The sequence below is a fragment of the Amphiura filiformis genome, chromosome 13 (genome assembly GCF_039555335.1).
Source record: "Amphiura filiformis chromosome 13, Afil_fr2py, whole genome shotgun sequence".
Taxonomy (NCBI): domain Eukaryota; kingdom Metazoa; phylum Echinodermata; class Ophiuroidea; order Amphilepidida; family Amphiuridae; genus Amphiura; species Amphiura filiformis.
In genome coordinates this window covers 52308996-52381084 of record NC_092640.1, presented here as the reverse complement: position 1 = coordinate 52381084, position 72089 = coordinate 52308996, and the positions used below count along the sequence as shown (strand labels likewise).

Here is a 72089-nt window from a genome sequence, read left to right as displayed (position 1 = left end):
TTCTAATTTTTGGAAAAGACTTGTTTCATTTTAATAACCAATAATTTAAATATAGTAACACAAAAAGTGGGAATTAGAACAAAATTGCAGCATCTACTCAAGATTTTGAATGTTTAGACTTGTTCCAGTCTTTGATTTTTGTGACTCGATTGTCAGAAAATACCCTAAAACGCATGTTCTGGCCCTTATTTCCAAACACTTTTATTGCCAGTTAGGACTAACTAAAGGATTAGGATTTAGATATGTTTCATTTGACAAAACTGGATAATATTTTTTTATTCCAGAAAATTAGTTTTGTATTTTTCTGGAATATGGAGTAGTGTGCTTTAATAGTATTCTGCTTTATAGTATTCGGTTGCTATAATGTTAAAATACTGTTGATTTTATATACACCAGGCACAAAAAGAAACTCGTCAGTTATATTCATCCCTGCTGTTCAATAACTTGATAATTTTGGATTATTCTGAAATATACATTTTGTGAATTCGACTTTGCTTTCTCATTTGACACCCTGTTCGTAAAAAACAAACAAGAATTGACCAAGATGTGCGCCTCCAAAGCCTCAAACCCCAAAATCAAAAGTTGCATTTTCAACGATTTTCAATGGGAACGCACCGTTGTATCGCACACAAGCACCACAGACCCATCAATAAATCACACAGTGTAACAGGCACAATTGAATCGTTAAAATTGTAACTTTTCATTTTGGGGTTTGAGAGTTTGGAGGCGCATATCTTGGTCAATTCTTGCTAAATGTTCACGAACAGGGTGTCAAATGAGAAAGAAAAGTTCAATTAACAAAATGTATATTTCAGAATAATCCAAAATTATCAATTTATTGAACAGTAAGGTTGAATATAACTGACGAGTTTCTTTTTGTGCCTGGTGTATATCAAACTACTTACTGAACGACAAAAAACCAATACATATCCAATATATAAATTTTTCTTTATCTTCAGCTTTTCGGCAGTATGAGTTTATTGAAAACTGTTACAATCAATTCACATGAATGAAACGTTTCATGTGTCTGAGGACGTTTTTGTGGTTTTTGTATATAACTATCATCTTTAAATATGATTAAGAATTAATAAAAAAAGGCGCGAATAACCGATTACCTCTAAAACGATCAAATATATTTTATTAGCAGCGGCTCCGCCCACATGATCGTTCTGGGCTATTCCAGTTGTAGTCCATACACCCCCTATGGGAAGACATGACCTTAATCATCCACACAGGGAGTGTAAATTATAAATGTGGTTACTTGAATGTGTGTGCTATTTAAAATCTACACCTCCTGTGTGGAAGATTAAGGTAACGTTTTCCACAAGGGTGTATGGATTTCAATTGGAATAGCCCATTTTCACATTTTGACTCCGCCCTGTCACATATCTGTCGAGCTCTGTTTTTCATATGTACCCAATTTCGGTTGCCAGACTTAAGCTTGAGGAGTGTGTCACGGAGGGGTGCACCACTGGATGACAATATCTTGCAGCGTTTTTGCGCACCTATTTGAGCTGTCTGGTATTTTTGAAAGTCTTGTGTTCCTAGGGCTTTATAATCGTATCAACAACAAGGCGTTTTATCTTATCTGTAGGATCAGATGATGAGGCGATGGTGTTTCTGTATGAGAGAGAGTGAAAGAGGGAGAGGGATGGAGAGAGAGAGAGAGAGAGAGAGAGAGAGGGGGAGAGGAGAGAGAGAGAGAGAGAGAGAGAGAGAGAGAGAGAGAGAGAGAGAGAGAGAGAGAGAGAGAGAGAAAAAAGAGAGAGAGAGAGAGAGAGAGAGAGAGAGAGAAAGAGAGGGAGAGGAGGAGAGAAAGGATATATAGATAGAAGACAGTTCAGTTAGAACCCTTATTTATTTTTTTTAAATAAATAAATAAATGAATAGTTAGTTAATTTATTTATTTATTTATTATTTATTTATTTATTTATAGACCCAGAAACAGACCTAGAAACAGAACGCTACAAACTCATAACTAGTATAGATACATTATCATGATTATATGATAGGGTATTTATTTTCAGGTACAAGGTGATTTGTTCTGGCGCCCTCTTCCGAACGAAAACATACACACGTCTATGGCAAGCCAAGGGGTCCAAAAGCGTGGAACTGCTACGCGTAGATACAAGGTGTATCGGTGGTGGGAGTCGGGGGTCATAACATTTTTGATGCCGAAATAGTGAGGGCCGCAATTTTATTGACGCCGACTTTTGTAAATTTAGGACCCCCCCCCCTCCCGTTCCGAAAAAAATGATGACCCATTTTACTCTCTCCATATTTACACAGTGGCATGTGATATCGCTTTCCCTGCAATATCTTTACGCAGCGCTTTACATCAGTAGTAGTTGTTGTTTGACCTTCATATCCCCTGCACCGCTAATACAGCCCGAGTATAAAGTTACCTGCTATTAAACACGGTGTAAACTTGGAAACACTAAATAAATATGCTTTGTGTCATTTTAGCCATTAGCAACATGTTCTCTTGACACGTGCTGTGATTTGGCCTCCTTACCCGCTCGTTATCTATGCTAATTCCGTAAATTAATTACAAGATAATAATTGTGAAAGAGGATACCTAGCACTATACTACGCGACCCAACCACGTGATTAAATTTGACTATTTTGATTGGTCAAACAGCTGCTCGTAACGAGAAAGAAGCTACGCGTAGCAGTTCCACGCTTTTGGACCCCTTGGCTTGCCATAGACGTGTGTGAGGAAGCAGTGGACGTGTAAAGCGCTGTGTAAAGATATTGCAGGGAAAGCGATATCACATGCCACTGTGTAAATATGGAGAGAGTAAAATGGGTCATAATTTTTTTCGGAGGGGGGGGGGGGGAGGTTCCTAAATTTACAAAAAGTCGGCGTCAATAAAATTGCGGCCCTCACTATTTCGGCATCAAAAATGTTATGTCCCCCGACTCCCACCACCGATACACCTTACCCCCTACAGGTTAAAATTGTATTGAAATCAGTCTTTTTGAATACAATAACCCGTACGCAAGTCGGGGAGCTGATCCTGGTTGCGAAGGTTAGTTGTGGAATGTCTAGGGTGTGCGCTCTTGAAGCAGCTAAGTCCCTGAATTGTTGTTTAATGTTTTATGGAATTATGTGGGGCCGTAGTGGTCAGCGACAACCTGTAAAGTGTGCTGAGACTTGTGGATCAACGTCTAGACGTTGTGCCTGTGCGTAGCGCACTATAAATCACTGCGCTTTTTTTTTAAATGTTTCAAGTTTACGCATTTTCTTCAGGCGCGTCAGAGGGGAGTATATTTTATATATATTTTATTATTGGCAAGCATGCGAACGCAAACGCGGGTCATTAATATGTCACATTTGAACGAAAAGTGCGTTATTGTTCCAACCTCGCACATAAATGATTCGCCCTGGCGTATAGTTTCTTAATACGCATAATCATGAATAAGCCTGCGTAAATAAATATTACTAAATTGGGGAATTCTGGCTATGTCTAGCATCACAGATTTTCATTTCCATCCAGTAAGTGGGAAATATATTGACTGCTTATTTCCTCTTATATTTGGGAGAAAAATTGGTGAAAATCCCATGCTTGTAGAATTTTTAGCCAAAAATCAATGCTGCCTATACTTTTTGTACATAATTATTGTACATAGCCAGAATTCCCCAATTTAGTAAGAGGGAGCTCACATTATGACGTCATAGCAACATTATGTGGGGAATGTTTGTATTTATTGTGCTATCACTGGATAGAGGAGACTCGTAGCTGATCCTGTGTCATATACTGGGGTACTCAAAAAGGTGGCTTTGTTACATTTTGATGTGCAGCTTGGATTTCAAAACACTTTCTCTTGAGTATTCCTTCACTTAGAAGATTCAATTAGGTCTTAAATTGAGGCTAATTTATTCTATATTACTCATGTTTTTATCCTGTTTTAAAATAACTTTTAATTATTTTCTTATGACGTTTGACATGAAATGTGCCAAGGGTGGCTGAGGATTAGGGGGAGGAGGATTAGGGGGAGGGATTCCTATCGTAAATATGATCTAAAACCCCCATTAAAAATTTGAATCTTGTAAAAAAATGTCTAAATGAACTCCCAGACATCTAAACCAAGTAAATAAATACAGAAGGTCATTTAAAAGACTAATACTTGCTCAGAATGATTGTAAATGTGGAAAAAAGAGGTGGGGTTAAATCCCACCTACTTTGTGATTGTTTCTGCCCGCACTCTCTCATTTTTTAACCGATTTCCATAAAAAAGGTGTCAAAATGCTCAGGAAGATGAACCACTTCAAATGAGACGTGTAGGTAAAATGTTTGAACCATTTCATTTTTTTACTATGTAACACAAAGGTACCCCAGGTTGTGACACAAGACCAGCTATACACTAGTACCAACTGAAAATGATGGGGTTTGCCTCCTTAGTAGCTCATGTTACAAACTATGGCTCATTAGTTCTAGAGTTAAACCACAACCCGTACCCTTAAACCTCAACCCGTTTCCCTAAACAATAACTCATACCCTTAAGGCACAATCTTGCGCTTGAAACCTAACACGTACTCTTAAATAATAACTTATTCCCTTTAACCCAACACGTAACCTTAAAACTCAACACGTACCTTTAATTTACCACCCATTGGGCTATCCTGAAACCCAAACACGTACACATTATATCCGAATACGTACGCTTAACCCACAAGCCGAACCTTAAACCTCAACCCGTACCCTTAAACCATAATACATGTATAAATCTCTTTCCGCAAACATTTAATGACTAAAATAAAAACACACAAATGAAAACCATGTTGAGCTACTTTTATTAAAAATGTTTTATTTTTTATTATTAAGTGCTGGACACAATTATTACTATAGAAATTTCTCTTGTAAATCTTGCAGACGTAACTACATCAGATATCTTATACATTACAAATTCATTTCAATTCATTTCAAAAGTTCGCTATTTAGTATCAAACGAACCTTGCTTTTTAAACATTACAATCAGATATACAGCAACAAATCACGTTTTTTGATGCGTTCCCATCGAGAAGCGGATACAAATTTACACACCTTAAGCATGTTTTGACTTAAAAGTCACCGTTCTTTTTCACTTTTTCATGTCTTTCAGAACTATCAATAATCATTCAAACGCAAACAATGCAGAGTTCACGCTAAATTCTACGAAATATTTAGTTGGTCTAGTTACGGTAACACTATGTTCTGCAAGATGAGCAAAATGTAACACTGGTTATATTTATCAAGCCATATATAGTTTTTTACATGTATACATCTAATACTGACGAGGTCATTGAACAGTTCATGGACAAAAGTTAAGAATATTTTTATTTTTTTGTATCAAATGCAGTTTTCAATCATAAGTAGGAGCAGGTTTATTGTTCTGGAGTAGTGCTCAGGTGAATTTAATCGAAAGATACAAATGTCCTTTGGTATTTGCATCTAATACTGACGAGGTCATTACATACTTAATTTGACCAAATTTTAAACACTGACACGAGTAAAGATACGATATACTTGTTAGTCTAGTTACGGTTACATTATGTTCTGCAAAATGCAACAATATTTCCATTAATTTATAAAGATACACAGTTTTACATCCAATACTGACCATCGACATCATAAAAGTAGTTTTACAAAGTGTAATACATTGACACAAGTAAAGTTACCACCACACTTAGCAAAGACCCCAGCAAACACAAAACGTTTTCGACATCATTCGCAAAAGGTTATAAAAGGTTGTCAGAAAACGTTTAAATGTCGGGTTGTATAAAGGTTATATTAAGGGTATAAAACGTTTTCATAACATTAAAAAACATTTTTTGATAATCTAGTGCCCAGCAAACACAAAATTCATTACAGAAAACGTTTAAATGTCGGGTTATATAAAGGGTATAAAAACGTTTTAATAACATTCCAAAAACATTTTTGAAAACTTGATACAAAACATTCGAAACAGAATGTTAATTTGGGGTTGAAAAAATATTTTGCGAAAAATGTTTGCCCAAAATATTTACAATAACGTTTAAAAACGTTTTCATGACCTTTATATAACCCGACATTTAAATGTTATTAAAACGTTTTCACAAAAACATTTTAAGAACATTTCTGTGTTTGCTGGGTGCAAATATTTTAACACAATGTTATTTAAGTGTTGACAAAAATATTTGGCAAAAAATGTTTGCAGTAATAGTTTACAATAGCATTTTTAAAACATTGTTAAAATATTGTTGTAGTGTGTTCTTATACAACACGTTTTAAAACGTTTTCATGACCTTTATATAACCCGACATTTTAATGTTAAAAAAATGTTTTTATCTAAGCCAACAGCCAAAATATAACTTATCTAAAACGTTTTTAAAACGTTTTTGTGTTTGCTGGGACGACATATTCGTTAGTCTATACAGTAACGGTAACATTATGTTCTGCAAAATGTAACAATAGTTCATTTAATTTATCAAGATATATAGTTTTACATCCAATACTGACCATCGATATCATAAAATTGTTTTACAAAATTTAATACATTGACACAAGTAAAGTTACGATCACACTTAGCAAATACGATATACTCGTTAGTCTAGTTACGGGTAATATTATGTTCTGCAAAATGAAACAATAGTTCTATTAATTTATCAAGATATATTTTTACATCCAATACTGACTATCGATATCATAAAATAGTTTTACTTCTTCTGTAGATATCAAAATTAGTTAGCAAAATGTAACAATAGTTCTATTAATTTATCAAGATAATAGTTTTACATCCAATACTGTCTATCGATAACCTACTTAGTTTTATGAAATTTAATACTTTGACACACGTACAGATACGATCACACTTAGCAAAGTCTACTTATAATTATATTCTGTTAGATAGTTTTACAAAATTTAATACATTGACACAAGTAAAGTTACGATCACACTTGGCAAATACGACATACTCGTTAATCTAGTTACGGTAATATTATGTTCTGCAAAATGAAACAATAGTTCTATTAATTTATCAAGATATATTGTTTTACATCCAATACTGAATATCGATATCATAAAATAGTTTTACACAATTTAATACATTGACACAAGTAAAGTTACGATCACACTTGGCAAATACGACATACACGTTAGTCTAGTTACGGTAATATTATGTTCTGCAAAATGAAACAATAGTTCTATTAATTTATCAAGATTTATAGTTTTACATCCAATACTGACCATCGATATCATAAAATAGTTTTATTACAACATTTAATACATTGACACAAGCAAAGTAAAGAAGATCACACTTAGCAAATACGACATTCTCGTTAGTCTAGTTAAGGTTACATTATGTTCTGCAAGATGTAACAATAGTTCTATTAATTTATCAAGATACACAGTTTTACATCCAATACTGACCATCGATATCATAAAATAGTTTTACAAAATTCAATACACACTTAGCAAATACGACATACTCGTTAGTCTAGTTACGATTACATTATGTTCTGCAAAATGAAACAATAGTTCTATTAATTTATCAAGATATATTGTTTTACATCCAATACTGACCATCGATATCATGAAATAGTTTTATCAAATTTAATACATTGGCACAAGTAAAGTTACGATCACACTTGGCAAATATGACATACACGTTAGTCTAGTTACGGTAATATTATGTTCTGCAAAATGTAACAATAGTTATATTAATTTATCAAGATTTATAGTTTTACATCCAATACGGACGAGTTGTATCCTAAAATAGTTTAACAAAATTTAATACACTGACACAAGTAAAGATAAGATGACACTTAGCAAATACTTTTTAGTTCAGTAGACAACACTTGATACGAATATATTCAGTAGATAATATTCGGCATTATTATCCTGAATAGATACCACGTGACACTGATATTGTTAGTAGATAGCATTAATTGATTACTACCTTCAGTAGATAATATTTGTCATTGCTGGCTTCAGTAGATAGCATTTAACAATTGCCCCTTTCCGTTTAATACTAATTACTACCTTCAGTAGTAACACAAATATCACACTAAGCAAATACGACATACTTGTTAGTCTAGTTATGGTTACATTGCTGGACCTTCAGCAGACAACAATTGACATTATTATCTTCAGTAGATAACATTTGTCATTTGCTTTCTTCAGTAGATAGAATTTGACAATTGAATACATGCATATAAAACCCACCCAAGTCCATGGGAAGTGATTTTGAGAGAAAAACCTGTGTATCATTTTAACTCCTTAAGTTAGATTTACCTGGTCAATATGGTAAGTTTTACGTGCAAATGAGTGGATTAAACTGTATAACGTATGACGATTAGCATTTCAGGGACTTTGTAGGGTTCATTTTAAATTTTGGACTTGGGTGGTTTTTTGAATCATATACAAAGACAACAGCGTTGGAATGATATTACCACTAGTAAGGTAATACAAAATAAAGCACACAGGTATGTATAATGTTGATAAGCACCCTGCCATGTAATATAAACCACACACGTTCCTTTATTGAATCCATTTTTTTCAAAAGTCACTCTCCAGCAATGAATGTGTTACAAGTGGACTTTTATACAGACTGGATTTCAATCAATGTGTTACAAGACTCAAATCACGAAATTGGGTGGTTCTTTCATACATGCTATTTCTCACATGCTCAATAGACACAGATGATGAATTTGAGTTGTTCTTTCATACATATGACAGGCCTATGTATAGCAACAATTTCCCATGCTTAACTCAATTTGGCCAACGTATGGACTTGGGTGGCTTTTGTATTCATATATTCAATTACCCTTTGCGTTTTATAATAATTACTATCTTCAGTAGTAAAGATAATATCGCACTTAGCAAATACGACATACTTGTTTATTCTAGTTACGGTTACATTAAATTGATTACTATCTTACATTTGCCATTGCTTTCTTCAGTAGATAGCATTTGACAATTACCCCTTTCCGTAGATTATATTTAACAATACTTACTACTTTTAGTAGTAAAGATAATATCACACTTAGCAAATACTTATTTAATCTAGTTCATTACTGGATCTTCAGCAGACAACACTTAACATTACTATCTCCAGTAGATAACACTTGGTTTGCTATCTTCAATAGATACCATTGCTATCTTCAGTAGATAGCCTTGTTATCTTCAATATACCGGTATAGTAGTTTACAATACTTACTATATTCAGTATACATCATTTGCCATTGCATAATATTTGCCAGTGATCCTTTCTATAGATTTAACAATAATTACAATATTCAGTAAGATAGCATTTAACATTACTATCTACAGTAGGTAGCATTTGGCATTGCTATCATCAGTATATATCATTAGACAGAGCTATCTTCTGCAGATAGCATTTACATACGATACTGCCGATCGATAACAAACTTAATTTTACAAAATTCAATACATTGACACAAGTAAAGATACGATCACACTTAACAAATACGACATATTTGTTATAGTCTAGTCACGGTTACATTCTATTATATATTATGTGCAACATATAACAATAGTTCTATTAATTTATCAAGCTACATAGTTTTACATCCAGTACGGATGATTCATAGCATAGTTAATTTTACAAAGTTGAAAACACTGACACAAGTAAAGATAAGATCACGCTTAGCAAATACGACAAATACCTGGGCCGATATTCATAAAGCCTTGCTAAATTAGCAACCAACTAGTGCTTAGCAAGATGCTAAATCCACTAGTTGATAGCTACGTAGCAATCAACTAATTTCTTATTCATAAAACCTTGCTAAACACTTTGCTAACTAGCTATCAACTAGAAATATTTAGCTGATAACTTATTTGGGTGTTTTGGGTGCTATGGCCTTCAACAGTTGTGTAACATCTAATACAATAGGCTTATATAATACATGTCTATTATACTTGAGCTCTGAACCACAGTCAAAATGATCAAAATGTAATGACTCATTGCTGATGGTCTTCATTGAGATTTCGTTAATAAAATTACATGTGTATTTTGTAAGCTATATAGGCCTACAAGGTTGTTACGGCAAATTAAATTAAAAAAGATACTCTGAACAAGTAAAGTTCATATACATGTTAAGTCCTTGGTTTGTTGTAAAAACATACTATACATACTATATTGCTTCATCAAATAGAAAACAACATGCATCCACTTAACGCTGCTCATTTAGCTTCATGAGCAACACTGTGTAAATAATATTAGATAATTTAATAGCATATGATATATCTTGCTTGTTGTCCTGACAAAAGCCAAGCATGATTTATCTTTATCAAATTGACATATAATTTGTTATTGAAAATAAGTCATGCATCTTTACCAAAGAGAACATTGGTAACATGTCTCCAAAATATATATTTTACGTATCAAACAATTGAACAGAATTGCTTCGATTGAACATATCTGCTTAACTTAAGATTACTTGCTATATCATAATCATTTTTCTTGTGCAAATTTGGTTAAACAATACTGGCTTAGTTCAATGTTTATTCATTCACCCTAAATTTGTTGTGTGTTTTAAGACAGTTTCTTATGTGTAAAACACACTGAAGACCTCAGAAACAGAATATTCTGAGAACATTATTTTTCATAATTGACAACAGTTAATATGAAATTAAAACAATAAATCATGTCAAACTTAGTTCAAAATCATTAAGACTAGTTGTCAACTAGTGACTTAGCGCTGCCCCAGATCAACTCTAAGTTTTGGCAAAATTTTAGAATGTTGCTAACTCTAACTGGGTTTTATGAATAAGAATTAGCAATCAGCTAGGCTTAGCAGCTTGCTAAAGTCAATTTTAGCTGTCAACTAGGCCTAGCGTGGTTTTATGAATATCAGCCCTGTTGTCTAGTTACGATTGCAATGCTGGAATCTTCCGTAGACAACACTTGGCACTGCTATCTTCAATAGATGGCATTTGACACTGCTATTTGCCATTGCTTTCCTCAGTAGATAATATTTACCAGTGACCCCTTCAGTAGATCACATTTAACAATAATTATTACCTTCAGTAGATGTCATTATATTGCTATCTGCATTGGGTAGCATTTGACATGGCTATCATCATTATATAGCATTTGACAGTGCTATCTTCTGTAGATATCATTTACCATTGCTATCGTCAGTGTAAAATGTAACAATAGTTCTATTAATTCACCAAGATAATAGTTTTACATCCAATACTGTCGATCGATAACATACCTAATTTTATATTGGCCTAATTTAATACTTTGACACACGTAAAGATACAATCACATTTAGCATAGTCTAGTTACAGTTATATGTTGTTATCAAGCTAAAAAGTTTTACATCCAGTACTGACGATCGATATCACACTTAATTTTTCAAAATTGACAACACTGTCACAAGTCATGAAGTAGCAAAAAAACAAACAAACTTATTAGTCTAGTTACGATTGCAATGCTGGTATCTTCAGTAGACAACACTAGACACTGTTATCTTCGGTAGATAACATTATAGCTATCTTCAATATACATCATTGCTATCTTAAATAGATCTAGCATTTGACATTGCTATTTGTCATTGCTTTCTTCAGTAGATAGATTTTGTCAGTGATCCTTTCAAATGAACCCATTTAACCATATTTACTGATAGCATTTGGCATTGCTATCTGCAGTGGGTAGCATAGGACATGGTTATCATCAGTATACATTTGACAGTGCTATCTTCTGTAGATATCAAAATTAGTTAGCAAAATGTAACAATAGTTCTATTAATTTATCAAGATAATAGTTTTACATCCAATACTGTCTATCGATAACCTACTTAGTTTTATGAAATTTAATACTTTGACACACGTACAGATACGATCACACTTAGCAAAGTCTACTTATAATTATATTCTGTTAGATAGTGTTACATCCAGTACCGACGATCGATATCATGCTTAACTTTACAAAATTGACAACACTGACATAAGTAGCAAAAAAGTATTAGCCTAGTTACGATTGCAATGCTGGTATCTTCTGTAGACAACACTAGACACTGCTATCTTCGGTAGATAACTTTATAGCTATCTTCAATATACATCATTGCTATCTAGATAGCATTTGACATTGCTATTTGTCATTGCTTTCTTCAGTAGATAGATTTTGTCAGTGATCCTTTCAATTGATCACATTTAACAATATTTACTATCTTGACATTGCTATCTTATGTAGATAGCATTTACCATTGATATCGTCAGTGCAAAATGGAACACTCGTTCTACTAATTTATCAAGATAATAGTTTTACATCGTAAGTGCAAAATATAACAGTAATTCTACTAATTTATCAAGATTATACTGTCGATCAATAACATAATTTTATAACATTTAATACATTGATAGTCACATGTAAAGTTACGATCACACTTAGCAAATACGACGTACTTGGTAGTCTAGTACGGTTACATTACCGTATGTTATTATGTACAGAATGTAGCAATAGTTATATTAATTTATCAAGATAATAGTTTAACATACAATACTGCCGATCAACAACTTACCGTAAAACCTCGTCTACAAGCATATAGTGTGCTTCTGATGAAAGCTACATTAATCCAGTCGCCATTATTGAGTTTGAGCAAATAAATTACGGATACAAGCACATACAAACAAGTATTATTTTAAGACCGATCTATTGTATTGGTATATTAACACTTGCTTCGAATTAATTAAGCTTTTATAAAAAACACTATATATGCTTGTAGACGGGGTTTTACGGTATTTGTTAGTATACAATTATTACGGCTACGTGGCCAAACGTGGCCCCACAGCAAAAGCTATGTCAGTTGAATTTCAGTTTTCCCAGATTTACTATATCAGTATGGTTCATTTATCAAGATATCGTCACGGATTTTCTTAAAACATAATTGCAATAAAATAGGAGTGTATTAAAAAGTATGATGTTAATACGATAAACACAAATAAAAACGTTTTAATAATAACAGTCCAAAAAACTTTACAACTTGCTATATATAAAACATTCTAACGTAATGATATTTTAAGTCTTGGCATAATATTAGGCAAAAAGGTTTGCCACAATATACACGTATTATAAACATCTCAAGAAGACAATAAAACACCGGTCAATTTAATGTAGTGAGGTCCAGATTTGAAAGTTGCATTTACCACGTTGCTTATTACAATACAAAACACTCAGATTTCATTACACAGATTTCCTTCCATTATACTGAATACAAATCGATAGAATTTACTGCAACTTTAAAATCTTGGGTTACATTGATTTAAATGTACGCTGGGACCTTAATATTTAGTCAATTGCTACAAATGAGGTGTCAAAATGTGCAGAAATAAATTCTGCTTTCAAAGCATTTTACAGATTTGTAATACAATCGCACGTTTTTTATTTTTTTGAATAGTGGCCATTATTTAAGGGGAGTTAGTTACTTTTTTGAGATGTTTACAATAACATTTTGACAACATTAAAAAAAATGCTATTATGATTTTTTTATATAAAACGTTATAACTACGTTTACATGCCTTTTACATAACGCAATATTGGAATACTTTTAAAACATTTTGACCATCAAACCAAAACCAATTTATAACTCGTCTGTAACGTTCTAAAAACAATTTTGTGTTGCTGGGTGGTCATATTCTTGTATTAGGTTAAGTTCCAAGGTTTGCACAATCTCAAAGCCATGATTAAATTGACATAAACTGGATTTTAGTTATCTTTACGTCAGTTAGAAGTTAGCAGTGGCGGCGCTACGGGGGGGGGGGGGGGCAGGGGGCATTTGCCCCCAATATTTTTCATGCCCTCCCAGTTTTGAGGCAAAAAAACCCCAAAAATTATGTAAATTTCCGCTTTTTGCGGCAATTTTGCGCAAAATGTGTCGATTTTGCCAGAAATTCACCCCCCGTGCCCCCCGAAAAAAAATCCTGGTGCCGCCACTGGAAGTTAAAAGTCTAGAAAGATCACATTTTAAAGATAACGATTACCTCTCCTCAATTCTCAAAATCAAAAAGAAAAGGCAAAAAAGGCAAGGTTGCTTTACAATTTGCGAGCGACATCACTTACCACATAAACTGCATTAACCAATCACTGTCATTTAATTTTCTTTGATGGTAACATCCTGGAATGTGATCGCTCGCGATTAATGCCAAAGAGACGCGTGATTAATAGCTTTTTAAAGCGATTGTCAATCGCTTTAAAACGGGGACGGTTCATTATCGCGCAAAGATCGGCTCAAATTCTTTGGAAATGACGCAGTTTTGTTTGCATTATGAAAGTATCATGAAGATTTCACAGACAATTCTTATGGGCCCAGCGTCTTATTCATGATATGATATTTCGACCAACATAAAACCACAACAAACTTAAAGACCCATTCAGTGACCCCAGCGAAAGTGTTAAAACATTAAAATTGTTCAGAAATTGCTTAAAAGTAAAGGATAAATCATTCAAATTGTCATTTGGTATTTTTGAAATGAACATTTAGCAAAAAACGAAGAAAACAACAGTATTTAACTATCTAACTATCTGTATAACTATCTACCCACTTATAACAGAGAGGATTTTCATTTTGGACTTTACTAAGTCCAGATTTATTTTAAACTTGAAATTAAATTCACTTTGTGTGACAAGCATGATTTTGAATATCCAATTTATTATCCATTCCAAAAGGAGCACCCCTTCCAAGGCTATATGATTAGGATTTAGACTAAGGTTAGGAATTGATATAGGATTAGGGTTTGCCTGTTAAGGGTATGTTAGGGTTAAGGTTGGGATTAGGGTTAGGTTAGGGTTAGGATTAGGGGTTAGATTAGAATTACGGTTAGTGTTATGGCCCATGTTTAGGGTTTAGGGTTATAGGGTACCGTATGTAGGAGGGGTCTGCAATTACCTTGGATAAAAATACAGTTGTTTGTGTGGGTTGGGGTGCGTCTGTACAGGTACATGTATATGGCTATGTGAATATAGGCCTGTGATTCATATGAAGAATGTGCATGGTCTTTTTATAGTACAAGGACAAATTTGCCAATGCCAGAGGCTATATGCATACCAATGTGTGTACATCTACAAATGAGAAATTTTTGGTGGTTTGCTTTTCATTGCAAATTGCAGTCATTTTAAATTATCGCAGTTTTTTTTAATTGCAACTTCCTACGCACAAAATGGCGTTTAATTTACTCGCAACATTACGCGTCTGGTAAAGCCGTGAAATTGTGCCTATTTAGAGGATATCTCATCATTTGTATAATGTACATCATCACTATACTTGACCATGTTATCAAAGATATGGCTATATGCAGCTGTGAATTTCCAGCGCCCCCCCCCCACCCCCTCCTCCCCACCCCCCCTATGGCCCGGGTACCAGGGGGAGGGGTGGCTGGGACTTATACCAGGGCTAAATTTCAAAAATGTTAAAACTCCCGGCCAAGTCCAGGACCGACGGGAAACAACACATGGCCGGCCCTACAGGGACAAATTTTGTGTCAATGCCCGTCTGTTATAAACTGCCCGGCTATTTTTCCGGGTACTCTGCACTGCAGGCAGGGGTTGGAGTGGGTCAGGGACTCAGGGTTTCAATTGACAAGTGCATTATCAACAGTCTTCATTTTCACGTTCATGAAATCTATAAGCTTAACTACTGAACATACAGGCCTATGTACCCCCCACACACATAATCATAATTACTCACATTACTAGTATCACAGGGTCAGGGTTTCTATTGACAAGTGCATTATCAACAGCATTGCATTTTCACGTGCATGAAATCTATAAGCTTACTGAACATACATGTCTATGTACCCCCACACACACACACAATCATAATTACTCACATCACTAGTATCACAGACATTCAAATTCCATCATGAAATCTATTCGGCTTTCATAGTACACTGATTTTCAAGTTCAAACGCTAGCTCTTCAACGGTGCTGAATTCGACCATCGTGCATGAGCAAATTAACATAAGGGCGCACATCACTGAAAATGATGCCAGTTTTTCTCTATAAAAATGCTGTTTAAAATCATTTAAACAATTTTTGATATCCGCCATCTGTGATACACTTGTAGGATTTAATATTACTAATCATTACCAATCCAAATTTAGCCAACATTATGCAAATTTCTGCTCATTTTAATGCTTACTTTTATAATCTATGTTTTTTTCTTAGAATAAAAATTAATTAAGATTTGTTCCAAGTCTACTATGTTACAATACTGATAATTCAATAAAAAAATTTTTAGACTGCAACAAGTCTGCCCTAAAACATTGTATTTATTTGGATAATGAATGGAAATTCAAAATCATATTTGCTACACAAAGTAAAATTATTTGAAGTTTGAAATATAAAGTGGATAAAATAAAGTCCAATATGAAAGAATTCAATGTTTTATTTATTGTATTCATTTATTTTATCACAATTGTGTATCCATCATGTACATTCTGGCACTTTGATTCTAAGGAGAGTGTTCATCATGTTTGTCAAGATTCTTAAATTTCGGCGGATTGAACAATTTGGGCTTTGTTTCGGTTAGCTTGAATTTGTATTTCAACATCTCTTTTCATTTTCCGTTTTTCAGCTCGTTTCTTTCTATAATCAAAAATGAGGTCAACAATGGTGTACACATATGGATTAATGGCAGAATTAATGGGCAAAACAACTGAAACACACCAAGCAAATACAGCAGGGGGTAAAGTAATCGCCCTGGTTTGAACCAAGATCCCGAGTAAGATTATCGGCGACCAACAGACGAAATCTGTGGCAACGATGGCAGATACTTTGGTTGTGAGCTTTATCTGTTTTTTCATGTCAAGGGCATTTCCAGATTCAATGGAGGATTTTTTAACAGCCTTAACTATTTGAATGTAACAAACAAGTATTACCAAGTAACATACACCGTTAAGGCCTAAGAAAACTGCTATTGAATAAAAGAACCCATTAGAAAATTCCTTGAATTATGTATTAATATATTGATCATAGATAAAATCTATCTGGAAATCGGTCGAATCGCGCGACATAAAATCTATACTGAAATCGTCCGAAGCGAAAGTACTCTCAAATATTTCATTTTCAGGGTCGATTTCTGCAGTGGAATATATTGGTGTCAAAGCTAGGGGCAGACCAATACAAACATGAGAATTGTCATAAAATTTAAAATTGATTCCCGACAAAGCTGATGGAATAGTTCCTAATGCAATTGAAATGGTCCATGTCAAAATCGCAACAATTGTTGCAGATTTCTTTCTTAATTTATGAGTAGAATAAGGAAACCTGATTGAAATGAACCTGTCTATGCTTATCAATGTCACAAAGAACACAGAGGCTTCACTTGATATTATTGATAAAGCTCCTGCGATTCTGCAGGTTATACCAGATCTCCAGGTTTCGGATTGCATTGGAAAGCGGTCACCGAAATATAAATCAGCTGAAGCAATGATTATAAGATAGATTCCCATAAGAAAATCTGATATGGCAAGATTGCTCAGCAATAGTGCATTCACTTTATTTTTCTGATCCTTTTTCTTTTGTGGCAATTAACACGAAGAGATTTCCTCCAAGTGCATTTAAACCAATGAGCCACATTATCACTGCCAATGTCCTATCAGAAAGCAGCCTATCACATGTAAGATATGGGGATCTACTTGCTGCGGCAATACATTTGATATGATCAGGGACATAACAATTACATATTTCATGCTGACTAACAAGCAATCGTAACCTATATGACTGGGAAGAAAACGAACCGTGGGTTATTCTGCTTAGCGGGTTGTTAATGACACTTAAGGAACGCAGACGAATCAAGTTATTTATGTTTGGAATTTCCTTCAATTTATTTGCTGACAAATCAACAAATTTTAGGCGGCCCATGTCATTAAATATGTCATTATCTAACTGTGTCAGATAATTATTTGACAAAACAAAAACTATCAAATTCACTAAATTTTCCACCACATGTTTATTCAACGATCGTAACTGGTTAGAGCTAACATAGAGTTTTGTCAAAAGTACCATGTTTTTGAAGATACCACGAGGTAGTTCGGTTAACTTGTTATCATGAATCTCAATAGCGTCTAATAGGTGAAAACAAGATTTGCTGAATAAATTCGCATCGAATGTAAGAAATTCATTTCCATAAAATGATAGTTTGGCCAAATAGCGTAATTCTTTAAATTCTTTATGTAAGGAAGTCAATTGGTTTCCGTTCAAGTAAAATAAGTCAAGAAAGCCAACGAATTTTTACCATCAGATATTGAACTCAAGGCATTGTTTTTAAGTGAAAGCCTATCGAGATGCTTGCTTCCGCGGAAAACGCTGGCGTTCAGATTAACCAGTTTATTTCTATCGAGGTAACATAATGTAAATTTTCCAAATCTGAAAATATCCCGTCAGGCAACGAAATCAAGAAATTATCAGACAATGTGAGGTTCATAAGATTTTTCAAACCCTTAAACACCCCATCAGGCAATGAAATCACAAAATTATCAGAAAGCGAGAGTACGTAAAGATTGGTTAAATTTGTAAACATCACATCAAGTTTTGAAATCTGATTTCCATCTAGGTACAGATGCCTTAAATAGATCAAATCTTGAACTATCACATCAGGTACACTATTTAAAGCATTGTTAGAAAGCACGAGTGCATTAAGATTTTTCAAACTCACACTAGGTAATCGAAATTCTGATATACGATTTCCGTCGAGATACAGTGATTTTAAGTTAATCAGATACTGCAATATCTCAACTGGCAATGTGCTCCATAACATAGAAGAAACATGGAGTTCCGCGAGATTGATCAAACCTTGCAACATTCCTACATTTAGAGCTGGTATATTATTTCCACTAAGGCCCAACACGGCCAAATTAATTAGACCTTGAAATATCCCGTCAGGCAATATGCTCAATAAGTTATCAGAAAGCTGGAGTATGAAAAGATTATTCAAACCTTTGAACAATCCTACATCCAGACCTGATATCTGATTTAAATCGAGGTTTATTTCATTTAAATGTATCAAATGTTGAAATATCTCACCAGTTAATGTACTTATTTCATTTTGGTCAAGTTCCAGGATTCTGAGATCGTTCAAGCCTTTGAACATTTCTGCATCTAGATGGGATATCTGATTTTTGGAAAGACACAATATTATCAAATTAATTAAGCCTTGAAATATCCCAATTGGTAATGCACTCAGCAAATTGAAAGCAAGATCGAGTTTATAGAGATTGTTCAATCCTTGGAACATTCCTTTATTCAAATCTGAAATCTGATTTCTGCGTAGTGGCAGCCGCCGATACAAATTTATTAAATCTTGAAATATCCCAGAAGGTAATGTACTGAATAAATTGTGATCAAGGTAGAGATAATTGATAGTGTTCAACTCTTTAAATATCCCAACATGCAATGTACTCAATACATTATCGTTAAGTTCGAGTGTTCTTAGTTTGATCAAATCTTGAAATATCCCAACATGCAATGCACTCAATAAGTTACTAGCAAGAATGAGTGTTTCTAGTTTGTTCAAACCTTGAAATAACTCATCAGGTAGTGAACTCAATAGATTTCTACGTTGATTAAGCCATGTGAGATTGTTCATACCTTTGAACGTTAATGTGTCTAGTTCTGATATCGCACCTTTGACGAGATTGATGATTTTTAAATTGATCAAATCTTTTTGAAACAACCCATTGGGTAATGTATTTAATGCGCGCTGATTGTCATAAACCCAAAATTGGTTAAGGCTATTTAAACCAATGAACATTTCAGCATTCAACTCCTTTATTGTATTGCCAACCAGATCAAGGTGCGTCAAATGTATCAAATCTCGGAAAATTGTATCGGGTAATGTATTCAAGAAATTGTAACCTAGATTTAATACCTCGAGATTTTTCATACCTTGGAATATATTTACATCCAGATTTGATATTTTAGAATTCGTAAGTATGAGGGTCTTCAAAGTGATCAAATCTTGAAATATCCCACCAGATAATAAACCGAAGAAATTTGCATAATCAAATTCCAAGCTTGTGAGATTGTTCAAACCTTGTAACATCAAGTTGTTCAATTCTGATATGGGATTTGTACTGAGGACTAGGAAGTCTAAATTTGTCAAATCTTGAAATATTTCATGAGGTATTGTGCTTAACCAATTCATATACAGGTACAGTACTTTGAGATTGTGCAAACCTTTGAAGCATTCTACCTTCAGTTCTGATATACGATTTCTATGGAGGTATAGGATTTCCAAGTTTGTCAAATCTTTAAATATTTCACCAGGTATTGTGCTGAACAAATTTACACCAAGCCGCAGTATTTTGAGATTGTACAAACCTTGGAATACTTCTCCCTCCAGTTCTGATATATGATTTATATCAAGGTTAAGTTGTTCCAGATATGACAATCCCCAAAATGTTTTTGGTTTTAGCAAATTCAGACGATTATTCTCCAGATTTAATACCTCTAAATATTGCAAGTCTTGAAAAACGTTATTAGACACTCGCACAATTGCATTTCTGGATAAATCTAAATCGGTTGTGTGAAATGGATAGGTGATCATAGCCGTGCTGTTTTGACCATGTGCGCAATCTTCAAATACTACTTCTCTGGCACCAAGATAAGCTGCACAGTTATGGGGAAACTTAAGCTCACACATATTAAATATTGTTAAGTGTGGATTACACATAACTTTCTTGTTGTACCCTTTAACATTACGACAGTGATGTATACTTACTGTGTTACCATGGTGATCTTTCTGAACATTTTCTTCTTCAGGGCATCCGAGTACGTTATCATTAGCACGCGCCTCGTCTATGTAAAGACTTCTATTACCTTGCAAATTAACTCGAAAACTTGACTCAAATAATGTTGACCTACACGTTTCTGGTTGTACATTAAATACTACATACTTATTCGTACAGTCTTTTAAGTCTCCATCTCGTTCAATATAAAGGAACGTCGGTTGTGTAGGGTCATTATATCCGCGTATTTGTAGCTCAGCAACGGTTCCTTGCGATGCCGTCACTTGAATGATACATGTGTAATTCGCACTCCCTTGGAAGAAAACTCCTCCTTCGGTCTCGTTATCTGTATCAACAAAACATGGGTAGGGTTCATTGAGAGGCACATCCCAAAGAGGTTCCACCAACAACTGAGCTGCAGCGGTCATTCCATTCATCACTGTGTTGTTATTAAACGACATGGTCATGATGATGACAGAAAGTTTAAGGATGAAACGGAAACAATTACGTTTGCTTACACCCGCCATTTTGGCCAGCTTGTTTTAGATCGCTACGTCTAAAATGTAAGAAAAATCAGTAAATGTACATTGTATGGCGAATCAATGTCCAGAATGAATGCAGGGTTTGAATCGTTACGTTCTCTTTTTAGATTAGAACAGATCATTAGAACAGAAATTCTGCTTAAAGAATATAAAATTGTGTATCTTAGAAAACGTTGCTTGCTTTCTTTCATAAGGCCACTGCTATAAACGGCAAGTCCTGTTCTATAAGCATGCGTATGCGACTCTGAATAAACGCAAAACGTGGTTACTAAAAACCACTGAACTAGCCCAGGTAGGTCGCGACATACGAAACTTCAGTCATGCATCCACCGCTCATAACACAGTTATTCTTTTAAAAAATCCATGGAGTTCAATTTCATTGCTCTTGTAAGAAGAAGAAGAAACAAAGGTTATTCGGAGAACAGACTTTGTTTTGTGATTTAATGAACTCAACTATGTTACTTCAACCTGAATTGCGTGGCAGACAGTTTTATAAGTTCGTTGGTCTACTAAAAGCTAATGTTTCTGGACATGCTAACATGATATATGCACATGCTCTCCCTCGGCTGCGGGGCTCTTCTGTCGGCGATCCTCAATTTTATCAGTATGAGAAACAATGGAACTCGGATATTCCATATACTCTGACGCTAGTTGAAATTTATGTAGACGCCTACTAGAAACAGAAACAACGAGCAAGAGCAAGGAAACTGTCACGTTAGAAAACAAAACACATCTTATTTATGCGCATTGGCTCTTCGTCCTGAAAACGACAATTTATCATTTCAAATATCTCGCGTTCGATGTGGGTGGTTCAGTACAATGATGACCATATCGTTATTATAGAGTAGACAACAATTGAAAAAGAGTTACGACTTTTGAGGCATTCCCGTTTCCTACAACGATACGCTGGCATTAGTTTCTTCCAACTTTATAACACGAGTTATCATGGTTATTGAAGTACGGTTTTAAAGGAGTATCTCATGAGACGGATAGTGAAGAGACTATTAAACAAAGACAGAGAAAACACACCGGTATAAACTGTGATGACAACAATGTGCTGTGCTTGTCGACACGTCGTGGTTCTTGACTGGGCGGTGACTTATATGCAACCATCGCTTTTCACAATGTACAAATTTACCCCCATCTCGTTTTCGTTTTGCATAATAAACTTACTATGTACGCGGAAGACAGCGAATTAACTTCCCCATGTTGGTTATTCAAGCGGTAATCATCTGCCATTTATTAAGAATGGAGTAAAGAATTATTGGTTCCTATAGATAAACGCAACTAAGTTTACAAGAATATAACTAATCTAGTAAAAAAAGATGTGAAAAAGTTTTATTTTGTAGTGAAACATGTAGCGACATGTTGATGAGCAAAGAGCTGGTGATAATAGTAAAATACTACCCTGGCATTTCCTTCAGTATGTTTAACGTGTTTGTTTGTGTGTTTGTTTGTCTGTTTGTTTGTTTGTTTGTTCGTTCGTTTATATGTTTGTTTGTTACCAGATTGAATCCAAAAACAAAGCGTTCGACTTTTAGAAGTTAAGAAGTCTTATGCATTCACTCAAATAAATATTATAGTCCGCCTCTAATTGGGTAGTGAAATAAGTTTTCGAGTTTTCACTCAACTAGGTAATCAATAGCAATTGTTGGTATAAAGTGGTGCAGAGATTCATACACAATCGGCTGGAGCATTTTACACCCGCAGTCATCACAATACAAGCAATCCAATATGGATTTAGCTTATGGCTATGCGTTTTGAACTAGTCATTTTTTTTTGCGTGTCATACCTCTTTTTAAGGGTGTACGAGGTATTGTTGGTCGAAGCAGCCAAAAAAAAATCGATTTTCATTATCTGAATCAATATATTATTGAAAAATAACACTTTGGTGTTTTGCACAAGTTTATTCTACAAATCATATACTTTGAAAACTTGCTTAAAGACCCATTCAGTGATCACAGGGCAATTGTAAAAAAAATGTTTATAAGTTGCTTAAAAGTGAAGGATAAGTCATTCAAATTGTCATTATTTGGTATTTTCGAAATGACAAATTTGGCAAAAAACGAAGAAAACAGCAGTACTGACGAAGTTGAAGCCCCGTTCAAATACATGTAGCTAATTTAGATACTGTCAGTATCTAAATTACAGATTCGTGTAAAATGTCTTATTTTGTCTTAAATACATGGCTTTCGGCTGAACCACTTGCAGGCTATGTTAGCACATCTATGACAATAACAAAGGCACCAAAATCTCAATTTGGATTATTTTTATGATCGTCCGGATGAGCAAATCTTTAATTTATTGTTGTTAATGAGTTATGTACGTTTTACAAAAGTGTTGTTGTTTCAGCCCTATTTACAACATAACTCAAGAACCTCAGGACCTACAAAAGTATATCTGTGATAGGCCTATTTAAATTCGTCTACACTCTCGCTATGAATTGAGCAATGCAATTTTGCTAAAGCTCACTACCATTCGCAAGATGCTGTGAACTACATTTTTGTTGCTGCTTCGACCAACAATACATCGTATACCCTTAAGGCTTACTTACACCGCCCAAACTGGAAGTTAACATAAGTTCATAAATATATCCCTAAAATATAAAAAGTATAATGCATTTTCTGAAAGGAAATTGCACAAGGAATCCAAAAATAAAATTTAAGAGGAACTTTCTGTTATTTTCGAGAATAAGGTTGTCATGGTCAAAAAAATAAATTTTCTTTATACTTTCATATGTGACCGTACAGCACGAATGAGCCGTAAATGTCCTCAATTGTATTCTGAGTTAGTTACAGTGTAAAATGGGCATGAAGGTCGTATTCATAGGTACCTCAATTGGGTGCTACGTGTACCTCATTTAATGAGATACACGTAGCACCAAATTGAAATACCTATGGATATGACCTTCATGCCCATTTTACACTGTAACTCAGAATACAATTGAGGACATACGGCTCATTCGTGCTGTACGGTCACATATTTGATGGACCTTGACATCAAACTAACACATGTGGGATACATTTCGAGAAAATATCTTCATTGCAGTGATGTATCGTTCGAGTCCGGACTCGGACTCGGAATCGAGTCCACTTTTTGTTGGACGCGGACTTGGCTCGGACTCGGACACAAAAAGACTCGGCTCGGCTCGGACTCGGACACAAAAGGACTCGGACTCGAAGCCGAGTCCGGTCCGAGTCCAGTCCAATTAAATCCATGTGAAATGTGAAATGATTATGTAAAAATGTCAAAATAGATCTCAAATTTGTTGACTTTACTTATTTGGCAATTTTCCCAATTAATTGGGGACTGTCAAATCTGTGATCTGTCATTATATCCTACATATCCACCAATTAGATATATCTGTCACTTAGCATAATCATTATTATTTTTATCATTAATGAAATAATTTATATGAATAATTTTATTAAATATTTGGACTATATAAAATATCTAAGATCCAATCCATTAAACTCTTGAAAGAGAGAAAAATGCACCCGGGACCATTCATCGCAGCTCCCACTCAGTACATTGGTATTCATTCATAGGGCTATAAGGTGTCTGTAGTTTGTGTGTGCTCACTACTCACTACACATTTGTGAGGGACAATATTTTGAGAAGAAGTTTAAAATTAAAGGTGAATTTCTGTTAATATTATTATTATTATGACGATGATGATAACGATAATGATAACAATGATGATGATGATGATGTTATTTTTCTATAATGTATTTGAATACATTGCAATACATTTACGCAGCCTAGTGACTCTTCTCTAGTCCCTGGGTGTGCGTACGTGTGTATAAGTAAATAACAGTATACCGTTGCAATGTTGATAACATTCGTATAACATGGCAAGTTTAGTCTTTTAAGACATACACGAAAAGAAACGACAAGAACTACAAGTTCTTCACTCCCAGGTAATTTTAATTTACGCCTAAAACATACAGTAAGCGATGACAAAAATTTGAAATCAACAAAATGAGAATATGATGATGAAATGGAATTTTAATTCAAAGCAACTCACACCTTAAATCAAAACTGACCCCTGTACGTTATTTCCCAAATCAGCATCATCAAAACGAGAAATGGTAACGCCTCTCTGACCGTGTCTCATCATTAATGATACCCCAGCAAATTCAAAACGTTTTTAAATCGCTTTCTACAGGTTATATTTTGGGTTTTGGTTTTGGTAAAAAAGTTTTAATAAAATTAAATGTTGTGTTATATAAAGGTCATAAAAACTTTTTTAAATGTTTTGTATGAAAGCACACTACACCAATATGTTTAAAATGTTTTTCAAATGTTATTGTAAAATATTTTTGCAAGCATTTTTTGCCAAATATATTGTTAACACTTAAATAACATTATGTTAGAATATTTGCAGTTAGTTATCAAAAAATATTTTTGAATGTCATGAAAACGTATTGAGTATAATTGAATTGAATAATTAATGAAAACAAAAATCTTGTAAGCATCAATCAATTCTAAAACGGAGCTATATATTTTCTCCACCTTACACACCATTAATATAAACCCTTACACCACAATAATCTTAAACATTAACAAATGTATTTTGTACTAATACATGTGCCTTTTGTCTACTAGCATCATTCATCTCCCTGTTTTTCTTCAGTCCGTTAGCGAATCTTCAATTCTACACACCACAACATGTCTATGATTATTGAAATCCAATAGCTTTAAGCTTCCATTAATTCTATAAAGGAGCATTTTTGACCAGTTAATACACCATACCAGGTACACTCTTAAAACACGGGTTAAACTTTTTAACACCAACACGGTTTACAAGGTGAACCACACACTTGTGGGTTGAAAATGTTAACCAACAATTATGTAGTTCACCTGTAATCCATGCTGGTTAAAATTTTAACATGTGTTCTAATATTGTACGCCCTATATAACCTTACACCACAATGCTCTTTAAATATTACCAAGTGTATTCTGTATAATACATATTACATTTACCTTTTGTCTATAAATAGCCTCAGTCATTTCCATACTTTTCTTCAGTCCTTAAGCGAATTGACAATTCTACACACCATAACATTTCTATTTATTATAACATTTTCTATATATAACGAAGAATATTACACTTTTCATCCTCAGTTAAAATTTACAGTTTACATTTACTTAAAAGGGCATTTCGCGATCCACACCATGCATCATCCCCCACATTTCTAAAAAAAATGAGATTTTTATACCACTGGAAACCTCTGGCAACATATTGTTTATGTACAAAATATTCTTGCAGATTAATTCACTCAGCAAAAATATCTTGAAATTTGAATAACGTTCTTGTACACAAGAACAGAATAACAACACATTGTCGCAGCGTAAAATGGATCGCAAACCCAATATCGGAATCAACAGAAATTTAGGGAATCAGCTATATTCGTGCATGGCTGCAGAAAATTGTCATAAAAAAGGATGCTAGGATCACGAAATACTCCTTTAATTACTTCAAATATTATATACATCTTTGCCTTATTCTAAATTAAAAGATACTCAATGTTTAATACAAAGGGAACCGAGCAACAAAATAAGTGAATAGAACTCGATGTTTTATTAAATTGTACTCATATTGAGTCTAAGCTCTCTAAGTCTAAGCTTTCAAAATCTTGAGTATATAAGCCAAGAGTTAGCTAAAAATCTTAATATTTAATGTTATTTTTGATAATTGGTTATGATTTTATGATTGGTTAATATTAGAAAATATGTTTTCCAAAAATCAGAATGCTTAACATATAATTAATCTTTGTACAAATGGTTTGGTTTGCTTGTCACAGCATACGAAAAACACCAAAATATGTTTTTGGCCCTTATTTCCAAAAAATGAGCAAATGTTAAAATTTGACTTTCATTGTCAGTTAGAACTAACTATAAGAATTAGCATTTAGCTATGTTTCATTTGGCAAAACAGGATAATATTTTCTTCATCCAAAAAAGTATTGGTTTAGTGGTTCTTAAGAAAGCTCTTGATATAATAATATCTGAAAACTTTGACATTTTATGTTGAAGCCTATATGACCACCACACAGAGCATTAACGTGAAGTTCATGTTGTATTAAAACTCCTTATCTTAAACAAATTAAGATTCAGTTTAGTCTATTTGAACACTGGCGATAGTTATACTATTATGTATACATACAACTACTATGTCCTATTATTTAATACTGCACACAAAACGTATCCTAACACTTAAAACTAAAGCCATTTCTTAAAGACACTAAAACTAAATTTCAAAACAATGTAGTCAATAGACAAAAAAAAGTTTGTTTCACGTATTTTGATACCTCATTCGGTACTATAGGACCTTCCCTCTAACTAAAAAAAAAAAGAGAGAGCTTTTCAAACGTGATATAAATTTGCATTAACTTGTCCCTCATCGCAGGCAGATACTGAACACAGCGGAGTGAGAGTTCATCCGCCAGGCTTTATTGAACCCCAAACAAAAGGTAGCAGAAATCTGAAGGAAATATCTAAAATTGTCACTTTTAAAACTCGACCATTTGTCATTAAAATGCGCATAACTAAATTCGTGCCGAATAGTATCAAAATACGCAGAACAAAATTCTCCATTTATCGACTATTTTATTTTGCAATTTAATTTTAGGGTCGTTAAGACATTGCCTTTGTGTTAAGTGTTCGGATACCTTTTGTGCGCAGTATAATATATATAAATTGCGGACAGAGTGGAAGACCATCGTAAGTGATATTTTTAGAGAAATTTAGTTTCTGTTTCCGTATCCGTTTTTGTATGTCATTGTTATTCTGAAGTGGTAGCCTCCTTGGTGTGACCAATCATTTATTCGAGCCTTTTGTTAGTTACTAATAATTTCAAGCTCGTGAATTTCAGTTTACGTTTTAGTAAGTTTTTTGACATCAAACCTTGAGATGAGAGGTTGGGTGCCATTCTAGACAAAAGAAGAGTCTAAATTTTACGGTCCTAAATTCGCGGTAAATTGTACGGCTTCAATTGACTTGTGTTTGGTGTATATGCACTTACGCCTAGGCGTAATTGGCTCGTAAAAATAGTCTTGCATTATACTAACCATGTTGCCAAGTTATAAGCAAAAGTCTTTCATATTGGCGATGAAACGAGCGTCTGAAATAGCCAAATATCTCCCAATGAGGCGCGTACAAGTGGCGATTTGGTAATCATGTTTTATATTGAAATACAATACAAAAGAATTGCATTGGAGCAAAGATAATTGATTCTATTCATTCGTAACAATGGCAAGCTAATCTGATAATTGGTTGGGCCTATTTGCAAGACTCGGGTTTATTTAAATGTTTATTTTTGCAGAGCTTATTTTCTGTCATGGATCATACTGATAAATTTTGCAAGGGAAGGAGATACTTGAGACTGAACAAGTGATAGTGGGAGGGGGTAATGAAGAAAGAGGGGAGAGGGAGAGACGGAAAGACTAGAAAGAGAAGAACTCGAGAGGAGAGAGTATAAAAAAGGGACGGGTAGGGAGTGGGGAGACTGATCATGTGGGGGGCAGTAGGAAGCAAAATAGGGAGATAGACATTGATAGTAGGGAAGGGCGACACTGTGGCCCTGCACAAGTGCATTGTCAAAGACGAGAGGGCGCTAGACCATTAAAAACACCGGTGTTAACACCGGTGTTCCATAATCTTGTCTCTCCCGCTTTTATTGACATAAGCATCCGCCTCTATTGAAATAAGCTGATTGGTACTTCAAAGTTAACAATGAAGTCAGATTACAGTAAACTTACTTAATCCCTTGCGTTATCGTATCTGAACAATAGACTTACGGAAACTGAAAAGATAAAACGACCCATGGTCTATGATCTAACCATAGAGATGATCTAACCCACTTGCTACACATTTGGCGCGATGAGAAACTCTGTCAGCGGTCAGCTCTAATACACATACAGCAAAAGAATTAAGGTACCAGTCATGTTCACAACTGGATATTCTAACCAAATAATATGTCAATATTGAAACAAACAGTTAATACCTGTACCCTTTAACTCCGATTTAAACCTTATTTGTTGAAATCGGTTGAGAATTAAAGAAACTGTGATCGAAAACCAAGAAAGTAACGAAATCAAAAGTTGCGTTTTAATCTTATAATCAATGAAAATCACGACTCTAGTTCTCTTGATCGAGAACGCCTTGTGCACAAATCAATGGGGATCCAATCTGCAACTTTTGAACTGGCATCTTTCTTGGATTGGAATTTGAATCACCGTGTCTTTATCTCTTGCCGATTTCAACTAATTAGGTCTTAAATCCGCGCGAAAATATGCAGATATAGAGCTATTGGTTTAAATTTGGATTATGTGTCTCTGTGTAGGGCATACATGGGCGAAAACAACCGGTACCTTAAGTACCTGTATTTCAGAAGTGCAATGAGTAAAATACGGGCTCTCTACCCAGTGATTTGAACTTATACCAAATCTGGAACTTGTTGAAGAAAATATGGGGATGAGGCTGTTGATTAGGCCACCTCCTCTAAATTCAACTGCGTAATACATTTGCTTTTTATTATTATAATCTTCTTTTCATTTCTATGGGAATACCTAGTACTGACCACCTAGATATCGATTGAAATCCTGAAATGAAAAACAAAACAAAAGTAAAGTTTATCCAAAAACAGAAAGACATTTAAAAATTGTTACTTGTTACTGTAGTTGATTATGATTCGACACCTAATAATATTTTGGTTATAAAAATAAAATAAATGTAGATATTTATATAGCGCTTTATGCCGTAAACAGCCTCAAAGCGCTTAACATTTATTCCGCCGTCATTAGAATATGTCGGAACCACGTTTGCAGCCTACAAGTGGCGCAGGGTTCATCAGTACAACGACTGTGACTACCCCTAACAGCTTCCCATTGCACCTGGGTGGGGTGAGGCAAGCGAGGCCAATCGCCTTGCCCAAGGGCGCAACACGGTGGTGGGACGGGGAATCGAACCCACGCCGTCGAGCAAGCTCTCAGATTATGAGTCCAAGGCCGTAACCACTGAGCCACCGTGCCTCACGTGTTATCTATTTATTTTGTTTGAAGCAACAAAACCCAGAATCGATCTACGAGTTCGCGTAATCACAGTGAAAATTCGACCAACATTATTCAATTCCAGTCTAATTTTACTAATGTATCGCAGGTCCTAAGATTTGATTTTATCTAAATTTATATTTGTGAATCAATAAAAGATGATTTTAAATATCAAATGGGCGTCGTAAGATTTGTTCTCGTAAATTCGTCACACTTTTTTACATGTCGGTTCTCAATTAAGCGACATAAACATTTACCAACAGAAAACTTAAGGTTCGTTTTGTGAATTCATCTTAGTTTTTAAGTTTACATATCCTTTCCATTATGTCTATGCTAATCTTTGTTTATTGTGTTCCTCATCGGTATAATAAAATCGTTATTCGGTCATGTTTAGGGTGAGATACACATTATATCTAGTCTCGGAGTCTGTATCAGGCTTGACTTAGACTCCTCGACTAGATGAAATCCGTTTGACACCCAACCTCACCGAATAACTAATAATATTATGTAACACTCACATTTCTATCGTCGTATCCCACGTAATAGCCATCATTTATAGAATATCCTAACGGAGCAGGACCCACAGCAGGACGAACATCTGATGCATAAGGCGTAGGACGTCTGAGCCTACCTCTACACAACACGCAGAACACAAATGCTATGGCCCCAACAATAGCAGCCACCCCGATAATAGCAGCAATACTGATTCCAGCGATGGCACCGTCTCCAAGACCTATGGAAAATAATTCAGTATTTAACTATTCTTTCGAAGAAACCAAGGGATTTCGCTTAGAGAAGAATACCTTTCAAGGATATTTTGCAACATGAAATAACAGTACAGATTTCCTTTGTTTTCATGTTGAGAACAGTATGGATTAATATGGTTTGATAGTCAAGAAATAAACATAATTTGCAAGATCTGGATGTGCTCCGATCATTAAGATACATTTTGTTACTATTGACCCATGTTGCACCAGATAGCAACCCAGTAAAGAAAATTATAGGATAAATACATTATGGGACGTGTGAGGTATCTTTTCTATATTAGGTGTTCTGAATTACATACATTACATGGCAGGGGCAGGTGGTATGAATTTTCTGAAGTGGTGTGCGGGTATGTGGCTAAAAACAGGACAAAGTTCAATTCAAGACATTCAAATATTACATGATTTATGTTGCTCCTTATGTTCAAAGTTATCCAATTAACTTCAATAGGCTGATGGCACAGATACATCAGTTTAAGTATAATGTGGAGATAAAATATATCCCAAATGAGGGGAAACCAGTGGATTTGAACCCGGGATCTTAACAAAGCAAGTGTAAAAGTTGTCTGGCTATCCAGACGAAGGTGACGATCTTACCTGGATAGCTGGTTGTGACTGGTGGATTTGTTGGCGGGTCATCAACATCATTATCATTGATAGTGATCCGAGTTGTTGAAGATGTGCTACACCCTCCAGAAAGAGTAAGTGAGAATGATTCGCCACCGGGTTCAAGTATGTTGTCTTCGTTGATGAAAATAGGAATGGAAGTTTTGCTGCCACTTATAGTTACTGAGCGGGGTACAGGGGCAAAGTCTATGCCTTCAGTAGCACTAGCCTGTTCAATAGTTATTGCTATATAAAGAGAAGAACACGCATTTGTTTACTTATATGATTTTTCGTACGCACAGACATAACGTACGCATCAGAATGATGGCTGCAGATCCATACTTCCGGTTGGACGTATCACGACTGAAGAGGGTATTTTATAAGCCAGGAGAGGATCATACACGTGACTAAGGGAGTGGGCCCCCTCGTCTCTGTTCATGACGTTCGGACCTCGTCTCCTGATCCAAGTGGATTCTTTAATTCTTCTTGTGTTGGCGTCATCCTCCTTACAAAGAATTTTGGCATTGTCCCAATTGATAACATGGTTTTGCTGGATCGCATGATCCGCAATGGCCGACTTGGACTGTTCACTCGCAGATTGCTTGCGGGTTTGACGAGTATGGTTTGTTTTGGTCTTGGACACCCTGGCAGTTTCGTTTTGGTGTTCATTAAGTCGTGTTTCAAATGTTTACAGTTCGCGCATGTCGGGATACGTCCAACCGGAAGTATGGATCTGCAACCATCATTCTGATGATGCCTACTCACCATGATAGGCGAAACCGTCAATAGTGAGTTTACTTTTGGTTTTGTGTCAATGAAATCTTTTATAATGTTTATCAACAAACCTAATGAATTTATTTACTCTTTTATAATTGTTTCTCTCTCTTTTTTAATACTCACTAAGGGTAACACTTGAACTGCCAGACCATATAATCGCCACAGAGTTAGCAGCTACGCTTTCACTGAATGAATACTCAGTAAATTCCCAGCTTGCGTCGCCTGAAAGAAACAGTTACGAATACAAAACGTTATAAACCACTCAGTACGCCAGTGACCATCCTCTATATTGTTATGCATAGTCGTGCTAAAAGTCGATCGATACATTTTCAAATCATCAGAATTCAGAAATACACCTTTTTGCTTCGAAATTAATTTTCTCGGTCAAATAAAAAACAACAATTTCATTTTATCAGTAATGTCGGATAAAAACATGGCACCTCAAGCACATATAAATGCGTCAACCTGCTGGCAATAAAAACGCGTCCGAAAGCATTGTGAGTAGTACGCGGAGTGCGCATTTTTCTAACGTTTGCTCTGCTTGGTTCTCGCTATCTTAAAATTTGAATGTACTTTAATCTGATCAATAAAACACTTTTGACAGGGCGGCTGCTACCGGTTTCTCCTCTATGCTTGATCACAAGTGTTCAATTCACTGTTTTTGTTGCTTTATCACTGTGATGTCGAATATGCGGAGGCGTTTTCCAGATCTAAAGTCTGCACAAAAAGTAACTCAGCTGTTATAAATACGCCTATAGATTCAGAACTAATAATCGTTTTCACAATATTTTAACATAAAAAGAAGGATGACTTATTTACGTGCATTTTGATACCCCATTTGTCCAATTTCGTTCAATATTGACAATACAACAGTGTTTTGAAAGAAAAATTCCCAATTTAAAAGTTGCAGTTATTTGTATTGATTTGAAGTAAGCGCGAAGATAATGGCGGGCTTTATGTGTTTATAGTGCTGGCATTATAACCATTGATCGCTGTAAACTGCAACTTTTAAATTCGGGTATTTTTCTGTAAAAGCACTACTGTGTTGTTAATATCGAACGACATTTGACGAATGGGATATCAAAATGCGCGTAAATAAATCATGCTTCTCTCTATGTTGAAATATTGTGAAAACAATTATTAGTTCTGAATCTATAGGCGTATTTTATAACAGCTGAGTTACTTTTTGTGCAGAGTTTATATTCATATACTAGCCCAGTAAGTCTAGATTATTCTTCACTCACAATCATCATCAGATATCAGAACTTGTGCAGAACCTATAGCACCAATCGCCACACCCTGTTGCCCTGGTACTATGCTCAACGTGAAAGTCTCAATGTTTTCCACCATATTGTCTCTGGGAATGATGATGTCACCACAAGCCTCAATGTTGCCATTAAACATGATTCGATTTAATGGTGTAAAGTCTTCTCCGGTCGTTGCTGTACCGGGCGTAGAATCGATTTCTGTTCAAATGGGGACATTAAATAAGTAGAATGATTACTTGTACATTGACAAATACGCCTGATTGTGACGTGTCATGTCAACAGCAGACACTTTTGGGCAGGTTATCAATTTTGAGATTTTTACATAACTTAAATAAAGAGATATTTTGCTCCTATTTCAGTTATAATGGTCAACATAGGTGTTGCCAGGGGTGGGTTTTTATTGAGATTTGTGGATTTTTAAACTTTTAAAAGTTATAACAAAAATACTAAAAATGCATTTCTACGACGCCGTTTTCCCCTATGCAATCGGACATTCCTAAGCGAAGATATTGAGTTCGTAAGTTATGGTATTATAAGATTGGAAATTGAGATATCGGCCTTTAAAATATTATTGCCAATATTGAAAATAGGAATTTCCTTGAAAAATGGCTCAAAAAATACAAGATGGCAGTTATATTCCGGTCTGAAACTATCAGACAATCTTTTTAACATTGATAACATCACAAATTCGCAACAAACACAAATTGTGAAAAAATTACCCCGGGCAGATTTTTGGCTATTTCTCCATTTACGATCCTGCCCCAAAGTGTCTGCTTTTGACATGACATGTCACAATTGTATTTTAAAGCAGTTACTTTTGCATGTAATAATTTGTGTGTTGTATACATGTTTTCAGTCACATTTTGTTCACACACTTATTAATGGGACCCAATCATTGATAAATCGGACACATTTAGGGGTTAGATTTTGTACAATAGGAATATTGCATTTGCCATTTTTAACCAATGAATTTTTTGTTATCGAGTAACCATAGACTATGGAGTAACTCACCAATAGTTTTTGTTGTCGACGTGTCGCCTGATCGTAACACACAAACGTTAAGAGTTCCACTACTCTCACTCGTTCGGTACTGAGCCTGGTTCAATGTATATTCGGCTAGGTATATTAAACAAATGCAAGATATCATTTAGTCAGTCGGTAATACCAGATTGATTACTTCGTATTAAACAATTCATTGATGCCAGCACTGATGGCAGCCATTACTGCTGTATTTTGGGTAATTACATCACCCAAATACGTAGCTATAGTACAGTAAGGATAAATCACCGAGCCCGTAGTAAAGATAATCGCACACGACTATGAGTTTGCGCATGTCGGTCTCATTATGTGATTACATCAATTAGCATAACCTTTTCAAACATGTTAAAGGAACGAGCATAAAATAGACTTCCAGAAGTTTTGGATGAAAATTATTATTAACAGTATAGTATAGTATAGTATACTGTACAAAAGGTGGGGCAATCCTTTACAACACAGAAAACATCAAACATATACTTTAAAATATACAATATAGTATAGTATAGTATAGTATAGTATAGTATAGTATAGTATAGTATGTTTGATTTGGATTTTGGTTTGGTACATTAAGACCACACCAACTGGGTCAAAGGTCACTTTCCAGACTTCCTGTCTATACGCTTTAATGTCAGTAAACATGTGTGTCACTGGGCGAGTATTTTAATTCGAGTATTTTATCGCGTATGCTAACTACAGTAAGCCAAAAGTTAAGGTTCCAGTTGCGTTCAACTCATGTATATCCTAAACAAAGACAGATATGTCATCATTGGATCCTGCAGCCAATAGCTGCATCTTTTATAGCTCGATTTTAAGACATCATTCGTTGAAATTGTTAAAGAAATTAAGACATGGCGATCCCAAAACCCAAAGAAGATACCAATGTTAAAGTTGCAGTTTTCTTCATTGCATGCCCTATTGATTTGTACACAAAGCGTTAGTGAACAAGACAACTAGCGCCGCGTTTTCATTGATTAGCACGTTAAAACCAGCGTCGTGCTTTCAACGATTAGAACACAAAAGTGCAACTTTTGATTTCGTTTCTTCATTAGGTTTTAGATCACCGTTTCTTTAATTCTCAATCAATTGCAGCAAATAAGGTCTTAAATCCGAGCTAAAGAGTACAGGTATTGACTATTTGTTTTAATTGTGACATATCTGTTTTTATTTGGGATATACACGGGTGAACAAAACTGGTACCCTTAATTCTTTGGCTTACTGTATTTTAAGCAACTGCGTATTTAAAAAAAAATACTATACAAATACAACGCTTTTGATCTAAATCCATAATTTCCACTATGCAAACCACACTGTAGAAATAAAAAAGAAAACCCTTACCATCATTGTCAACTATAATGACCGTTAGTCGATAAGGGTCACCAAGGTTCCGATGTCCATCTGTATAATTAGGATCTTCTAAGGTCAGAGTAAATACCTCATCACCCTCAACGATAGAGTCATCTACAACATTAATGGTGATGGTTTCCGATCTACCGTTCGAATTCGCTGCGAAAGTCACACTACTGTCAGATAAACTATAATCTGACCCGAATTCGGCATTTACATCATCCACCTTAATATCTGTAATGACAATGATTATTATAATGATAAGTTTTGGTGGTAAAAATGGAGTTATAATTTAAAGAGACTTGATCACGTATTATTGCTAAACAAGTAGATATTATCCTATTTGGTACAATAAGTGATTTATTTCATTTATTGTAATATATATTTAGTTTGCAAGATGTAAGTTTTTATTCATTATTTTTTTTATAGATAGCAGCACTTTATAAATGCTTCTTAATTAATCAATTGATCGATCGATTTATTAATTAATTAATTAATTAATTAATTGATTGATTGATTGATTGATTGACTGACTGATTGACTGATTGACTGATTGACTGATTGACTGATTGATTGATTGATTGATTGATTGATTGATTGATTGATTGATTGATTGATCGGAACATACTTTGAATGTTGACTAGTTGTGTTAACATTAGAGTACTTCGTACTTACTGACTGTTTTAGCCTGTGCAAGTCCTTCCCTAATAATTGTCACGGGTGTTGATGCGGTTCGTTCTGGTATCCTGATAATATTATTAATATAATCAGAAGAGTCCCAGGAAAACTTAGCTGCAAATTAATAATAAATTGCACGGTTAAGAGCTACCAGCATTATTATCAAAGCCAAAATAACAATAAAACATGTTGCTTTCAAAAGTGATGTATTAGGAGGTACACATGAAAGGACCAATATATACTTCGAGTTCGTTTGCCGTTACAACCGAAACGGCAAATCTGCGACAGCCAATGTACGGATTTTATGATGCAACATAGCAGTTGATCTGTTTGTGGTCTTAGGTTTTATGTGTCTGCTATTTAAGGCGATTGCACTGACATTAAACATGCAAAGTTCACTAAACTAACCGGGCTGTATTTGCCTAAATTAGTCAAGAAGTGAGTATAAATTATCATAATCGATCCATGTTACTTTCTGAATTGCAAACCAGCGGAATTTGTCTTAGGTTTGCGTTGCAAATAGAATAACCGTGAATTTAGTGTCACCACATGCCAATATTGTCAATAACTAATAGTTTGTTTTTGTGTAGAAATTGAATATGTTAAATGAGACAATCAACTATTTCGGACTCATCTGAAAATGATTGCTTAACTTACAGTCATTATCAACAATGGTCACCGTCACAGATGATTGCGAATCAACGAAGCTACATGTACTGGGTTGCAGGCTTCTCAAGTTCACCTTAAACGTCTCGTCTCCTTCGTATGCTTGGTCATCCACAGCACTCACAGTATGGTACTGAGTGTTACTACTGGTAGCATTGAACTTTACTGTACCGTCTATATCAGTGTAGTCACTACTCTCGGCCGTGATATCGGTAAACTCAACTTCTGGAACAAAAGCACATTGATTTTAAAGGTAATGAAGATTGCACCAATTCTTTAGCTTACACTAGGGATGTTCGTTGTTGTAGATAGGCAGTTTTAATTTACTTAAACAGGCAAAAGGCAAAAACTAGTAGTAAATTCTAATCCAAGTCCTCATTAACTGAATGATTTTACCCCAGGTGTCGTCTACATACGACCAATTCCACCAATACTCTTTTCAGAACTTTTTCAGAATTGTACATTTACATGACCATATTTGGAATCATCATGAAAAACGCATTAAAATGAGTACAAACAAGTCTGAACAATCGGTTCAGTGGCTGATATATTGACTTATATATCGAAACATAATGACAGAGCAATAATGCGATAAAGTACCTGCATATCCATCTTGCATAGTTCCAGTCCCTGACCGACTTACACTAATGTCTACTGTTTTACCTTCCGTGACAGTTACCATGCTTAAGGCTGAATCAGGCAAAGCGTAGGTAACAGCTGTAAAAAACAAAGCGTAGGTATCCGCTAAATAAGAAGTGAGCTTAAGGGTAGACGAGGTATTGTTGGTCGAAGCAACCTAAAAATCGATTTTTATTATCTAGATCAATATATTATTGAAAATAACCACCTTGATCTTTTGCAAAAGTTAGTTCTACAAATCGTATACTTTGCAAACTTGCTTAATTTATTGTTGTTAATGAGTTATGTACGTTTTACAAAAGTGTTGTTGTTTCAGCCCTCTTTACAACGTAACTCAAGAACCGCAGCACTTATAAAAGTATATATGTGATATTTTAATTCTTCTACACGCTGGCTATGAATTGAGCAATGCATTTTTTGCCAAAGCTCACTACCATTCGTAAGATGCTGTGAACTACCAAATCGCAACAGTTTAAAATAATTAATAACCTTAATAAATTGCTTTTGGCTCGATCCATAGCCCAACATTTGTTTACATATATTATATATTTCTATGTTCATATTTTTCTTGTTCCGTTTTCCTTATTGAAAATTATACACTGGAGACATCCGGGCTCAGTTGTGGCGGATAGTCACATATTGAGCAACATGACAGAAAGCTACAGGATGAGTATTTAACCTGAGAAAGAAACAGTTTGCAAACTATCTGGCATTTTGATTTTAACACCAGTACGGGTTATGTATTGATGGCTGCATTGTGCTGACACATATTTTACTTACAGTCATCATCGAAGATGGAAACTGAAGAGCAGGATTGAGTTCCAAGTATTGCACCAATAGGATTGGTCAAATAGACATTGAATGTTTCGGTAGGTTCACACACGTCATCATCAGCTATAGTCAACGTGACTATTTTAGATAGACCATCATTGGCCTCCCATTCGATCGTGGTCGGGTTGGTGGAAAAGATCGACGTAAAATCTTCAAGTTGGGTGGTGACAGGGTTAATTATTGACGTGCTTGATGTATAGAAATCTATGAAAACAAGTATCATTACATGTACCAAAATAAACATAAAAAAAGTAACTAACCTCGCCCCCCTTAAATAATGGCTATTATTTAAAAAGGGGCTACTGTATTATAAATCTGTAAAATGCGTTGGAAGCAGAATTTATTTCTACGCATTTTGACACCTCATTGATACTAATCCCAGAAAACAATAAAGCACCAGTCAATTTAATGTAGTGATGTCCAGCTTTGAAAGTTGCACTTACATACAAATTGATACAATACAAAAACACTCAGATATCATTACACAAATTTCCTTCCATTACACTGAATGCAAAATCAATAGAATTTACTGCAACTTTCAAATCTTGGGCTACATTGATTTAAATGTACGCTGTGACGTCAATAATAAGTCAATTGCTACAAATGAGGTGTCAAAATGTGCAGAAGTAAATTCTGCTTCCAACGCATTTCACAGATTTGTAATACAATCACCCGTTTTTTAATAATAGTCATTATTTAAGGGGGGTAGTTACTTTTTCGAGATGTTTATTTTGAAGAGGGCCTTTGAATGAACATAACTTCCAATGACATGTCATAAACCGTAAAATTAAAAAAAAAATGGATGACAAAACAGATAATGTTCAGTTTGTAAAATAGACTGTCCCCTGAAGTGGCAAGACTCCATATTGATCAAATCACACACGCCTTGTTAAATATCTTACCGACTGAGGCGCATTTTAGAAAAGATGATCCAGTTCGTGTAACAGTAACGACAGCGGACTTGTCTGATTCGTCATTTGTTGTTTCAAAAGTGGCTGCTGAAAACTCCACATTGACCAGATCCTGAATAGGAACTAGAAGTAAAGTAGTAAAGCAAAAGGTGTATAATCAAAGACAGAATTAAAAAAAAAAATTTGTGCGTGGCATCATCTGTCAATCAAACTCGGGTACGATTTGTTGACGGATTTCTCGATGATTGAAGGCCAGAACGCAACGATAAAACAGCGTGCCTTTTGGTTAATTTTGCACCTAGTACCTTCAAAAACCTTCTCAAAGGTTATTTCCTGACGGCGCCGTGTTAACAATGCAATGCTTATAGAATGATTGTTTATGGCCTTGTAAAATTTCTCCGACCGCAGATTAACCTAAGCTTACTTTTTTCAAGCAAAGAACTTTTGGCCAGAGCATGTACATGTATATAAAAAAAGAGTTCGAATTTATTTATCGTCCTACCATCATCTCCGTAAACTTCAACTTCACAAAGCGCGATCTGATTGCCAACGTTCTGATGTATGTACACATATCTTCCATAGTTTGTCCCAGTGCAACGAACTTCAACAATATCATCATTTCCAGTGACCGTGATGCCAGTCTGACACTCATTGTTACTGGTGAGACTGGTTGCTGGACATGACCCAACATATACGTCTGCATCGTTCAACCATGTAGCTGGATAAAATCAAGCAGTTGATTATAAAATGAATATAATTATAAAGAAATGAATGGTCATAGAACGTAATACTAGGATTCTCATTATATTATTTTGGTTGATTGACATTTACTCACGATTAGAAGTTGGATCATCAAGTTCTACGGGCCAGATAAGAACCAGTTTCACATCATATTCCCGACCAAGATCTATTTGTAGCCATGGATCAGTAACTTCACCTAGATTTATAAGAAAATAGTATTCTTCAATAAACAATGGGATTGACACTTGTAAAAGTAGTCTACTTCGACTAGGCCTTTTTAAAACTCGGCATATGGGAGGTCGTAATTTATATTGGACTGGGATTGTCAAAACAATCCCAGAAATAATGGTTTAAAAGACATCTATTGTGAAGAGTGGACCTCTATGGAATGTTCACTCTAAATTCTATAAATGTTTTATAAAATAATATTTATATTATGAGGTATCGGCAGGGGAAGCGTCATATGGGTGGGCAGGGTGAAAAGCCCGCCGTTTTTTCTTGTGACCACCTGTTTTACCCACTCAAGACAAAAACAACAACAAATATCACAGGAAAACAACTATTTTGGGCCAAAAGCTATTTTACCCCCCCCCCCCAATTCACTTTCCTCCTCACCATTTCCCACCTCCTCCCCCCACAAAATATATAATGGCGCCACTAACAGTCATAGATTTCATAGACAAAAGTTCATTTATGAATGTGTTCAGCGTATTCAGAGTTGCATACAGTTTCAATTCAATTAAAAGGGCAAAGTTCTATAGCAGGTTCTTACAGACCAGTGACAAATTCCTTTTTGGTCACTTCTGCTCGGTGTTTGTCCGGGGTGTGATGGGTTAAAAATACATTATTGTTAAATGTCGCAAACATACAGCAAATTGGACGACAGAGTTTGCTATGGTCTTCTGCTTATCAGAGTGCACTTGAAGTAATGGGCGGGCCAATAGTTGCAAATTTCGTCATAATCGAAAAGCTTTTACAATATCCGCCGTGGTAACATTTTCATGATGCAGTCATGTCTACAGTAGAATTCATCTCGACCTTTGCAGGACTTAACCCCATTAAAAGCTATTAAACCAAGATAACGCTCATTGAAACAGCTCAACTGATTAAATCGGATCTTCTCTGGTTGTGCACAAGTGTCTGTTTTCATGTGCGATATCGCAATAAAGCTGGTATTCATAGCTTCAGTTGGGTAACCGATTATAAAGGAAACGAAAGGAAACAATGGTATGTGTACCTTTGTTCACGAAATGAGACAATGGCGTGCTTTTTGTAAACCAGCATTCTTGAAAATGAGCAACATAATGATTGTTGACTTAACACGGTTTGGAAATAATTTCTTCATATTTTTGGTGTTATCTGTCGTTTACATGTCCTTCCTAAAACACAAAAGTGCGACCCTCTCCAAACACCTAAATTAGCTTAAAATTTAGGACACGTTACAAAACTATATTGTCTAGAATTTTAGAAGAGTACTTTTAATATTGGCCGGTTATTTTTCACACAGCGACGTTAATTAGGCAATGTACTATTACCTATAACATTAACTAAAACACCAAAGTACGAATATTTCCAAACATCTAAATTAGCTAAAAATTTAGGACATGTTAAAAACTATATTTTCTAGAACTTTAGAAGAGTACTTTTAATATTGGCCGGTTATTTTTCACACAGCGACGTTAACTAGTCATATCCCCATACTTTTAACGTAGGGCTATTTGTAGAGGTCACGCGTCAATGGGAAAGAGCACTGTGTATTGTGTATAGGAAAACGGACAGTAACTGCAGTATGTATAAAGGACTGAAACAGGAAATGGGCATGATACAGCAAAAGGAAGCTTCATGATTACGTATTCTGTAAATTCGATATATATATCAGGGCAGCGACACTACCTAATTTGCATATCCAAATGACCCGTCTCCTCCGCAGCCAATTTGGTTCCGCTCCATCGAAATCAAGCTGGTCACGGAGGAGACTACCCTCCTTTGTGTTTGTTCATTTGTGTATGGAGAACCCTTTTTGGAGTCCTGTATGACTTAGGCTACGCTCTCAGCTAGAGTCCGACGCTGCATTGCACTAGAAATACCTTTTCTGTGAAATCGCTATAGAGCCAACCGGGAGCACGTATTCGTTTTGAAAATATAGCATTAAAATTAGTATCACCCTTGTGGCCCCCGTGCAGTGGAAAACCTTAATTCTTTCATTAAAAGGAAATGAAAATTTAAAAAACACAGATCTACCTGTGCACCAATAAAATTGGCACAGCAATTTGTCTCAAATATGAATGAATTTTAAGAAACATACGGGGTATGATGAACATTGACCTGACGCCATGATAGTAGGATCTATTAGTCGTTTTATATACAATGTATATACCGTATTGTCATAATACCAATATTTGTCATTATACATAACTAGATTTCGCGGTTCTCGGGTCGGGCGCTTCTCGTGATAGGCCTATTTCTAATTACCCAAACCCGTTACTTCGGTAGTTTGGTAGGCCTACCCATAATCTGGAAACCCATCATTCACCTCTTCCAAGCCCTGCCCTGTTACCACATTTAGATAAACCGAAATTAGTATATGGACGTGGATATAGGCCGTTACTAAAGTAATGAAATCAATCGCGAGAAACGTGACCGCAAAGATGGTTATAGGCCTTACCACAACGGATAATTTTTATGTTAACGGAAATTCCGGAAATAGTCATGTTCTGCTGAAATAGGCCTACATGCACGTGTTTGGTGTGTGCACGTGTTCGGTATTGAAATATGTGTTGAAAATAAGGCCTATAATTATTGGTCCGATGAGATGCACCTGTTAGTCACACTGTAATACTTTTCTGATGCGCGCACTGTACTCCGCGCACACTCCCGTTGATACTCCGCGATAGCGCACCGCGAGCACGCGATAGTGCACCGCGTGAACGCGAAACGCGCGGACGCGCACGCGATAGCGCGCGGACAGAGGACGGACGGACGGACGGACGGACACGCCGTAATTAGTATTAAGATGAGTAATATTTAGCAACGTAAATGTGCAGTTCATATGCACAAACGAATACTGATCTTTATGATATTCAGGTTTTTGTACATCACATATAACATGTCACATAGGAGGTCATACGTGTTGACCTTCATCTATTGTATTTGTTCATCTGTATATGGAGAGGATTAGCGCCATTAAACGCCATTAAAACTCCATCGTTATTAAGGCGTAGTTCAGTGAACTCACCGGATTGCTATTCCAAGTACTTTGATAATACAGATAATATGTATTAATGGGTCGAGGCGATTGCATTGAAAAACCTAATAAATTATTCATAACAGTTACGTAATCAATCGATAGTGCGGACACTTTTCATTTGCAAACCACCAAAATTCGTGATCTTTTAGCGTTGGAAAAGAAACCACGTGAATAGAGTGCCCTCTCAAGAATATCTACTCTCTGTATATATAATCGGTCACTCTACTCTATTTTGCAGAAGGTAGCATTGATTTATCTTCAGTTTTAAAACCAGTGACGTAGACTTATTTTTGACATGGGTGGACGTGGTGGTGAGGTTTGGAAAAAAAAGTATAGTGAATGCAGCACCTGTTAGTGACAGAACAAATGCGCGCGAAGAGCGTGAAAATATTGAAGCTAAATTGGTAAAATATGTTGCAAAAGTAGAATACATACGCCAAAGCGCACAGAAAATGGCCCTTTATAGGCTAAAATGGCCAAATATATAAGGTTAATTTGGTCAAAAACCAACATTGGGGGATGATTGTATGGACCCCCCCCCTGTCAAAATATTGCCCCCCCCCCTCGGATCTGCGCCTATGGTTTAAATATTAATTTCTTTTTTTCTTTGTTCGTCACTCATTTTCACACATGAAAAAAAAAGTTGGATTCTTACGTGATATGAAACAACCAGAATCCTCTAGAAGGCTACTACGAATATTATCTATAGCTTTCTCCGATGCACGACCATATTTATATCCAGAGGCATACGCAGCTACACGTGGTAACTTTCTAGGGCCTGTTGAAACAAAAGGAATACAAACACAGCAGTGGTAAACGTGCCATGTATAATAATGATTAAGGTTGTGCAATAATGTGTTTTGTGGCGGATGAAATGGTATGCCTCCTTCCGATATGAACAAAGAAGGTAGCAAAACTTGTTGGATACAAACTTTTTTTACTTTATTTGTCACATCAAAACAAAAAATTTGACAGGCCTCTTTCGCCAAAAGTTGTTTTCTTTTTACATTTTTGACATTCACGGAGCAACAATAATCTTTTTTGTAATAATTAACTATACATTTTCTGAATCAACATCAACTATAAATACATTGTAACATTTAAACTTTCAAATCTACCTCGGTTCAATCACTATCATGATTTAAACTACCACAACAGTACAGCTTCCTCCCTCCTCCGTCATGCGTTTTGTTTTTTTTCATTCAAAGCGTTGGTGCTATATAAACATTGGTTTAGCATTGGGGAATATCTTCTTCATTGAAATACTAGTAACACTTACGTAACCCACAAATTCTCCATGAAGCAAAGTTGTGCCTCCCACTGGAAACGAGAATGTGATTCACGTCTACTGGTGCCCCACTGTCATCTACACTGTACACGGTATTACCCGTAAGTCTAATCACGCCTGATGATTCGATATACTGAAGTTGAAATCTATGTTCAGCTGAATTAATAAGATCTCCATTAACGCTTTCGTCATTTAGTAGACCTACATATCCAGCAGCAACATCGTTCTTGACAACAATTGAGTCGTCGTCCATGAGACTGGCTATGCCATCTCTGTGCATGTTGATGAAGCTATCTTCCAATACTGGAAAGGAGATATTTACGTTGTATTTAGTGACTTAATTTTAATCCTATCTGATTATGATCCTCGGCAATGATAATTCAACAAAGACATACTCATGCACCTCCAAACAAACAAACAAACAAACAAACAAGCAAACAGAATAGAGTCATAAGCAAGGTTACTATTTTGTTTTTCACTTGATTTTCTTGAGGTAAAAATAAACGAAAGGATCAGAGTGAAAAATTAATTTCATAATTTTAGTCTTCAGGATTTATTTTACTTAACTTTGTATTCACAGCATAAACTGCATATGTATATTATGACGTATGTCAATGAATATGCAGCTCATTCCGTTATCATGTTTATAGACAATCGGTTAGATGGCGCTGTCACTCTACATCAAAGTGCTTAATATCAACACTCTAAGATCTCTAATATAATGCTTATTGTTAAGGTTTTGTAAATAGATGCATCAGGAATGTAATTCAACATTCTTCTCATAGACAGTTTCGTCATACAGGTCGGGCGACTTGATAATGCGGCACTTAATGTCTATTTTCCTAACTGAATGACATTTTTGATTTCTAAAATTAGTTTATAAAACATTTCTTGTCATTGGAAGTTTTATGGTCGTTTTCTTATGTACTTACGTATGCCATAGAAATCTCCAATACTTCCTTGGTCAGCATTCTGACTAAGCCAAATATAGATAGATTCAAGTTCGCCATCTTCCTGAGGACAAACATCAATACTAATGGTGTCCGGAATTCCGTTATTACCGACAAACCAGGGACCTACATAATACACATAGGTTGGGTCATCTACATTATCAGCGTTATTATTGGCTCTACCAGAGGTTCCAAGATTTACACAATCTATAAGGCAAAAACAGACAAGCAATCAAACAAACAAACAAACATCGAATATAAGCAACACTCAGTCGCAACTCTATGGGGGGGCAAGGGAGATATTTGTCCCTCAAGTATTTTTATTCCACCCCCCACTTTTGAGTCAAAACCATAAACTCACACAAAATGTCCACTTTTGAGGCAATGTTGTTTGATTTGCCCCCCGAAATTCACTTCGCCCCTCCTTAATGCCCCCCCCCTCCCCCAGAATCCAAAAATCCAGGTGCCACCACTGGCATATTATATTAGGCCCTATGATGTTTTTTGTAAACCATGGTATGCAACCTAAATCACGCTATGCGTTCAGGACTGGCATCCCCGTCTCTTTCATATGATATTTCATCGTTTATTATTATCATTACACAGCCGTGACGTTAGTCATTATTCTTACAGGTTCTTTCTTTATTTCTTCTTTCTTTTGTCAACCATTACATTTGCTCTAGCACTGCATGCTTACATCGATTTTGACCTAACTTGGTCACAATAATCATTGACCAAATAAATGAATCGTGCCCCTGAACACGTCACATGAAACTTGTGGGGTCAAAGGTCACGCAGGGGTCATAGGGGTCAAAAACGTGATTTCAACTAAAAATGCATCTTCTCCTACAGATTACGTACGACAGTGACACCACTTGCACACATGCATTGTTATTAGCCAGTGTCTATATGGTGTACACAGATTTGGGGTCAAAGGTCATTAAGGGGTCACTTCCGGTATAAAATGAAAAACCTTCACACATTTTTATTAGCTAAGTAAAACATAGCGCAGTAACGGTATGTTCACATATGATCTGCAGTTACCCAATGTATATGTGGTATTTTTTTTAAATTGGGGTCAAAGCTCATTAAGGGGTCACTTCCGGTATAAAAAGAAATACCTTTAAAATGCATCTTCTTCCACAAATTATGTGGGACAGAGATGCCACTTGCACACATGCATTGTTATTACCCAGTGTCTATGGGGTGTACACAGATTGGGGGTCAAAGGTCATTAAGGGGCCACTTCCGGTATAAATTGAAATATCTTCAAAAAAATGTATTAGCTAAGAAAAACATAAGAGAGTAATGGTATGTTCACACATGAATTGTGTCTAACCAATGTATATATGATATTTTTTTATTTGGGGTCAAAGGTCATTAAGGGGTCATTCCCGGTATAAAACGAAATACTTTTAAAATGCATCTTTTCCCATAAATTATTCAGGACAGTGATGCCAACACACATGCATTGTTATTACCCAGTGTTTATGGGGTGTACACAATTCAGTGGGTCAAAGGTCATTAAGGGCCACTTCCGGTCTGAGAAAAAACTTTCAAAATGCCCTTCTGCCACAAATAACATGGCAAAATAATGCCACGCTGCACGCATACATTGACATTAGCCAATGCCTATGGGGTTTTCATATATTTTGGGGTCAAAGGTCATTAAGAGGTCACAACACGGCTGTGTTTGTGGTCTTAGACCACAGCTAAGTCTAGTTCTTCTTCTGTCAACCATTACATTTGCTCTAGCACTCACACACTTACATCTATTTTGACCTAACTTGGTCACAACGATTATTTACCATGCCCCTACATGTCACATGAATCTTGTGGGGTCAAAGGTCACGCATGGGTCATAGGGGTCAAAAACGTGATTTCAACTAAAAATGCATCTTCTCCCACAACTTACGTAGGACAGTGACGCCACTAGCACACATGCATTGTTATCATTGTCTATATGGTGTAACAGATTTGGGGTCAAAAGGTCATTAAGGGGTCACTTCTTGTATAAAACGAAATACCTTCAAAAATTTGTATTAGCTAAACAAAATATAGGGCAGTAACGGTATGTTCACATCTGGTTTGCAGTTACCTAGTGTATATGTGATATTTTTTTATATGGGTCAAAGGTCATTAAGGGGTCACTTCCGGTATAAAACGAAATAACCTTTAAAATGCATCTTCTCCTACAAATTACGTAGGACAGTGACGCAACTTGCACACATGCATTGTAATTACCCAGTGTCTATAAGGTGTACACATATTTGGGGTCAAAGGTCATTAAGGGGTCACTTCCGGCATAAAACGGAATATCTTCAATTTTTTTTATTAGCTCAGGAAAACATAGGGGGTCAAAAGGTCATTTGGGGTCAAAAGGTCATTAAGGGGTCACTTCCGGTTTAAAACAAAATACCTTTAAAATGCGTCTTCTCCCACAAATTACGTAGGACAATGACACCAGTTGCACACATGCATTATTATTAACCAGTGTCAATGCGGCGTACTACAGATTTTCGGTCAAACGTCAATAAGTGGTCACTTCCGGTATAAATCGAAATATCTTCAAAAAATTGTATAAACTAAGAAAAACATAGGAGAGTGATGGTATGTTCACACATGAATTGTGTTACCCAATGTATTTATGGTATTTTTTATTTGGGGTCAAAGGTCATTAAGGGGTCATTTCCGGTATAAAACTAAATACCTTTAAAATGCATCTTCTCCCACAAATTACATAGGACAGTGATGCCACTTACACACATGCATTGTTATTACTCAGTGTCTATGGGGTGTACACAGATTTGAGGTCAAAGGTCATTAAGGTGTCACTTCCGGTATAAAACGAAATAACTTCAAAAAACTTTATCAGCCAAGAAAAATATAGAGCAGAGACGGTACATTCACTCATGAATTGATGTTACTCAGTGTATACGTGGTATTTTTGATTTGGGGTAAAAGGTCATTAAGGGGTCACTTCCGGTCTGAGACAAAAAACCTTCAAAATGCCCCTTCTGCCACAAATAACACGGCAAAGTGATGCCACGTGCACACATATGTTGACATTAGCCAATGTTTATGGGATTTTTATATATTTTGGGGTCAAATGTCATTAAGGGGTCACAACACGGCTGTGTTCGTGGCCTTAGACCACAGCTAAGTCTAGTTATTATTATTATTGTTGCTTCTATATTACAATTATTATTATTATCAGTATTATTATTATGTATATTTGTGAATTTGAATTTCTATGTTTGAGATGAAACCAAATAAATGAATCTGAATCTGAATCTGAACACTTAAATGTTTTTGTACATTGAAAGCTATATGCATAAACAAAAATGGGTATACGTCCATGTTAAATCCAATGTTATCGTAAAGTTATGCTGTGTGTTCACTCTTTGTGAAGAACATTATTATTAATTACTCCGGTGATTGGCGCAATGTTGTGTTTTTCTTGTCCCCGAGGAAATCATTTATTTTACGTCGCTGGCTAACGATGCTCGTGTCGCTTAAAATTCAAAAAGACAGAAGTTTGGACTTATGAATAAGACTGAGACTTGACAGGAAGTTGAAGGAGTTAGATTGTTATGGACATGATGGGTGAAAACGCGAAAATGTTGAAGGTCAGGTCAAGGTCATCCGAGATGAATTGAGTATAGATTGTCACAATTCTGCGCCAAAATTGTTAAAGGTCATTTGAGATCGACTAAGTACAGGGTGTCCCAAAAGTCTCGATATTTTGATTGAGTTGATACCCCTATCATTACTGAATTGTCACATTGAAACTCCCCTTTTCATGCTAAGTCAGAAGATATTATGCATGAATATAGCGCATATGCAAAAATGGTTAATGGGAACAAATCACCAGGAACATTGTCAATTGAAACACTATTCCCAACAACTTCACATTTTTTTATTTTGTTCTTCCGTAGTTTGGACTTTTGTTTTGTTTTGCAAGTAGTCTATTCGAATATGTTCAAGATGTCCATCATATAAATTCGCACTTGCGTACTCTGACGGTGAAGTACTGAATGACGTTTCTGCAAGGGTCTCTTTCAAGTTTGCTTATCTCACTCTTTATGTTTTCCTTCAAGTCGGGTATGCTGCGAGGTTTTGTGCTATACACTCGGTATTTGAGATAAAAAAAAAAAAAAAAATCAGGTTGACTTAAATCCGGAGAATGAGGTGGCCAAGTTTGATCAGTTTTGAGGAACATGATCTTCTCATGGAAACTATTTTCAAGCCATGGGAGAGTCACTTTGGCTGTGTGTGGAGTCGCAACGTCCTGTTGAAACCATTGTTTTGCTCTGCTACCCCCCCTTCCATGCAAGCGCATTCAAGCGGTTTGTTTTTGCACCGTGCTGACATTTTGTATGCACGAATAAGTGATAAATGGCGTTGTTTCAACATGACTTACACTATTCAAGAACAAAACATTCTTTGGTTTTTATGCCGAAACGAAATCAGTCAAACTTTCAAAAGAAGTTCAACGAACATTATCAACTCACTGGACATGCTCGAGCACCATCAAATGCTGCATAAAAAACATTGTCAACAAATTCTTTAAGACAGGATCAGTACGTGATTCAGTGCGCTATGGACGTAGGAAGACAAGGCGATACACGAAACATTGATAAAGTAAGACTGCTGTATCAGCAAGCCCAAGAAGATCTGTGAATGTTCAGAAAAGGAATGAGTGCTGTATGGTACTACGCGTTATGTGCCTATACATTCATCCAACATTATTTTAAGTACTTGAGGAGGCACAAAAGGGGCAAGTTTGGTACCAAAAAAATTGCCCAAGTGTCAGTTCTTTCAAATATGTTTTCAAATTTTTTGTATACCATTTCTTCTTAAAGATACAAAGGTTTAAAAAGGTATCGAGACTTTTGGGACACCCTGTATATGTGAGTGGACACTACGAATGAGCCGTAAACTCGTCAAATTGTATTCCGAGTTACAGTGTAAAATATGCATGAAGGTCGTATTCATAGCTGTCTCAATTCAGTGCGACAAGTATCTCATCAAACACTGTTTAAATCAATCAATAATACTCTTGCTAAAGAGGATAATACGCTTCTACCTATTTCTGTAGAATAGTTCTTGTTTTTGTTTGCTTTGGCCAAATTCTGTTCAAATGGTAGATAACAAAGCATTGTTATTTGTATAGGTATGTATAATCAACAATTAACAATGAGAGAACATTCCTGAACCTCGTTGACTTGGGGATGATTTGAATGACCGCCAGTTATGACTGTTTGATATTTATTACCAGAAATGTGGAAAACAAGACACACGTAGAACCGATAAAAACTAAAAATTTTGTTAAAGGAACAGAGTTCAACAAACCATAACCCCGCTTCTGGATATCGTTTGAAGTCAAATGGTATACCATTTTAAGGCTTATGATATATAATCTCTAAACACGAATTAAAACAACCGGGCCGACTCTACGGCTGAATCGAGATGTTCAGTCACATATATTGTTGGATTGTCAGAATGTTCAAAGTTGTGTCAAGCGCATATGATGTCAACTAAGCATTGATATTCGGATTGCCATAAAATATGGTGCATATAATCGCAATTAAACGTCAAAACCATGAAGGTTATATCAAGGTTAACAGTTACTGAAAATAGATAGTTGGATAAAAACAATTTGTCATGAAACTTGGTTGATAGGATCTGGTCACCCTTAAAGCCATAATGTGTGATATGCTTCACAGCGACGCCCTCAATTTTAATCTGATTTCTACTTTTTGCATAATCATAATGGCCAGTGGTATACTAAAATACCACGTAAAAGACTAAGCCTGAAGTGCTTTAATAACAGTAAAATATAACTTTTTGTATTAAAACCGGGTCGACCCGGTTTTATTCAGAGTTCAACGATCGAGTGATTGCTAACATGTACCGTGGATGTCAGCCTGTATGTACACACGTCGAGCGCGATGCTCCGTGCAGTTACATGTCATACGATCGGCGAGCGTAGTACACGCATTGTAGGCGTGGAATGAAATCGTAATTTTCTTCGTTTTACCTTATTTCTTTGGCTCGAAATTAAAAGGGGATAATGTGATCAGTGAAAACAAACATTTAAATAATAATCTATTCTGTATGCAAATCACACATTATTGCTTTAAGCAGCACATATTCTTAAAGTTGTCTGAATATAGATTGTTGGATTGTTGTGAAACTTGGAGGATGTGATTTCCATTGAGCCTTTTGTTACAAGAATGACCAATATAGCACCATGACGCATTTTGCAATTCAACTTTCAACGTGACAATTCGTGAGTATTTCCTAGTATGCCATTGCCGGTATTTACCAATAAATACCAATATTTCCCACCGGTTATTTGTGCCACACACACAAAATTATAACTACTAGCATACCTAGTACTTGACAGTGCAAAGTTATGAAACATGATCTTCATCCATGGCGTTGCCTTTTTAAAAGACATTCTTGTTATACATTATAAGAGCGACAACCTATCATGAATGGGAGGCCCGAAATGAAGCGATATTTTCTCACAGAAGACAATGCGACGTGCACTGCCGCAGTCCGCAGTTGATGCGTGCGACATATTGATTTACACGGGTATAACCATAGATGAACTCCTGGATGGGGCAGCTTTAATTAGCATGAGGCCGCATTGATATGTAAATAGCGTATTGTTATTTAAATTTGTGCCCAGACGCATTGAGGGCGACAGTCATGTTATCCAGACGGAGAATGGCTGCAAATGCCGGGCATGTCAATTTGCTGAGTGAAGGCTGATAATCACCTTTCTGTATAGGTAATAAGCTAGTATATTTCGTGTACCAGTTGGTTAAAACAAAAAATTAGTATCATATTAAATATATTAACTGTATACACTTTGAAATTTACATGAATTTGAACAGCAGAGCTTCGAAATCTAGCTAAGTCAGGTGATGTGAAATTCTGCTGCGTGACCCCCTCTGCGTGGTAGAATTATATTCATAAAACATTGAATTTAATAGATATCATGGGCAGCCAACCACGATTTATCAGCATTTAAAATATATGTTAATCAACAAAGATAAATAATAAAGAGTACAAATGGCAATTAACTAGTAAACAATCCTGAAATCTTAAAATGTTGCCACGTGATTTCCCGACCACATGATATGTCAACATGTGACCACTATTCAGATTTACCGTAAATATTTGGAGTATTGTTGCCTTTGTTGTACGGCTTGCACATACACTGTGCATTTCTTTACCTCCGTATAAAATCAATAATTCATGCTGGGAGCCAAGTAACATTCTGTCTGCTCAGTGCAGATTGGTATTTTATTTTACTTGAGAGCATAATAGAAATACATAAAGACGAATAAGGCGCCATGATGGAAGGTCAGTTCGGGTATCAAAGGTTATTATAACTTAAATACTACTTGTATTTCACACCTTGCCTCTGTCACATATTTCCTTCATATTATTGACAGCAAGTCCTAATTTTGACCTTGCTATTGCAAAATGTCATTTCATATTAAATTAGTAGACTCTCTTTGAAAAAACATATCACTGGTGCCTGATGGGAATACCCGTCCGCCATTTCATTAAACTGGATCGTTTTCGCCTGGTTTGTGCCCAGATGTATTGGGGCGCGCTATACTCTCATTGAACAGGCAAAGTTCGCAAAACTAACAACGTTGTTATTTGCCAAACTCAATTAACATGATCCAAGGGGTCGAACATGAATTATTCATAACGAGCTATAACGGATCGATAACTGGCCTCACTTTCTAGCTAGTAAACCAGCTGAATTTTTCATAGATTTTGCGTTGCTAATAGAACAACCGTGAATTTAGTGTCACCCCCTTGGTATAACTTGAATACGCGTTCGTTATACAAGTTACCGCACACGTGATCGAAAAAGTCGTGAGGTACATCATGAGCGACGCACAAATATGACGGAGTCGATACTCTTCAAGATGATTCTACCTCATTGGGTGATATAGATACTTTACATTCGTAACGTTTTCAATCAATGAACTAGTCTAAATCTTACGATCATTCGCAGGAATGTAAACTTTAGCATTCTGTACATTTCCAGGATTGGTTGTTATAGACAAACAGAAGAATTCTCGCTCCTCTTGCTCGTCATCATTTATGCCTAGTATTGTTATCTCCAACCATGCCTCAACTATATTTGCTGCAAATGATACAGTTGTTGTTCCCAACATATAATCAGCTGAGCTTGCAGTGGGTGTGATTTTCGGACAGACTGTGCTGATCGCTGAAAGAAAAAATCAAATTGCCCATGTATAAATGCTATTATTTCTGCAATTTCAGTACCGCGTAAGGTTTTAGGCGAATATAAGGGAATGGGAGAAAGAAAAAATGGCGAAGATGTGTATTTCTCATCAAATATATAGTTCTACTAATCTCACTGAACTTGCAGAACGGGAATGGAGATTTCAAACATTATACTAAGCCAAAAAAGAAACTTTTAATTGTTCACAAGGTCGTATCTTAAAATCCTGTCCATCAAAATTAACCAAAATTACACACAGGATTGCCTCAATATTCTACTCTAAACACATGTCAGTAACCCAAGAGTTGTCCAACTGACACAATAGCAAAATACACTGATATGGAACAGCTTCCAGGACCACATTCACAGCCCTATTGGCACCCAAAAATAGAAACAAAAAACCACAAGATGTTCGCCATTATAAACCGGACAAACTTTAGACTGTGTGCCCATGTAAAATCCTGTACTTACTAGTAGAGCTTGCAATACTTGTTTCCGCACTTGTTCCACTTCTTGTGACCTTCACAAGATCAGTATTTATATTATTAGCTTCAAATGTTTCTTCAAGTTCGTAGGATTCTGCCTCAAATTCAAATGTTTCTGGAAAAGAGCAGTACGTTATCACGGTAAAAAGATTATGACTTGTATAAATAAAGTAGGTAATGGTGTCTCCAATGGACGAGGTACAAAACACACCAATTAAGAGGATACCTAGAATAAATATACCATGACTTTACTTAATTGGGCGCGTTGCATGAACTTCGACATGACGTAAAATCATCAGATTTCAACGTGTCACCTGCGTTTTATTCCACGGTCGAATCCAAAATGTAAAATCGCAATGTCATTTTTTATACGCAAAGTTTCATACACATTTCAATGGGCAATCTCTGTGTATGAACATCGCGTATAAATTAAGTCAATTTTTAACACAATTACTTGTGATTTGTTAAAAACAAAAAAAGATCATAATAATAATTCTTAAACACTTGAGAACGTTCCTGCAATCGTATTGGTTCTTACCCGTGTGATATGACACGATATCACACGGGTCATCGCGTGTGCATCGACGCGATACCCGTACTCGCTATTTGAACCAATCGGAGGCCCCTAGCAACAACAGGACGGATCGATTTTAGCCCTAGATAATTCCTTGTGGAATGTAGAATTTAATTTGATTAAACTTTGTAATACTTAGGATATTTTTATTTAAATTGAAGTGTTTAATAACGAGAATAAAGGTATTGTTTTTAGTCGCTGTTGTGCATCTATCGTCTCATATAACACGGGCGACATCATTATTTTTGGCGTAAAAAATGATGATGTCGCCCGTGTTATATGAGACGATAGATGCACTGTCTAAGAACAATACCTTTATTCTCTAATTAAACATTTTCCTTTGTATGTTGATTATCCTTGACTGTCTTTAACATATTGTGAAATAGACAAAATTGTGCATGTTTTCAACGATGCATTTTCAACGATGTATCTACGTTGATTTCGCACGTGGAAAGTCTTCAAAACTGGCTAAATACTGACCTCGCTTCGATACAGGAGAGTGGTTTTGAATATATCAACGCACGCCCGATACCTACGTTTGCAAATCACAATCTCTCTATTGCAAGGTCAAACAAGCATGTGGTGGATATCTCGAGAAAGTTAAACATCACCATGGATTTGTTTGGTTGATGAAATTGAATTGAATTGAGCTGAATAATTAATATTTTGGAATTGAATTAAATTGAATTGAATTGAAAATGGTCCGATTTTAATACAGGCTATTTCAACTTTGGTTGAATAACCTGGACTTCACCACCTTCATGTCGCGTATCTAACCATAGACGGTAGAAGAGACTATAGTATATCGATATGAATTCGGCGGAGTGCCGAATACGCAAAATTGCTGTTCTGAGTAAACAACGTTTGAAAATCTTGGTACCATTCCATTGGTCTTTCTAAGAATTTAGAACATTCGAAATGTATATAATAGAAATGAATGTACACGAATTATTGGCAATACAGGGTGTAACAATAAAATTTGTACAATTTTGAAAATAGAATGACACATGTATGCCGCTTATTTTTTGGTTTGATATTTATATGTCTATCAAGATAATTTCTTTCGCCACCAGATAAGCTTTGTTTCAATAAATTGACGGTATACAAGTGAACAACAAAAAAAATATTCTTAAAATTTGGGCCAGAAAATTAAGTGTTACAAAAGACTGAATAGAGTTGAACCTGGACCATTGTGCGGTGATCTTATCATGCTTATGATAAGAGAGTTTAAACAATGGGGTATTCGAAGTGGTAGAAGTGATTAGATAATAGAATATCTCCTTGAGTTTTTGAAAGTCACAACTAAGCACTGACATAACAACCTCATTTACTAGAAATCGTGGCTGCAGCTCAACAACTTAAACCCCAATTCACGTTGGAAGAGCATGAAAGTCACAACTAAGCACTGACATAACAACCTCATTTACTAGAAATCGTGGCTGCAGCTCAACAACTTAAACCCCAATTCACGTTGGAAGAGCATATTTTTATGGTTGTGACATTCGGTAGCACATGGAGTCAAGCAGAAACCATAAAATTGTTTATAGCTCATTTTCCAACTCACGTTTTTCATCAAGGCATACAATTACATATAACTACGAGCGTATGTAAAAATTGTTAACAGAAATGCTGGCAATAGTGGTTGCCCCAGAACAGCTAGAAGCCCAGTTGAACTAAATTTCAAAATTTGTTATTGTTTTGTACTTATGGATGCAAAAACTGTTTTCAGTTTTACCAATGATATCTCAGGGATATGAGAAATTACTTTATTTACAAGATAATTTTGAAAGAAATTTGATGACTTCATTTATAGATTTTAAATAAATATATTATTATTAAGTTCATGTTATGAAGAAATTTGTGTCAGTTCTTTGATGTTTAATGCACGATAAGCATATCTACGCGGTCCAAACTTTATATGCGCAAACATGGCAAAAGTGACCCAACACGTTTTCAGGACGATTTAATTAACCAGACATAACTTTTGAACCCAAGCTAGTAAAGGAACCAACTAAACGGCTTCTTTTAGCCAAGATACTGCTGATTGATTGTATTGCATTTTTTCCTGAGAAGTTAAAATGTAATTGTATAAATTTTGTGTAGAAGTTACTGGTTGTCATAAGGCTATGTAGACTTAACTTACTATATAAGTTATAAATAGTCATTCCTGTAATATTTAGCAAAAACTCGAGGATTTTAAAGCACAAATAACAATATTGGCCTATATCTTGCGTATGATTTTCCGGGATTTTCCAATTTCACGGGCGCGCACTCACATTATTAAACCACAGTAATATCATGTGGGGATTTTTTGTACTTATTTTGGTATCACTGGATAGAAGATACCTACAGCTATACGTCGGTATATTAGTATAAGACATGTAATATAGCAAATTCGGGGTTTCCCGCTATACAATACTATAGATCAACATGATTTGTACAGCTGAGTATACGATTCATCTCTCTGCCAAATTCATTTATCGCACTTAGGCGCGATTCGGCCAAATCAGAATTTCAATAACTACGTCGGTGAGTAAGATTTACCATTAATTTTTGGTGGAAATAAAAGGTAACCTGAAACATATTCATAAGCATACAAAAACTCAATTTGCTCAAAATTCTCGATTCGTCACTCTGCCGAATTCATAACGATATGATCTAACCATGAAGCTAGTAGAGATGATCTAACCCACTTGCTACACATTTGGCCTGCAACGTTCGATGAAAAACTCTGTCAGCTTAAATACACATACCGCAAAAGAATTAAGGTACCAGTTATGCTCACAACTGTATATTCTAAACAAATATAAATATGTCAAAATTGAAACAAAAAGCCAATACCTATTAAAACCGATTTAAACCTTGTTAAAATCGGTTGAGAATTAAAAATAAAACGGTGATCGAAAACCAAGGAAGGAAGGAAAGTTGCATGTTAATCTTTTAATTAATGAAAATCAAAACGCTAGTTCTCTTGCTTGAGAACGCCTTGTGCACCAATCAATAATCATCCAATCTGCAACTTTTGAATTGTCACCTTCCCTGGATTAGAATTTGGACCACCGTCTTTATTTCTTGTCCGATTTCATCCCCACCCCATGTTGACGCCTGTGTGTGGGTTTCTGTCGAAATCAACCTCATATTTTGCCATGTTAACCAAAAAATGCCAATTTTTTAGTGCTTCGTGGGAATTTATTCCACTTTTGTCCCATATTTCACTTTTTAAGTGTAGGAATAAGAAAGAATAAATGCCGAGAAAGGAAAAGAAAGTGATGAATAAAGAAAATAATTATTATTATAGAAATTTAGCATATAACAGCACTAGGCAGCCATTCATGATGCCAAAACCTTTATGCGTTACGTAATTAAAACACCCAGTCAGATGTATTTCACACCTTCCAAACACAAGTCATCCAATTTCGAAAACTGGACGTTGAATGTACACTCTCATGAATATTGATTGGCAACATTTTCCAATATGTCAGCGCTCTAATCGGAAACAATAGAACAAAAGACCCTGCAGAGCGTTGGTTGGAACTGTATCGTGTTGTAAACTTCTTTTGTCTACCTGTGTTTTCGCGGAAGGTGTAAAACGGATGGAATGCAGTTTAAAATGTCCGCCAAGGCCGAATCATTTCACATTTTGGATGCATTGTAGCCGACGGGGACCCAACTAAAGGCTGCTAGTCAGGTGTAGGAATGCGTGTATTTGGATTCGTCTATAGACGAATCCAACGAGCCAAGTCATGGTCAGGATTTGGTCGGCCATCTTTGGTTTCCCGTTAGCACGAACCTGGGGTTTTGAGCGCCCGATTGTTCAAATAAAAGCCGCCTAACACCTAGAGAAGATGCAAAAGCCTTGTTCACACAGTCGGACTTAAACCACTTAATACCGGACTTAAATTACGTCGGTAATAGTATCGGGTATAAGTGGCAGTGTGAATGAGCGTCGGATATAACTATATCCGATGTAATGTGGTTTAAATCCGACAATTTAAATCCGAAGATGACCAGGGTTAGAGCTGTTAAGACCGATCGAAACGTTACGATCGGTAATAGTAATTACGTGTGAACACTGAACAGCGCTTTTGGGCTGTCGGATATAACTGTGACCTTTCACCTTCTGCGTGATTCAGCGTGAAGAACACTTCCGGGTTAAATTAAATCACTCGCGCAACTGATTTGAAGCAGAGTATAAATAGTGTGACCAGTGAGAGATAAAACAAAATCATCATGGATGCAGGTGCGAATATCAAACGCAATAGAGGAATGAACTGGCAAGTGAAGGAGACATTAGCTCTGCTGACCATTTCCGGTTAGTTTTGACCGGTAATAGCTCGGATATAAACACGTCGGACATAGAGCTATTGCCGACTCGTCGTGTTCACACAGTCGGACTATTACCGGACTTAAATTACGTCGGTAATAGTATCGGATATAAGTGGCAGTGTGAATGAGCGTCGGATATAAAAAAATTACTATATCCGACGTAATGTGCTTTAAATCCGACAATTTAAGGCTGAAGATGACCAGAGTTAAGAGCTGTTAAGACCGATCGAAACGTTACGTCCGGTAATAGTAATTACGTGTGGACACGCAGCACTATTGGACTGTCGGATATAATTGTGAGTAGGCCTATATCACTCGCGGAAAATTTTAAGCAGAGTAATTTATGGCTGCAGCTGCAAATATTAATATAAACTAGCGGGATGCAGGCCTTGCCGTATAGATTTTAAAGGCGAGTGGTTAATCACTCGCTAGCATGATTGTAGGCGAGTGGTCGAATTTTCACAAATATCACTTATTTAGGAAATAATCAAGTAGAGTTTCTGTCTTGACACGGTATTTATGTACATTTATGTTGAAATGCGCGCGAAGCGCGCTAACATTTTTCACTTTCTACGCTTGGAGGGAGTACAGCATCGATTAAATACTGAAATGGCTGATTCAGTGGCTGATTTTGGGAGATTCGCAGCGAGTGATATTTAGTGTCTATGGCGAGTGGAAAATCGCTCACTAAAAATCGAGTTTGGGCGAGCGGCGGCGAGCGAGAGCGATCGCTCGCCTCAAACGGCAAGGCCTGGGGATGCGATTATTTTTTTCGGACATCACCGTTAGATGAGTAAATGGGAGCGTTCACTATAAAAGGAAGAATTACTGAACAGGTAGAATCATTGAAAATGAACATTAAAATCTGTTCTTTCTTACATTTCCCTTTTAGCTTCTTTTTTATTTGCTGCTTGTAATTTCCCGTTTCCATAGAGGGGTCAATTGGAATGACAAGGAAACATTGGCTATACTCAAAATTTGGAGAGACACGGAAAGTATTTCTGGGATAAAAAAGCTTTGGGAGGAGATAGCCACGCTATTACATGACAAGGGGGGGGGGGGGTCCTGATACGGTCGGGGAGCAGATACCTGTAGTGATAAAGGCACTAAAAAACTCTCCATCGCACCCTCCATGAATAAAATAAAAAATTCAGGCGCAGGAGCAATTGACCATCCTTATTGGGATAACCTACACGAGTTTGGGGGGTAGAAAAGTTAACCCCAGAGGGTTCAGTGGGGGGGGGGCAGTATGGCCCTGGATGTAGATGGAGATGAAATTTATTAAGCCATAAGCATGATAACAGAAAGGCATGCAATTGCATTTTATAAGATGATTAGGGGGGTCCCAAATATATACGGATAGAAAAATAGGGGGTGTCATAAAATATTTTTGATGACCAAAATGTAGGGAGTCACAACACAGAATGACTACAGATAGTGTGTTTATTTTATTCAAAAAGACTGATGCCTGGTTTTTTTTGGGGGGGTGTAAACGGTGGTGGGGGTCATAAAATATTTGCTGCCGAAATAGGGAGGTCGCAATTTTATTGAAGCCGACTTTTGTAAATTTGGGACCCCCAAGAAAAAAAAATAGCATGATGGGAGTCAGTGTAATTTTTTTTATTTTTGTCATTTTTTCAAAGATGTCCACCATAGTAGGGCCTACATGTATAAAATGCGATATAGAGCTAAGTCTACTCTAAAATGGGACTACTTTGTCAAACTAAAATAATAATAATAATAATAATAATAATAATAATAATAATAATAATAATAATAATAATAATAATAATAATAATAATAATAATAATAATAATAATAATAATAATAATAATAATAATAATAATAATAGAACCTACATAAATACAAAATTGGTCTTAATTTTGGAACTTTTGAATTTGCATTTTCTTACATGACATACCTACCGCATTGTCTGTAATTTGTTCTAAAGAGGGCGTTTATTGAAAGTGAATTTTCAGTGAAAACATTTAAAATCGGGTTAAATTTTCTGATGATGCTCATGTAGAAAGAAGAGATTTATGACCGGTAATAGGCTTTAACGGACATAACACGTCGGGCATACGCTGGCGAAGTTACGTCATTTATCGGATTAATTACCATAGCAATAGGTGAAAACAATTTTGAACATTTCGCGCTGTACTACAAGCAGGTTGCACTCATCACCTGTATGTCTGCAATCATAGATTGAATACAATTCAGCATCGAAGTGGTTACGTAATTCTCAATCATGCCTTAGATTGATCATTTACATTAATGACCGTCATAGTTTCGTAACTTCGAAGAATACCGGTCTTTTCAAAGATACTAATCTTACAGGTGCAACTAATCAGCATGATTCACCTATTGCTATGGTAGTTAATCCGATTATTACGTAACTTCGCCAGCGTATAGCGCTATTGCCGACAAATGTGGACGCACTAAGGGATTAGCGGAAATATTTAATTCGATCGGACATAAGCCTAGATAAAATATTACCGGTAATAAGTGCATGTGTGAACACAGCTAAAGACGAGGAGAGTTAATAGAATAATATATACAATAGAGGTAATCCTGTCGCATCTATTCATACATAGTCTAGTCCTTTTGTTCATCCATTTGTACATCTATGAATAGATGCGACGGTATTTCCTGCGGAATTATCTCTATTCTATTATTCTATTAACCCTCCTCGACCTTCTCTAGGTGTAAGGTGGCTTTTATTTGCACAACTGTTGGAACTGTAATCATTTTTTTTTTGTCTACCTGTGTTTTCGCGGAAGGTGTAAAACGGGTGATTGAATGCAGTTTAAAATTTCCGCCAAGGCCGAATCATTTCACATTTTGGATGCATTGTAGCCGACGGGGACCCAACTAAAGGCTGCTAGTCAGGTGTAGGGGTGCGTGTATTTGGATTCGTCTATAGGGCTTAGGTATATGTGTCTTTGTGTATATAGGATATACGACCTGTCTAAAAAAAAAATGTGCAAGTAGAAAGCGTCATCTTTGGCAATTAGAAAATACTGTTGTGACATGATGCTTACATCAACGTCAAGGGAGCAGTCCTAGCTTTCAAATACCGTTTGTTTCATTTATTTTGGTTTCTGCAATCCAGAGATCTGCTTCACTAAACACAAATGTATGAAAACCCTTTTGTGCCACTTTTTAGAAAATTGAATAGAATGTTATATACCTGTATAGTACAGTTAATAAAAGAACATTCATTTGTAGGATTAGAAATGATTACTAGTATGTAACAAATGCTCAGTACAATTTCAAACGAATACGATATACAATATTTCGTTGACATGATTTTAATTTTACAACAGAGTGTGCAATATTTTGTTTGTCTTTTAACATGTCTTAAGTGACAAAGAGAACAATATTTACCATGATAAAATCATTTACATATACATGTATTTCATTTTACAGCATAATGTGAAATTTATTTATCTTTTAATCTGTTTCAAGTGGAAAAATAGAATCATTATACCTGATTCATGATAAAACAGTAATACAGTGACAAAATTGTATTGTTGTGTAATCGATGGATTCTATTGTTTTCACGATAGAACTTTTGATAAACCTGAAGCTATCATTGATTTACAAGTACATGTACAGCCCTTTTCCCTAGTAAAAGTGGCACAATTGTGATTTTAAGAACAAACGGCATTTGAAAGCTAAGACTGCACCCTAGACGTTGATGTAAGCATCATGTCACAACAGCATTTTTTAATTGCCAAAGAGAGCGCTTTTCACTTTCAAAATGTGTTTTGAGACAGGCCTTACATGAGTGAAACATAACCACATACTTTTGCAAAATATGTCATTTTGCATGGTTATACAAAATTACATACTTTTCCAAAAGTGTGCTTTTGCTTCTGCAACTTAGTATAGGCCTACACTATATTAATAAAGGTATATAAGACCTAATGCCTTATAGTACATTATATTTCTGGGGTGGTTTATGCACCCCTCTCCGTTTTTTGCCAAAACCACATACTTTTGCAAAATATATCATTTTGCATGGTTATACAAAATAACATCATCAGCAGGCGACTACAAGCTTTCTCCAACTAATGCGATCTTGGGCAAGCGAAACAATTTTGTTTGGCTGCAGCATCCCTTCAGTATCTCCCAGGAGGTGCTGGACATACTGTAAGTACAGTGTGCGCGGCCGTCCCGGTTTCCTCTTCCCATGTGGTGGAATATAAAGCGCATATTCTTTCACAGTCTCGCCATCATCAAGACGCAGTATATGGCCGAGAAAGTTGAGTTGATGAATCTTGACTCTGGCAACCAGTGGAGTGGTGTTGGTCAGGTTGTAGATGGTTTCATTTGGAATCCGATCCACACGCTTGATGTTTAACATGACTCTGTAGCAAGATGTTGCAAATGCATTGATCTTGTTTTCCATGTCCTTGGTAATTACCCATGACTCGCACCCGTACAGAAAGACAGTAACACACGTTGTCTGAAACAACTTGATGTTTGTTTCGATTGGCAGGGACGGGCTTCTCCAAAGGCGTTCCAGTTTCCAGAAGTGTGTGCTTTTGCTTATGCAACATTATATACTATATGATTAATAAAAGTATAAGACCTAATGTCCGATAGTACATTATATTTCTGGTGGTGGTTTATGTACCCCCTCCCGTTTTTGTTTTGCCAAAACCACATACTTTATATGTCATTTTGCAAAATTAAATGTTCCAAAAGTGTGATGCTTATGCAATTTATTATACGTTTATTAATATAGAATATACTATGACATTATTAAAATTAAAAACTTTATTTCCGGTGGGGGTTATGCACCACTTTTACCCCTAATTATGCCAACTTACATACCGTACTTTTGTAAAATATGTCATTTTGCATGATTAGGCCTACGTGTGCTTTGCATATATGCAACTTGGTATATAGGCCTAATATAATAATAAACGTATAAAAGACCTAATGTGTTATAGGCCTATAGTACATCATAGTGTGTATGCCCCCCTCCCCCACGTTTTTGCCCGTAGTTTTCGTTTTTACCCGTATGCCAAATATAATTAGTAAAATTGGAATTAAATGAGAAAAGTATGATAGCCAAATCTCAGTTTGGGTAAGGTATAAGCGAGAGATGAGACTGTTTTGAATCGGTTAAAATACCAAATACCTCCAGCTACCTCCAAAAGCACCGTGGAATGAATGGTAACGGGACATTATATAAGGGCGCACATCACAATATACGATTATTGGCTTCCAAGACTCATTTCCTGTAAGATTATCCTTTTTAAGAAAATAATACACTGCATCTTTTTTTTTAAATTATTTAAATAGCTAAACCTGAAACAGATTTGCATCTCACTCGCCGTAAGACTTACAATAATTGTTTAACATTCCAATACTTACCTGTGTTCACATAAGAGCCAAGCGTAGTCAGCAGAGTCAAAACATATACAAACTTCTCCATACTGGTAATTTCCTTCTCCTATGCAGCATTTGCAGGTATTTACTGAAACCTTTCACGTTCATTATATATATGACCTTTTTCAATTTTTTTTTTCGTTTTTCAATTCAATTAATATCTGCTAAATCACCTATCAAAGGTGTCAACTATGGTTTGTATATCAATCATTCAAACTTTTGTCTGTATTCATATATCTCCTTGTTTTACGGTCATTGGTTTTAGAGACAATAAAGGCCGGTTCAAAGTGTATATTCGAAGGTGAATATTCGGCTTCGAATACTTTTTGATCGTCAAAATATATGCGGCTTCGAATATAAAACTATGAACCGGAGAAAGATATATTACTACAATTCACAGCGTTGCCCGACTGTTAACAAGTATTGCCCGTTGACCTAGGTAAGCAAAAATTAGAGAATTTCTTTAACATAGTCAATACAATAATAGGTAAACTCAATATTGAACTACTGTCATGATTTAATGTCTGTAAAATAAAAATGAATAAGTTAATTAATAAGTTAATAAAGAAAGAAATAAGTCAATAAATAAGTCAATAAGAGACCATGCGTTTTAAATGGAGATGTAACATTTTGGGATTCATAATATAGGCCTACCCCGGGGAGGCCTACAGCCTATGTAGTTAAATTTGGTGTCAAACTATAGCTTGTGATGAGACCAATACAGTAAGCATAATAAATGTTGTAAAAATTATTAACATTTGAATAATTGGTATATATATAATTAGCATCATTTGCGGGTGGAGGATGATCAGGAGGGGCAAATTGAATATAAGTGACACCAGTGGTCATATAATGCAAGAGGGCCATTTCTTTTTTCACATTTTGTTTACAATTCACTTTAAACTGCATACTTTAACACCATACAATCATATTCCAGGTAATTTAATTTGCTTTGAGAAGCAATTTTGCCTATTTTATTTTCTGTAATTATCAAACACATGGCTAATTTTAAAAGTTTTTAAAAAGTAATATCCGCCATTTTTTCTTTCTTTTTGAAATGACATACTCGTTACAAAAACAAATCAGCATGGAAAACATTTTTTTCGTCAGAGGCAGATATTTGGTCTATTCAGTGTCATAAAGCTACAAATAGACGATCTTTTAAATTCATTTTTAAATGGCTTTTTCTTTTTCAACCTTATTGTTTGTATTTGTAATGTTCACACAATCTGACAATGTCCCAACTTATACCTAATGTGAATCGAGCTATTTAACATGTGCTTGTAGGACAACGATTTTGAATTAAACATATTGATTGTGATATTTTAATTCCCCTAGAACACCACAGTTAAGCGTCAAGTCCAGAATTGTAAGTTGGTTTTCTTTTATTTTACCTCATTATTTCGTTAAACTTACTCGAAAACCCTCCTAAGAGTTGTTACTGATATACATTTCATAATTTTGGCCAAAGAATAGCCAAATAGATGACCGAAATCGTATATTTGCACCAATATTTGACTGAAATCGTATATTAGCATTACCGGCCCTTCGTGACTTTATTGCAAGCCAAAGTGCTGCTAAATGTGAAACGAGATTACTTGAAATATATATTTCAAGAGTTGAACAAGTTTCAACTCTACAAATATATTTCTGAAATATGTCTATCTGATTGGTTGATGGTCAAGAGGATTACGGCATCATCAAAGTCTCTTGCTGTAATTCTCTAATCGATATCTATTATAGGACCGATCTTTTGAAATCCATACAACCGTGTCAAATGAAATAGTCTCGGATCATAATTTGTGCACGATACAACGTTGATACTTCAGATTTCGGAATTTTATTTAAGGCGATTTAATACCATGATTTTCATCAGTACCCATCTTCTTTTTTTTGTTGCAAATTTATAAAGTATATAAATATGTTCATCATCTCATGTCCTGAACTTAAAAAATATCTCTACATACAAAGTGGTCTTAAACCATTTTAGAAAATCATTTTAGCCCTATATATTTTTTGTTTACTGTATCCTGGCAACTGAGATGTGTGTTTCATAACAAACCATAATTTATTCTATTGAACATGTCCAAGTAGAATACATGAATAGAATACATTAAATCCTTTGTTATACTATCTATAGACTCTATATACTCACTGATTATAACACTGAATAAATTAAATAGGCCTAAATAATCTCTTCCACATAGACAATTTAATACTACACCATGTATGTATCTTCTATAATACTAGTGCACCTGCAGCTGCGAGAGCCCTGATGCTGTGAGAGCACTGGTTGACCTCAATTTTGTTTTGCGCATATATTCCCCTCGTATCAAGGATTCCACCTAGTTTGAGCCCGATAGGACAAAGTTTTAAATCCATGACCTTTGACCTTTGACCTCGGATGACCTCCATATAATGTTTTTCATGCTCCCCTCATATGAAGGTTTCGACCCACCAAGTTTGAGCCAGATCGGACAAAGTTTGAAATTTCACCCCTCCGTAATGACCTTTGACCTCGATTTTATTTCGCGCATTATATTCCCCTCCTATCAAGGATTCTACTCACCAAGTTTGGGCCCGATTGGACAAAGTTTGAAATTTTGACCTTTGACCTTGACCTCCGATTACCTTTAAAACTACCCGGTAAACAGCGCATGCCCGGTACCCATCTATGTATGAAATATCGGAACGATGCGGCGAAGCGCGGCGAAACGCATAGCCGGACAGACGGACAGACAGACAGACAGAGCTTATGATTATTATAGTACTAGTGCACCTGCAGCTGTGAGAGCCCTGATGCTGTGAGAGCACTGGCATGATAGCGATACTGTTTGACCCCAGATGACCTTTGACCTCGGTGTAATCTTTTTCATGCTCCCCTCATAACGGATTCCACCTATCAAGTTTAAGCTTTCCAATAGGGCAAAGTTTAAATTTAGCCCCTACATGACCTTTGACCTGTTTGACCTCAATTTTGTTTTGCCCATATATTCCCCTCGTATCAAGGATTCCACCCACCAAGTTTGAGCCTGATAGGACAAAGTTTGAAATCCATGACCTTTGACCTTTGACCTCAGATGACCTCCATATAATGTTTTTCATGCTCCCCTCATACGAAGGTTTCAACCCACCAAGTTTGAGCCCGATCGGGCAAAGTTTGAAATTTGACCCCTCCGTAATGACCTTTGACCTCAGTTGACCTCGATTTTATTTCGCGCATTATATTCCCCTCCTATCAAGGATTCCACCCACCAAGTTTGGGCCCGATCGGACAAAGTTTGAAATTTTGACCTTTGACCTTGACCTCCGATGACCTTCAAAACCAGGTCAATTTTATTTCGCGCATTATATTCCCCTCCTATCAAGGATTCCACCCACTAAGTTTGGGCCCGATCGGCCAAAGTTTGAAATTTTGACCTTTGACATTGACCTCCGATGACCTTCAAAACCACATGGCCAACATCCTTTTCCCAAGACCTATCTATATCCCAAATTTCAGCACGATGCGTCGAAGCGCGGCGAAACGCATAGCCGGACAGACAGATAGATAGATACACAGATAGACAGAGACCGCTTATTATTTTATTAGTATAGATTTGTTAGGAAAAGAGATTAAAAAGGCTATAAGGTCATCAAAGGTCAGGTTATAGGTCAATTGGTTCAGGTCAAATTCAGGCATCAATTTTGAATACATGTGATAGTCTGTGATATCATACATGTCATAATGAGGCATCAATTTTGATATTTTGTCTGTTACTGGATATATAATGGAGATGTGTGAGGTGGATATACTAAAATACTTTGGGATGTAAATGGTGAGTACAATTTAGATTGCCTAGTTGAGTTGGATTGGGCAAATAAATATAAAATAGTTATACCAAAATCACAAAAATGAAGCTTACGGAAAATACAATCTTTTTCAACATTGCTGTAGTGTGGTTGTGGTAACCTGTTACCTATGGCTTAATGGCTTAATTAAGTTTCAGTGACATAGTGTTGCAAGTTCAAAATACAAAATATAGCTCGACATTGAAAATAGAAGCATTTTAACCGGTTCGTTTTTTGATAGTTGTGGAGCACCAAGTTCATGAAGTCATAAAAGAAATCAGGGACCACTTATTCCCATTTTACATATCAACATTATTTCCCTAATGTGTTAGCAACACATATCCACAATTTTAACGAAATCCGTTGATAGTAAGCTTTCCAAAATGAAGTGAATTTAAATCATCAGTGATGTACCTCCTTTTGGCTTCTATCTTCAAAAGCATGTAAGCTACATTGATACCGATGCCACCAATAAAACGAGAAGATTTGCCCCTTCATTTTGCATACCACTTTGTCTATTTTTTTTTTTTTTTTTTTCACAAAATGCAAAAAAATGCAAAAAAAAAATCAATGGGTGTAGTAGTACCCCCTTAAAATAGACATAAATCACCTTGAACATGTTGAATGCTGGCAAAAGTAGATAAAATAACTATGGGTTGAATTTACATTAATGAGTGTTCTGGGCCAGGATAACATGTAGGACTCCTTCGCACTCTAAAACAATACTTCACCAAATGTCCTTGCTTTCATTTTCTCATTTAATTTATTTTTATTTTTATTAATTTCTTTATTCACTGCCTATGTGGTCAATCCGGTATTGCCAAATATTTCTCGTCCAATACCCGTGTTAATCTATTTATTTATTCAAATGCACCATCTATTAAATTCCTGTAATACAATGTATAGTCCTACTCCTAGTGTATTTGATAACAAAGTTGTTTTTATTTTTGATTGGAATTTGGGGTCCCATAGATTTACAAGGGGTCAGTTTTTACAGATATATACATATATAATATGTTTGGGCATGGCGGAATTAATATATGATTAAAAATATACATACTCTTAGGTTTTTTAATGTTTGTACATTATTAATATTAATATTAATGTACAAAATGCAAACGAATATATATATATATTTGATTGTTTTGTAAACATTAATTTTGATGTTTACTCATAATTATGTCTGGAAAGTCAGGAAAAAAAGGAGTATCGATATTTCCTGGGAAAGTGGATCAGATGAGCAGTGAGTAAAAACATTCGCTCTAAATGTTTATTTGAATTTTATTTTTTTATGAATTTATTAGGCCTACTGGTAAAGTGCAGAAAAAAAGGCAGAGTGCCCCCCCCTGACAAAAAATGAAAGAAAAAGTGCCCCTCTGACAAAAGATGAAAGAGAAAATCAGGAGGGCAAAGGAAAAGAAAAGGGCAAGAAGCCCCTTTTCTAGCAAAATTCAGCGCCAAAATAGTGTAAACTACAAAATTTCGTCTGGTTGATTTTTTTGTAGGGTATGTTACAACAACGATTAAAACTGGTTATATTTAACAGCATTTTATGGCATAAAATAACATTAATGCCATTTTGATTTGTTCAAAATATTAGATACGACGGTAATGAATGACAATAATAACTTTGCACCATCTATTTTGAGGTCATTGTGTGAAATTGTCGGGATTTGTTTTGGGCCTCGGTATTTTTCTTTTGATTGGATTACAGGCTTCGCGTATATTAATGAGGTTATGAATATAGGCGAAACCTGTGATCCAATCAAAAGAAATTGATTGCCTGACCGCGCACTAATTGCGAGGTCATTAATAACTCACAATGACTCCCGACGCGCTACAATGACTTCTGCGCGCGCGTGCGTGTATAAAAGCTAAGCGTTATTGCAACGCATTATATAAATCTGCCTACGCGATGCCGCCGCGTTACTGTGATTGGTAGCTCTTGTTGTCGGCGCGAATGATAAATAATATTCGCCTGGTCGATTTTCTGTAGGGTAGGTTACAACAATAATTAAAACTGGTTATATTTTAACAACGTTTTATGGCATATAATAACATAAAATGGTATTTTGATTTGTTCAAATTATTAAATACGACGGTAATGAATTTGAATCATATAACTTTGCACCATATGGAATTTTTTGAGGTCATTTGTGGAATTGTCGGGTTTGTGTTTTGGGCCTCGGTATTTTCGTCGGGAGCTACCGCTCCCTCGGAAAAATACCTCAGCCCAAAACAAAACCCTCCGATTTCACACAATGACCTCAAAATAGATGGTGCAAAGTTATTATTGTCTCAGCGATGATAAGATTTCAACAAAATGAGAATAAGAGGATGAAAATTAATAGATAATTAACACCCCAAATAACTGACCCGCATACGTCATTTTCCAAAATCAGATTATTATCAAAACGGGAACTAATCGAGCCTCTGTGACCGTGTGTCATCATTATGCTAACTCAATGTACCCGATCTGCTTCCTGGTTTATTGAGTATAATTGAATTGGATGATGAATGAAAACCAATATCATGTAAGCCTCAATCAATTCTATAAAGGAGCTATTTTACTCCACCTAATACACCATTGATATAAACATTTACACAACAATAATCTTGAACATTACCAAATGTAGTTTGTACTAATACATTTACCTTTTGTCTATAAAATAATAGCCCCATTCGTTTCCTTGTTTTTCTTCAGTCCTTTAACGAATCTTCAATTCTACACACCGTAACATTTGTATGATTATTGAAAACCTATAACTTCTAATATAAATGAGCAATTTTTTATCATTTAATACAATAATACATCAAGTACACTGTTAAAACACGGGTTAAATATTGAACACCACCACTCATTAGCAGGTGAACCACACAATAATTGGTTAAAATTTAAACTAACAAATTAAACATTTGTTGGTTAAAACAAAATTGTTGGTTAAAATTTTAACCAACAAAATAAACATTTTTAACGCACGTTATCAGAAGTTTAAACTTGTTGGTTCAACATTTTAACCAACAACTAACAGCGTATAAATTTACACCACAATACTATTTAAATATATTCGAAAGTGTATTCTGTATAATATATATTACATTTATCTTTCGTCTATAAATAGCCTCAGT

General features: G+C 35.7%; 1 protein-coding gene across 1 annotated transcript; it reads right to left on the bottom strand.

Moving 5' to 3' along the window:
- Positions 1-27751: 27751 nt before the first annotated feature.
- On the bottom strand, positions 27752-56163 carry LOC140167756 (uncharacterized). Its single transcript, XM_072191048.1, has 20 exons — positions 56130-56163; positions 54813-54941; positions 54096-54323; positions 46040-46264; positions 45099-45410; positions 44475-44597; positions 40667-40768; positions 40334-40549; positions 39823-39954; positions 38870-39124; positions 38051-38167; positions 37442-37675; positions 36782-36898; positions 36098-36340; positions 34736-34840; positions 33701-33922; positions 32580-32678; positions 31671-31925; positions 30828-31042; positions 27752-29862 (listed from the first exon to the last, which is right to left on the bottom strand). Exons 1-20 carry the CDS (start codon positions 56161-56163, stop codon positions 29830-29832), a joined length of 3396 nt encoding a protein of 1131 aa, XP_072047149.1. The 3' UTR covers positions 27752-29829.
- Between the last annotated feature and the right edge of the window lie 15926 nt (positions 56164-72089).

Coding starts and splice junctions, on each gene's coding strand:
- LOC140167756 (XM_072191048.1), bottom strand. CDS start 56,163: ATGAAGGTGGTGAAGTCCAGGTTATTCAACCAAA. Junction 46,265..54,095: donor TTACATTCCTGCGAATGATC/GTAAGATTTAGA, acceptor TTTGCCTTATAG/ATTGTGTAAATCTTGGAACC. Junction 44,598..45,098: donor ATGGAGAATTTGTGGGTTAC/GTAAGTGTTACT, acceptor TTGTTTCAACAG/GCCCTAGAAAGTTACCACGT.